Source organism: Plecotus auritus (genome assembly GCF_963455305.1).
Source record: "Plecotus auritus genome assembly, chromosome: 6".
NCBI lineage: Eukaryota > Metazoa > Chordata > Mammalia > Chiroptera > Vespertilionidae > Plecotus > Plecotus auritus.
The window spans coordinates 89,043,239-89,095,240 of record NC_137773.1 but is presented as its reverse complement, the minus strand read 5'-3'; the positions used below and the strand labels follow the sequence as shown (position 1 = coordinate 89,095,240).

General features: G+C 50.9%; 4 protein-coding genes and 1 pseudogene across 9 annotated transcripts; 4 read left to right on the top strand and 1 right to left on the bottom strand.

Annotated features, from left to right (window-relative positions):
* The first annotated feature begins 7,413 nt into the window (after positions 1–7,413).
* LOC308250868 (mitochondrial glutathione transporter SLC25A39-like) lies at positions 7,414–8,418 on the top strand (annotated as a pseudogene). Its single transcript has one exon. The product of its transcript is annotated as a mitochondrial glutathione transporter SLC25A39-like (transcript).
* A 768-nt stretch (positions 8,419–9,186) lies between these two features.
* On the top strand, positions 9,187–19,254 carry AP1M2 (adaptor related protein complex 1 subunit mu 2). 2 transcript variants are annotated; one of them, XM_080673870.1, is made up of 12 exons: positions 9,187–9,300; positions 10,811–10,967; positions 11,196–11,263; positions 12,658–12,788; positions 12,898–13,045; positions 13,144–13,270; positions 13,733–13,875; positions 13,955–14,026; positions 16,873–17,031; positions 17,800–17,925; positions 18,425–18,500; positions 18,868–19,248. In XM_080673870.1, the coding sequence occupies exons 1-12, from the start codon at positions 9,259–9,261 to the stop codon at positions 18,888–18,890; spliced, it is 1,272 nt and encodes a 423-aa protein (XP_080529996.1). In that variant the 5' UTR covers positions 9,187–9,258; the 3' UTR covers positions 18,891–19,248. The 2 variants fall into 2 exon arrangements, with proteins under 2 accessions (XP_080529996.1, XP_080529995.1); XM_080673869.1 differs by having other exon boundaries at positions 9,193–9,300; positions 13,727–13,875; positions 18,868–19,254.
* A 1,272-nt stretch (positions 19,255–20,526) lies between these two features.
* On the top strand, positions 20,527–23,136 carry CDKN2D (cyclin dependent kinase inhibitor 2D). 2 transcript variants are annotated; one of them, XM_080674319.1, is made up of 3 exons: positions 20,527–20,660; positions 20,935–21,087; positions 22,182–23,136. In XM_080674319.1, the coding sequence occupies exons 2-3, from the start codon at positions 20,947–20,949 to the stop codon at positions 22,539–22,541; spliced, it is 501 nt and encodes a 166-aa protein (XP_080530445.1). In that variant the 5' UTR covers positions 20,527–20,660; positions 20,935–20,946; the 3' UTR covers positions 22,542–23,136. The 2 variants fall into 2 exon arrangements, with proteins under 2 accessions (XP_080530445.1, XP_080530446.1); XM_080674320.1 differs by lacking the exon at positions 20,527–20,660 and having other exon boundaries at positions 20,800–21,087.
* Positions 23,137–23,585: 449 nt separating this feature from the next.
* Positions 23,586–36,038, top strand: KRI1 (KRI1 homolog). 3 transcript variants are annotated; one of them, XM_080674988.1, is made up of 19 exons: positions 23,586–23,698; positions 23,808–23,878; positions 24,553–24,658; positions 25,018–25,123; positions 25,377–25,431; positions 25,510–25,556; positions 25,846–25,942; positions 26,032–26,109; positions 26,404–26,537; positions 26,846–26,972; positions 27,058–27,153; positions 27,243–27,413; positions 28,419–28,494; positions 28,596–28,684; positions 28,770–28,896; positions 28,982–29,112; positions 34,179–34,243; positions 34,353–34,451; positions 35,091–36,038. In XM_080674988.1, exons 1-19 carry the CDS (start codon positions 23,605–23,607, stop codon positions 35,428–35,430), a joined length of 2,109 nt encoding a protein of 702 aa, XP_080531114.1. In that variant the 5' UTR covers positions 23,586–23,604; the 3' UTR covers positions 35,431–36,038. The 3 variants fall into 3 exon arrangements, with proteins under 3 accessions (XP_080531114.1, XP_080531113.1, XP_080531115.1); XM_080674987.1 differs by having other exon boundaries at positions 25,507–25,556; XM_080674989.1 differs by lacking the exon at positions 23,586–23,698 and having other exon boundaries at positions 24,996–25,123; positions 25,507–25,556.
* On the bottom strand, positions 34,823–42,474 carry ATG4D (autophagy related 4D cysteine peptidase). Its single transcript, XM_080674990.1, has 10 exons — positions 42,054–42,474; positions 41,438–41,521; positions 41,185–41,358; positions 40,630–40,906; positions 40,492–40,556; positions 38,145–38,275; positions 37,182–37,260; positions 37,029–37,105; positions 36,825–36,944; positions 34,823–36,229 (listed from the first exon to the last, which is right to left on the bottom strand). The coding sequence occupies exons 1-10, from the start codon at positions 42,283–42,285 to the stop codon at positions 36,056–36,058; spliced, it is 1,413 nt and encodes a 470-aa protein (XP_080531116.1). The 5' UTR covers positions 42,286–42,474; the 3' UTR covers positions 34,823–36,055.
* Between the last annotated feature and the right edge of the window lie 9,528 nt (positions 42,475–52,002).

The window sequence follows — 52,002 nt, the reverse complement described above, 5'->3', positions numbered from 1 at the left end:
AGACAAAATTATGCCATTTTTCATTATTCAGATTGGCAAGAATTTGAATTTGGTAACATCAAGCCGGGTGAACAGATGCTGTAGAAAGATTAAATCCAAACCGTGTTCACCCCGTGCGATTCCTCTCTGCCATGGCAGGCGTGTGTGCATGGGGTGTCCATGCCAAACAAAGGGTGTTACTGAAAGGTTCGGAGTGGGCCGGGTTCATGCACCTAAGACATGAGGCCATAATGTATCAAAAGAATTTTTATTTCAGGCACCTGGGTGCAGGTGGGCTGAGTCCGAAAAAGGAATCTGCGGTGACTGAAGGGGGAGGCAGACTTTTAGAAGATCAGAGATAGCTGGCCACACCCCAGGGATGCACAGCATGGGCAGCTGCAGGATCTGGGGCTCTGCTGGCTGCAAACAGTTCTGCTGACGTAAGGGTCGGTCCGTCCTTGGTGCCTCCCATGCCAGATGTCTAGTGGTTATCTATGCTGTGTTCAAGACTGCAAGCTTTCTACAAGATATCTGCTAAGCACAATAAGTCTTCTCTGCCCCGTTTTATTATCTTGAACCCTTTCAGTTACCTGCAGCTTTGATAGTTAGTGTTAAAAAACAGGGGAGACACATGTCCACCAACGGAGGACTGCATACACCCAGGATGGTAGGCTCCCAGGAGGGAATAGCCTGAGCAGATAAAAAGAATGAAAGACATCAGGGAAATGAGAAAAAAAATATTTTAGAATATAATAGAAGTAATCCTGTTATTTGCAGATTTTTAATATTTCCTACAACTTTTGTGATATTATACTATGCTAGTACAGTTTTGGTAATATATTTAAAATGTTTTTCTTGAATAGTAATGTTTATTGTATGTAACATTATTATATTTAAAATAGTTTTTCTTGAAATATTAATGATTATTGCATGTAACATTATAAAAAATAAATAAAATAAATAACATAGCCCTGACCGGTTTGGCTCAGTGGATAGAGCGTCGGCCTGAGGACTTGGGGGTCCCGGGTTCGGTTCCAGTCAGGGGCATGTACCTTGGTTGCAGGCACATCCTCACTGGGGGGTGTGCAGGAGGCAGCTGATCGGTGTTTCTCTCTCATCGATGTTTCTAACTCTCTATCCCTCTCCCTTCATCTCGTAAAAAATCAATAAAATGTATTTTTAAAAATAAAAATAAATAAATAACATAGATGGTGCCAGGTGGGTACTGGAAATACTGAGAAGAACACTTTGTAAAGCACATGATTGTCTAACCATATGCTGTATACCTGAAAGTAATGCAAAATAATATTACATGTAAACTGTAATTAAAAAATAAAAATATTTAAAAAGAAAAGATTTACTAAATAAATAAAAAAAAGACATCAGGGAAATGCAAGTTAAAACAATGAAGTATCACTACACTTTCACCAAAACAGCTAAAACTAAAAAGACAGACAGTAGCAAGTGTTGGTGAGCAAATGGGACTCTCCTCCGCTGCTGGTGGGAATGTAAAATGACACAGCCACTTGGAAAAAAGGTCTGGCAGTTTCTTTCTTTTTTAAAAAAAATATTTTTTTTTTATTGATTTCAGAGAGGAACGGAGAAGGAGAGAGAGATAGAAACATCAATGATGAGAGAAAATCATTGATCGGCTGCCTCCTGCACACCCCCTACTGGGGATCAAGCCTGCAATCCAGGCATGTGCCCTTGACCGGAATCGAGCGTGGGACCCTTCAGTCTGCAGGCTGATGCTCTATCCACGGAGCCAAGCCGGCTAGGGCTGGCAGTTTCTTATAAAGGTAAATGGGTACCCGCCATATGACCCAGCCATTGTACTCCTAGGTATTTACCCAAGAAAAATAAAACTGATTGAAAAAGAAAAAAAAAAAAAAACACAAAAAGACTTATAGACAAATGTTCATAGCAGCTTTATTTATAATGGCTGAAAACTGAAAGCAACCTAAATGTCTATGAATGGATGAGTGGTCCAACAAACGGCGGTCCATCCATATAAGGTGAACTTCTTGGCAATAAAAAGAAATGAACTATTGGTAAGTGCAACAGCATGAATAAATATATTTTTAAAAACATTATGCTGGCCCTGGCTGGGTAGCTCAGTAGATTAGAGCATCCTCCCGATATGCCAAGGTTGTGGGCCGGCCAGGGCACATACAAGAATCAACCAATGAATGCATAATAGATGTAAGAATAAGTTGATGTTTCTCTTTCTCTATCTTCCTTCCTCTCTCTAAAAACCAATAATAGTAATTTTTAAAATATATATATATATTTTATTTCAGAAAGGGAGAGGGAGAGATAGAAACATCAATGATGAGAGGGAATCATTGATCAGCTGCCTATGGCACGCCCTCTACTGGGGATTGAGCCTGCAACCCGGGCATGTGTCCTTGACTGGAATCGAACCCAGAACCCTTCAGTCTGCAAGCCGGCTCTCTTCACTGAGCCAAACCATCTAGGTCAAGCATGTCAAACTCAAAGGCTAACACTGGCCAGATAAACAAGGTTTAAATTTATGTGGGCTGCAAAAAACCCAAAAGCTTCAATTTTCATAGAAACGTAGGTGTTTTTCAATAGAGACATGCTGAATACAAAGGGCTGAAATAAATGAGTAATCGTTAACATAAAATAATAGAACATTTTAATAAAAATTAATATTTTTGCTTGAACATTAACTTACCAGACACTGAATAACTGCACAAATTAATAAGCACAATGCAAATAAACCTATTTTTCTTGTTCTCAGAAAGCAAAATATTTCCTATTGCTCACACCAAACAAGTCAGTACAAAACTAATGATGTGGCAATCGGCTGCTAAAATATTCGCTGCTAGTATTAGTGGAGAGAAATGGTGCACCTGCGTGTAAGGCACATAAGGGAAATGAATGCAACACCATTATAGTGATCAGTCATTAGCAAACATTGTAGTTCGTTATTATGTATAATAGGATATTGTAAAAATTAAGCTACGAAATTTTTATTAAAACACTTCTTACATACCGCTATGTTGGCTGGGCCCCAAAAATATTCAGTGGGCTGCAAGTGTGACATGCTTGATCTAGGGCTAATAGTAATTTTTTAAAAAAGCATTATACCAAGTGAAAAATGCCAGACACTTTTGTATGAAGTTCTAGAACAGGCATAGCTAATCAACCTATGATAAAAGAACTTGGATCAGGGGTTGCCTTTACAGGCGGTAGTGACTGGGGGGCCATAGTGTGACTTGTAAACAGTACTGTGGTTACACAGGTAGGTTCGGTTTGCAACAGTTACTTGATATACATTACATTTTTTAAAATGGAATTTTCAAATATAGTTTAAGAAAGAAAGAGGTGGCCCTGCAGGTTGTAACAAGAGTGAGGGTTTATAGGGGCTTACTCAGCATCAGGTGAGGAAATAAGTGCTTTATATTAAATCTTTATAACCATTTTCTTGTTGGGGAGAGTGACACAGGTAACTTATTAAGTGCTTTGCATTAAATCCTTGCAACCATTTGTCAGTTGGGGAAAGTGACACAGCCACTTGGAAAAAAGGTCTATTTAGAAGATTAACACAAAGGGATTAATTTACTCACAGTCAGTTAGTGAGCCTGGGGCTATACAAGAATTTGAACTCATAAGCCTGACTTTAAAACCCACACATGTTCCACACCCTTTAGCCACAACCCTGACAGTGTAGCCCAACTAAGTTTTTAGGTCCTACTGGTGAGTAAAAATAGCAAGTTGTGTTCAGCGTTTAGTCATTTATGGTATGAGGGAGGGAGGGAGGGAGGGAGGGAGGGAGGAAGAGAGAGAGAGAGAGAGAGAGAGAGAGAGAGAGAGAGAGAAAGAATTACACACAAAGGTATACATACATATGTATGTCAGCATGAAACTAAACAGAAAAAGATCTGAACACTTCCGTGGTTGTTATAGGACCAGGGTGGAGTGGAGCTGGCAAAGGGGACAAGTTTTCCTGATCTATGTTCTCTCTCTCTAATAGGAGAAAGTATTTATATGTTTCTTAGGTAATTAAAACTCTATTTCAAAAAATAGATTTAAACAAACTAGTCACAAAAGGACAAATACTGCCGAAACTGGTTTGGCTCAGTGGATAGAGCGTCAGCCTGCGGACTGAAGGGTCCCAGGTTCGATTCCAGTCAAGGGCATGTACCTTGGTTGCGGGCACATCCCGAGTAGGGGGTGTGCAGGAGGCAGCTGATCGATGTTTCTCTCTCATCGGTGTTTCTAACTCTCTCTCTCCCTTCCTCTCTGTAAAAAGATCAATAAAATATATTTAAAAAAAAAGACAAATACTGTATGATTCCAGTTATAGGAGGTCCCTAGAGGAGTCATATTCATAGAGACAGAAAGAAGAATGGTGGGTGCCAGGGGCTGGGGGAAGGAGAATTGGGGAGTTTAATGGGGACAGAGTTTCAGTTTGGGAAAACGAAGAAGTTTTGGGGACGGATGGTGGTGATGGTTACACAACAATGTAAATGAACTTACTGCCACTGAAGCGTACACTTAAAATAAATAAAATGGTAAATTTTAGGTTATGTATATTTTACCATAATAAAAATTTTAAAAATAGATTTTTAAAAATATAGTACAACCCAGCTGTGATGGGAAAGCCCATAGGACGCATAGGACCTAGACATGGGTTGGCAGGTCAGAGAGGGCTTCCTGAAGAGGAGACCTGAAAGCTGAATGAGAAGGGGGTGGAGAAAGCAAAAAGGCACAGACATGCACTGAGTAGAGAGGAAAGAGAGTAAAGAGAGAAAGAGAGAGAGGAACCAAAATTAGGGAAGTCAGTGTGTCTGGGGCAATGGGTTCAAGAGGTGCATAGCGGGAGAGGTCAGCAGGGATCTGCTATGCCAGGCAGGGCAGCTCAGGGCAATGGGGAGCCATGGGGGATGTGAGAGTGGGGGTGGGCAGTAGGAGCTGTGAGTTTTAGAGAGAACCCTTTAGTGCTGAGGAGAAGAGGTTGAATGGGGTGCCTAGAGGCAGGGTCCCTCAGGGGAAGCTGGGCAGGCTGTAGGTACCTAGGAGGAACTGGGGCAAGGCCACAGGTTGTGGGGACAGGGAAGTTGCAGCTGAGGCGGGGCAGCTGTTCACACAGAGATGCTCTGTTTTCTGACCCACTGCAGCTTCGGAGCTCATGAATTTTTCAGCCAAACAGGACCCGAGTTTCAGATTCCAGGATGCCTGGCACAGGCTTTTGGGTTCTATTTACTGCCTGCAAACATCCCTTCTCCTGGGGCCCTTGATGAGGTTCAGTGATGCCTGGGCTGGGGTGAGGGACTGGCAGCTCCCAAGCCCCCCTAAAACACCTTCTGAGCAGAGGGCTGGTAAGATCTTGGAGATTACCCTTATTTGAGAAGGCAGCAGCATAAAACCTTGGGGTTTGCAGGACTAGAATTCCAACTTGGCCACTGCTAGCAGGTGATTTTTAAAAAAATATATTTTATTGATTTTTTTCAGGGAGGAAGAGAGAGTCAAAAACACCAATGAGAGAGAAACATCAATCAGCCACCTCCTGCATACACCTACTGGGGATGTGCCCGCAACCAAGGTACATGCCCTTGACCGGAATCGAACCGGGGACCCTTCAGTCCGCAGGCCGACGCTTTATCCACTGAGCCAAACTGGTCAGGGCTGGCAGGTGACTTTTTACATATATATTTTTATTGATTTCAGAGAGGAAGGGAGAGGGAGGGAGAGGGATAGAAATATCAATGATGAGAGAGAATCATTGATCGGCTGCCTCTGGCATGCCCCACACTGGGGATGAGCCCGCAACTCTGGCATGTGCCTCTTGGTTTATAGGTCGAGGCTCAACCACTGAGCCACACCAGCCAGGCTGGCAAGTGACTTTGTAGAGTCACTAATTCTCTGAGCTTCAGTTTTCCTATCTGTCAAATGGAGATAATAGGCTTCCCTAATTCAAAACATTGTTTCATGGAGGGTTCCTGCATAGGAGACGGTTAGGGCAGCACCTGAGTATAGGGAGCAACATATAGGCAAGAGCTATTGTTAGTAATAGTAATACTCGTATCCCACAATGCAGCAGAGCAGTTGGGTGAAAGCCGGGACCAGGCTTGTTGAGACTCAGATTCCAGTTTTGACTCAACTGTCTCCAGGCTGTGTGGCCTTGAACCAGTGGCTTCTCTCTTGACAACTGCTTCTTCCAATGTAAGAAGACAAGAAGGTCTTCCCCTCAGGTCCTGAATTATCAGAAAAAACATCATTGGGAAGGCTGGAATCAAACACAGAAAAAAAGAAGAAGAAGAAGAAGAAGAAGAAGAAGAAGAAGAAGAAGAAGAAGAAGAAGAAGAAGAAGACAAAGAAGAAGAAGAAAATAAGAAGTGTTGGGTCCTCACCCATTTGGCTCAATGGATAGAGTGTCGGACCACAGACTGAAGCGTCCCAGGTTCGATTCCAGTCAAGGACATATACCTTGGTTGCAGGCTTGATCCCCAACCTTGGCAACCAATCAATGTGTCTCTCTCCCATCAATGTTTCTCTCTGTGTGTCTCTCCCTCTCCCTTCTACTCTCTCTAAAAATCAGTGGAAAAATATCCTCGGGCATGTGCCCCTGACCGGAATTGAACCTGGGATCCTTCAGTCCACAGGCCTGATGCTCTATCCACTGAGCCAAACCGGCTAGGGCTTAAAAAAAAATATATATATATTTTAAAATATATTTTTTATTGATTTTTTACAGAGAGGAAGGGAGAGGGATAGAGTTAGAAACATCGATCAGCTGTCTCTTGCACACCCGCTACTGGGGATATGACCGCAACCAAGGTACATGCCCTTGACTGGAATCGAACCTGGGACCGTTCAGTCGCAGGTCGAGGCTCTATCCACTGAGCCAAACTGGTTAGGACTTTAAAAATATTTTTATTGATTTCAGAGAGGAAGGGAGAGGGAAAGAGAGATAGAAACATCAATGAGAATCATTGACTAGCTGCCTCTTGCACGCCCCATACTGGGGATCGAGCCCGCAACTCTAGCATGTGCCCTTGACCATAATAGAACCAGGGACCCTTCAATTGGCAGGCCAATGCTCTATTCACTGAGCCAAACCAGCTAGGACTATAAATATTTTCTGAATGGATCAAGCTGTGTGCTCAATGGTTGAGTTTCAGCCTCTGAAAGGCAGCCGATCTATGGTTCTCTCTCATCATTGATGTTTCTATCTCTCTCTCCCTCTCCCTTCCTCTCTGAAATTAATAAAAAATATTAAACATAGTTTTGAATAAGAGTAACATTAGGAATAATAATAAAAGCAGCTACATTTGCCTTACTCAGAGTGCAACCCACAGTTCCTGTCACTGAGTGAAAAAATTTACTAGTGAGTAAATATTTGAGTGAAAGAATAATCCATAGGTGAGGCGAATGCACGTGGACTCCATCCTAAAGCCAGAATTGATGGCTGATCAGTACATTGGGAGCATCAGTCCCCTCCAACAAATGGCCACAGATGCTGGGGCTGTGGTCACCTCCATTTTCATGACTCCCCTGGATGTGGTGAAGGTCTGCCTGCAGTCTCAACACCCCTCAGTGACCAGTGAGCTGATGCCTCCCTCCAGACTCTGGAGCCTCTTATGCCAAATTGCCCTTCTCCCTCCAACCCACAGAGAAGTGCCTCCTGTACTGCAGTGATGTCCTGGAACCCCTGTACCTGTGCCCAAATGGTGCCTGCTGTGCCACCCCACTAGCTTCACCTGGTGATGACTGTGCCAGCAACTGCCGTCTACTTCATGGCCTATGACCAACTCAAGGCCTTCCCGTGTGGTTGAGTCCTGACCTCTGACTTCTATGCACCCATGGTGGCTGGTGCACTGGCCCGCTTGGGCATCCTGAATGTGATAAACCCCCTAGAGCTGGTACGGACTAAGCTGCAGGCTCAGCCTGAGGCATACCGGGTGTTGGGTGCCTGTGTTCGAACCTCCGTAGCTCAGGGCGCTGGCGCTCACTGTGGCTGGGCTGGGGCCCCACTGCTCTTCTGGATATGCCCTCTTCAGCCCTGTACTGGTTCAACTATGAGCTGGTAAAGAGCTGAGTGGGCGCAGGCCAAAGGACCAGACTTCGGTGGGCATCCGCTTTGTGGCTGGCAGCATCTCAGGGACGGTGGCTGCCATCCTGACTCTACCCTTTGATGTGGTGAAGGCTCAATGCCAGGTTGTGCTGTGAGCGGTGGAGGCTGTGAGAGTGTCACCTGTGCACATGCACGCTGACTCCATGTGGCTGCTGCTGCTACGGAAGAGGAGGAAGAAGAGGAGGAGGAGGAGGATCCGGGCTGAGTCCGGCACCAGGGGCCTCTTTGCAGGCTGACCATCGAGGCTGCCCCCTCCTGTGCCATCATGATCAGCACATGAGTTGGGTAAAAGCTTCTTTCAGAGGCTCAACCTGAAACAGCCTCTGAGCCAGTGAGAGGAGCAAGGGGATGAGGGCCCCATCCCTTCCATGGATGGTGTAGGGCGGGAGGAGACAGAGCCAGGTGCCTTGTCCTCAAGGGAGGGGCCTCATTTTTCTTCCCTCTCAGCTCGGCCCCAAGGGTGCCAGCCCATCCGTTGGGCCTGCCCAGGCCCCCACGAGACAGCTTTCTTTCTGCTGGTCCTCATCCACAACCCCCAAGGATCATCATTTTTCCACCCAACCCCCCAAGTTCAAGACCAAGTCTGTTACCTCTCTCCTTCCCCTGCCTCTCGCCCATTTTCCTGTGTTTGTTGTAGCTGGGACTGACCCCAAGGCCTACAGAACCCTGGACCTGGACAGTCTGAACCCACTGCTGTTAATTCATTTAGTGTAAAGATGGAAAAAAAAGAGAGAGAGAATAATGCATAAATATGTATTGTATAAACGAGGAAAAGAATTAATGATTTGGACAAATATTACTGAGCACCCAGTGCTGGGCCCTGGAAATACAAACATGAACAGGACCAAGTCCCTGCTGTATTGGGTCTGACAGCGTGTGGGAGAGATCGGATGGACGGATGGACGGACGGATGGCTGTCCTGGGTCTTCACCCGTCCGCACTCCTGGGTGCGATGGGAAAGTGAGGCGGGGGTAGCTGTCCGGTCCGGAGTCCTGCCCCTTTCGTTCCCCGCAGTGACTTCTTGTCCGCTGACAGCTCCGCTCACCTGGCGGCCTCCCCTTTAAGACGCCCTCACCTGAGCGCTCACCTGCGCCGGCGCTTCCGCAGGAAGAAGGAAGCGGCGCCGCCGTCGTCTCCCGTCCTCCCTCCCGGCTCCCGGTTCACCCTCCGCCACCATGTCCGCCTCGGCTGTCTTCATCCTCGACGTCAAGGGCAAGGTGAGCTGGGCGTGGGGTGGGGACGGACAGGTGAGGTGGCGCTCCCTTCTCGCTGGCAGCGAAGGCCCAGGTATCCCCGAGGGCGTGGGAGTACCCCTCCCCCAGCCCCCGAGTCCGGGGTCCGGTCCCACTGTCTACCAGCTGCGTGCCTGGAGCTGGGGCTTCGCCTCGGAGCCTTGGTCTCACTATCCGTAAACATGGGAATAACAGGGGTCTCCACCCCAAAACAATGAATACAGCCCGAAGCCGGAGGTAAACCACTTAGCACAGCAGCCCTGCTGGAAACATGAGGTGATCGATCAATTGAAATGGTTATTTCTGTCACCATCCTCATCCACAGTATTAATATTTGGGGACCCTAATTCCCCTTTGGGGCTGCGTTGTCCCTTTCTGGAGCCCCCTCTTATTGTCTTGTCATTCAATAGCAATAATAAGAGTGATGGGGGAAATAATACTTCTGATAATAATAGTGAGAGCTAAGGTGTCTGAGGACCTGCTCCCAGTTCTAAACACTGGACGAAACAACCTTACCAAGCAGGTACTGTTATTATTGATTGCTTACTACCTGCCTGTCAGAGCTAAGAGAGATATATGGGCATAATCATTTTTATTTTTCTCTTTTAGATATAATCTTTCTTTTTTCTTTTATTTCTTGGCACGATCTTTCTTTTCTTCCTTCCCTCTTTCTAAAATCTTTCTTTTCTCTTCTTTCTATAATCTATCCTTCCTTCCATCCTTCCCTTCTTACCTTTCGTCATCCCTACTTTGCCGATTTGATGCATATGAAGCCCTGGGCAAGAGCAGGATTTCTGGAACTATGGCACTTGGTTCAATTCCTGATTTCCCACTTATTATGAGTACGGTTCCTACCTCAGTTTCTCCATCTGTAAAATGGAGGTGACAATGACACTACCTCACAGGGTTGTGGTGAGAACTAAATCAAGCAAGCATCCACTCTTTTTTTTTTTTTTTTTTTTTTTTTTCTGGGAGTGTATCTGTTAAAGCTGGGGACAATGAAATAAGGAAGGATTTAGGATAGAAGAAGCAACAGGAGAGAGCCTGCTTTGGCACTTTATAGGAAAGAAATGAGCCTGGGCAGGGCTGCTATTGGCTCACTGAAAAGTCAGAGAAAGAGGGCCTTGGTGACAGGTCCTGGGAGGAACTGCAGCTGCTGCTCATTGTTCCCCCGGTTGCAAGTCTCGTGGGGGCCCTTAGAGTTTAGGAGATGCACACTTAAGAGTGAAGAAAGGTGTGGGTGTGCTCCTGGGAGGGAGAGGGCCAAACATCCAGTCTTTAGTAGAACTATGACCTGGACCTTAGTGAAGGGTCTAGACATGTTAGCTGTTGTTATCATGTGCCCATTTTACAAAGGAGGAAACTGAGGTGCAGAGAGGTGCTCAGGCCCCTGGGCCAGGAAGTAGGGCCCAAACCAGGCACTCTGGGTAGAGTGCCCGTGGGTGGAGGGTCCCTGGATCCCAGCAATAACTGGGCCTTCTCTTCCCGCCCTTAGCCCCTGATCAGTCGAAACTACAAGGGCGATGTGGCCATGAGTGAGATAGAGCACTTTATGCCTCTGCTCATGCAGCGCGAGGAAGAGGGCGCTCTGGCCCCGCTGCTGAGCCACGGCCGGGTCCACTTCCTATGGATCAAACACAGCAACCTCTACTGTATCCAGCCACAGGTGGGGTCCCTGGGGGGCTGGGGTGGTGGCAGCTCAGGCCCAGAGAAGGTAGGCTGAGGATAGGAGTTGCACAGCATATCAGTGGGGCTTGGGCTGGGGGGGTGTGGGTGGGCAGAAATGGGGTGCTAGTGGGGAACAGGGTGGGGGTTCAGGGTTTGTGCTCCATTTGAGCCCTTCCAAAATGGCACCTTTTCCTTAACCTTGCTGCCCACAGTGGTGGCCACCACGCTGAAGAACGCCAATGCCTCGCTCGTGTACTCCTTCCTCTACAAGACAGTGGAGGTAGGTTGTGGCCTCCCATTGGTCACCTGGTCTGTTTGTCCACCTGTCTTGCCCATCTCTTTCATGATCCATTTTTCTAAGAAGCTCTGCCTGACCTCCTTGGGGGTGCCCTTAACAAAGTCCCGTCACTTTGTGTTCTCACTGGCTGCTCTGGGATCACTTCTCCCTACAGGCAGGGACCCAGGGGTCTTTGAGAGAGTGTAACTACTCAAATCTGAGCCAGAGTGAACTGGTTTCCAATCCTAGCTTTCCCTGCTTCCTGGCTATATGACCTTGAGCAGGTCTCTTCTCTCTGTGCCTCTAAACGGGGTTACAGCAAGTCCTACCTCGGGATTGTACAAATTAATAAAATTCATACCTCTAAAGTGCCTAAAACAGTGCTCAGTATACACTAAGTGCTCAATAAAGGCTTGGTATTATTGTTAGCATTATCACAAATGTTATAAAATCAGATAATTCATTGAGCTCTTACTATTTGCCATTCTCAATGACTGAGAAAGTGCTCAGTCATTACTATTCAACAAACAAGAAATATTCATGGATTTGTCTCTTCTCTGCCAGGCAAAGGGAAAACATCTATGCATTAGACAGGTCTCTGTCCTGAGGAGTTAAAGGGCATAAAGGAGATGAAATCTGGTTGAGATGCTAATCTCACCATAGCATCATGATAATCATGGGGGCGGGGGGGAGTGGCTTCATTGAGGAGGTGACATTTGGGTTGAGGTCTGAATGACAAGCAGCCCTCTATGAGATGAGCTGAAGGAAGAGTGTTTCAAGCAGAGGGAATAGCACATGCAAAGGCCCTGGGGTTAGAAAGGCCAGTGAGGTTGGAGCAGAATGAGGAGTGGAGAATAGTTCAAATGTTGATGACTAACAGGTTCTCTTCTGTGGTTATGCCTACTAATTCCCAGGGGCTTTTAACTTGGGGAACCTAGACTTCCAAGGCCTATGAATAGAATACAGCAAGTCCATGACCTCAGTCATGTTTCTGTATAACAGGTTTCCTTTGCCATCCTGTGTATTTTATTTTATGTATTTACAAACATTCTGAGATGGGCCCATGAGCATCAGATATGCAGGGATCCATGGTCCAAGAAAAAACAAACAAACAAAACCAGTTCTAATTCTTCCTGGACTTTATCACCTCTGGGTTCCTACTTTCCTTGAGTTTTCCACGTTATTGTACCCGACACGTTGGATTATATTGGTTCTGTTACCCGTCCATTTCCCCCACTGGACTTTTCCCCGTGGGCTTTGTCCATCATTAATGTCCCAGCACTGGTGTAAAGTAGGCACTCAATAATTGCTTGTTGGAATGCTGGCTGGATCAATGGGGACCCAGCCTATGGCTACACCAGCTCCACCTCTGTGGGTGTCTGTTCCTGCACCCCCAGGTATTCTCCGAATACTTCAAGGAGCTGGAGGAGGAGAGCATCAGGGACAACTTTGTCATTGTCTACGAGCTGCTGGATGAGCTCATGGACTTTGGCTTCCCCCAGACCACTGACAGCAAGATTCTGCAGGAGTGAGTGTGCTGTGGGAGCAGCCACAGGGCAGGTCATGATGGAACAAAGTTGAAGAGGGCCAGGAAGTGTCCCTGGGTCCCCTGTTCATGCTCCCTGCCGTCCTGCCAGGTACATCACACAGCAGGGCAACAAGCTGGAGACAGGCAAGTCACGGGTGCCGCCCACTGTCACCAATGCTGTGTCCTGGCGCTCCGAGGGCATCAAGTACAAGAAGAATGAGGTCTTCATCGACGTCATTGAGTCTGTCAACCTGCTGGTGAGCCCCCACAACTCCACCCCTCCCCTGCCACGGTCTGGGGACAGGAGAGGGGACCCTCTGCCTGCTGACCCTCATACCCATGTGTGCATCCCCAGGTCAATGCCAATGGCAGTGTCCTGCTGAGCGAGATCGTGGGCACCATCAAGCTCAAGGTGTTTCTGTCAGGAATGCCAGAGCTGCGACTCGGCCTCAACGATCGCGTGCTCTTTGAGCTCACTGGCCGTAGGTGTCTGGAGTAGGGGGTTCATGGAAGAGATGGAGACCCCTCTGCATCTGGGGCCCCAGAGAATTGCAGTTTTGAAATAAGCACTCGAGCACCCTCTGCTGGTCATGGCCAACACTACAGCTGCTGTTTCTTTGAGCAAACGCTGCTTTATTAAGTGCTAGGTGCAAGAACAGGGCAGTGAAGAAAAAGACAAATCCTGGCCCTCACAGAGCTGACATATACAAGGAGACAGACTAGCATTGTATTTAAAAGCCTGACAGTGATAATCAGATTCCCTGGGTTCAGATCCTAGCTCTGCCCCTGGGCAGCTGGGTGACTGGGCAAGTTACTCATCCACTCTGGGCCTCAGTTTTCTCATCTGTAAAATGGGGGTGATGATAGCAGTGGGCTATTAAGTTAGGGGTAGGGACCCTGCCCGGCCCCCAAGGTCATCCTGCATGCTTGACTCTGAGTTTCAGGAAACAAGAACAAGTCTGTGGAACTGGAGGATGTGAAATTTCACCAGTGTGTGCGACTCTCCCGTTTTGACAATGACCGCACCATTTCCTTTATCCCACCTGATGGTGACTTCGAGCTCATGTCCTACCGCCTCAGCACCCAGGTGAGGCAGGGTCAAGCCCCATAGCGGGGAAGAAGAGTGACCTCAGAACCTCCCAGAGCTCCCCTTCCTTTGTCTGCAGGTCAAGCCACTGATCTGGATTGAGTCTGTCATTGAGAAGTTCTCCCACAGCCGGGTCGAGATCATGGTCAAGGTGGGTTGGAGGAACAGTTACTCACAGTGTTGATCTGTCCCTCCCACCTCCTCACCAATCTTAACTTCCTTCCCTACCTCCCTCCTGGTTCATTTCCTTCCAGCCACACTGGGCCCCTGGCTAGTTCCCAAACCCTCCAGGCTCAGGTGCCCCAACCCCTGCAGGGCCTTTGCACTGGCTGTTCCCTTTCCCTGGATCATTCTGCCCCTGCTCACCCAGGTATACTCATGACTCCTTTATCTCATCTCCTTAATCTCTTAAATTGGAGATAGTCTAGATGCTTAAATGTCATCTCAAACAGGCCTTCCCTGATGTACCTATTGAGAATTATACCCGCCACCAGCATTTCCCACCTCCCTTCTTTGCTCTATTTTTTTTCTTCTATTATCTATCACCATCTATGATCTGTTTTACTTACATATTTATTTTTTTAATATATATGTATACATACATACATAGATAGTATATTTATGTGATTTAAAGAATAATGAACTACCCAGCTTATTTAAATGTACTTGACCTTGCCAGCATGGTTGAGTGGTTGAGTTTTGACCTATGAACCAGGAGGTCATGGTTTGACTCCCAGTTGGGGCTCGATACCCGGTGTGGGGTGTGCGGGAAGCAGCCTATCGATGGTGCTCTCTCATCGTTGATGTTTCTATCTCTCTCTCCCTTTCCCTTCTCCTCTGATATCAATTAGAATATATTTCAACAACAAAAAAATGTATTTGACCAGAGCCTCTGAATCCTCACATTTCTGTCCCCCAATTCCTGCTCTCCCTTTGCCCAGAGGTAATTACAATCTTTGAATTTTATGTAAATGATTTATTTGCTTTTCTTCATAATTTTGCCCCCCACATGTGTAGCCACAAATATTTCATTCCTGCCAGCTTCTGACCCTCATATTAGTGGACTCGGGCTGTATGATTTTATGTATAACTTACTTTGTTCATGTAACATCGATTTTTTTTTTAATATATTTTATTGATATTTTACAGAGAGGAAGGGAGAGGGATAGAGAGCTAGAAACATCGATCAGCTGCCTCCTGCACACCTCCCACCAGGGATGTGCCCGCAACCAATGTACATGCCCTTGACTGGAATCGAACCCAGGACCCTTGAGTCCGCAGGCCGACGCTCTATCCACTGAGCCAAACCGGTTTCGGCTGTAACATCGATTTTTAAAAAATATATATTTTTGTTGATTTCAGAGAGGAAGGAAGAGGAAGAGAGAGAGAGAGAAACATCAATGATGAGAGAGAATCATTGATCAGCTGCTTCCCACACGCCCCCTACTGGGAATCGAGCCCGCAACCTGGGCATGTGCCCTTGACCGGAATCGAACCTGGGACCCTTCAGTCTGCAGGCTGACATTCCATCCACTGAGCCAAATCGGCTAGGGCTGTAACATCTACTTTGAAATGAATTCCGGGTGTCATAGTTTTGTGCATCCATTTCTATAGCTGTAGAATATTCCATCGTGGGAATCTATATGTCTCCATTCTCTCACATGGGTTGTTTTCAGCTCTTGGCTATTCCAGTTCCCACTGCCATAAGCAGCTTTGTGCATGTGTCCCAGAGCTTATAGTAGAGCCCTCTTTCATCGATGGAGAAACTGAGGTCCCATGTAGGACGGGAGCTCCCCTCACGTTGAACTTGAGTCCGCCTGACTCAGGAGTCTGTGTTCTTAGATTTGCCTTTGTTCCCTGGCCTTGGAGTCTCAGGGGCGCTGGATTGCACAGTGGATTGTCACCAGGGATGGTCTTGATGCTCTTCAATGTCCCCATCTCTGCAGGAAAGGGAAAGGGGCTGTTAAAGCTAGTGCCTTTCAGAAAAAAACTCCCCCCTCACCATTTACCTCCAAGCCCTCTGCCCCAGATCCCACTTCTCAAATATTCTTCCCCAAATGAATAAATAATATTAGTAATCATAATGTTAGCTACCACACAGGGGACACTTAGAAACCTTATGTTGAAAGCTTGTCCTGTGTCACACAGCTCTAGATATACATATAGTGTTGTAACTTCTTCATTCACCTGTAAGGAGGACATGTAATGGTTGAGGACACAGGCTCAGTTTGAATTCCCACTATGCCAGTTACCACCTATGTGACTTGGGCAAAATGCTCTTTCTCTCTGTACCTCAGTCTCTCTTTTTTTAAAAATATATATTTTTATTGATTTCAGAGAGGGAGAGAGAGAGAGAAAGAAACATCAGTGATGAGAGAGAATCATTGATCGGCTGCCTCCTGCTCGCCCCTCTACTAGGGATCAAGCCCGCAACCCGGGCATGTGCCTTTGACCGGAATTGAACCCAGGGCCCTTCACTCTGCAGGCCGACGCTCTATCCACTCAGCCAAACCACAGTGGCCCTCAAGCAGTTAGAGTGGGTCCTCAAGCAGGACCTCAGTCTCTTACAAATGGATGTTAGGAATGGATCCTACTTTACAGAATCAGTGAGAGGATTAAGTGCTTGGCACAGGGCCTAGCACATGGCAGGGGCTCAGTAAATGCCACCTTCAAATGAAAACCCCTCTCTGATGGGCTCATGGAAGTCATTTTGGACCTGGCAAAGGTGTATGACATTTTCCATATGGAAGGCACTAAGGGTAGGGCCTGTGGAGTCTCTCATGGGTGTGGACCCTGGCTCTGCCACTTGTTAGCTGTGTGTCTCCAGGCAAATGCCTCTGTGCCTCAGTTTTCCTCATCTGCAAATTGGGCAGGACAGTGGTTTTCACTTCAGGGTTGTGGAGGTTCTCGATGAGATGGCACATGGAAAGGGCTTGGTGAATAGTTGCAGAATCCATGAGCAATTCTTCCTGCTGCACTCTCTCTCCCTGCCAACAGGCCAAGGGACAGTTTAAGAAGCAGTCGGTGGCCAACGGTGTGGAGATATCTGTGCCGGTACCTAGTGATGCTGACTCCCCGCGCTTCAAGACCAGCGTGGGCAGTGCCAAGTATGTGCCTGAGAAGAACATCGTGATTTGGAGTATTAAGTCTTTCCCGGTGAGCACTGGGGAAGGGTGGGGCTCTGCAAGGACCCACTCCAACTGCTTGAGGGCCAGGTGGATAACCAATCATACCCACATCTGCCTGCACATGGTTGTCATTGCGGCGGGGATGGGGTAATAAAGCTGGACATCAGGCTGGCATGGTGGTAAAGCTTCCCTACCAGGTCTGGAGGCAACCGACCTTGGGTTCAGATTCCCACTCCACTCTTTTTTTTTAAATATATATTTTTATTGATTTCAGAAAGGAAAGGAGAGGGAGCGAGAGAAATAGAAACATCAATGATGAGAGAATCATTGATTGGCTGCCTCCTGCATGCCCCCTCCTGGGAATTGAGCCTGGAACCCACACATGCCCTGACCGGAATCAAACTGTGACCTCCTGGTTCATAGGTCAATGCTCAACCACTGAGCCACACAGATGGGGCTCCCATCCCACTCTTGCCTCTCTGAGCTGCATGGCCTTGGGAAGCCGGGTTCCCCACATGGAGCCTTAGTTTGCCCATCTGAAGTAGGCAGGATTATGTTACCCACATCCTTGGGCCCATGGAGGATTTGGTCTGTCCCTGGAATCTGGGGGGTTCATCAGGGCCTGAAAAGTGGGAGATGGCCCCAACCCACCTTCCAGCCAGGCTGTGCAACCAGAAGCTTAGGATGTGAGTCTTAGGAGCCTTTCTTGTCTGTGAAATGGGTCAAGAGCTGATACTGCTCCAGGGCTGTTGTGAGGATGGTCTGTAATCTATCTGATGCCCCCATGTGCCTTTAGGGGGGCAAGGAGTACCTGATGCGTGCCCACTTTGGCCTCCCCAGTGTGGAAAAGGAGGAGGAGGAGGGCCGGCCCCCCATTGGAGTCAAGTTTGAGATCCCCTATTTCACCGTCTCCGGGATTCAGGTAAGGGAAGTGGGCAGGGTGGCTCTTCTCTTTGACCTCAGTACGTTTCCCTACTGAGTCACCTCTCCTCTGTAGTCAACCATGTCTCTTCCCCAGATCATGGTTGCCTCCTCTGCCCTCAGCCTGGGTCTCCTCTCCCTCTTCCTCTCCCTCTCCCTCTCACTCAGTTCTGTGCCACCTTACTCCCCACTGACTTGTAACTTCCATCCCTCTCCTACTCACAAGCTGTTCACCATTCCCTTGGCCTGTGGCACCTCATCTCCCCCAAACTGTGTTGTGTCTGTTTCTTTACACTGTGTCATCTCTTTTTGGACCTCTCTCCTGGACCACCTTCCTTTCCCCCAGTCCCACTGTCCATGCCACATCATTGCCCCAAGCCATGTCACTTAATTACTCCCAGCCTGCGCCCTTATTTCTCCAAGTTGTGTCACATATATTCCCCTGGTCCCAGCAAGCTCTCTCCCCTCAGTCTGGGCCACCTCCTTTCATTTCCTTTCAGGTCCGGTACATGAAGATCATTGAGAAAAGTGGATACCAGGCTCTGCCCTGGGTCCGCTACATCACCCAGAGTGGTGGTAAGGCAGCCCGGCTCCCTGGGACAGTGGGGTCAAAGAGATGATGGGGACGGTCTTGGAGTTTTGATACATTCTCACTCTCACTTTGAGGGCTCCAGAACTCAACAGGCCTACCCTGTCTTTGTCACCATGCCAACTTGGGCCTTGGTTTACCCATCTTTAAAATGGGGGCAGTTGTCAGTTCCATCTGCTGCCAGGAAACAGGCTAGTTACTGTGGGTTCATTCCCTGTGTTTGATTCATCCCTAGCCTTGTAACTTCCTGGCAGGGTTGATCATGAACACTGGGGCTGGGGAAGGATTGGGGAGATTGTCCCTCTGTGCCATTTGTCCCATTCTGAGATGTCCCTGCTCATTGTTTTCTTACAGATTATCAACTTCGTACCAGCTAGAAAGGAGATGAGGTAGGGCCTGGAACATGGGCCTCCCTCTCCCTTGGTCCTTATTTCGGACTTTAGAGGGAGGGAAGGAAGGTGGGGAAGGTGTGAGCAGGCCTCTGTTGCTTAGCAGTTTCTTGCTTCCTGCTCCCAGCACCTGGCCCCCTCCCAGTCTTGTCCTCTACCCATAGACTGGGAGGGATGGCCTCCCAGCTTCCCTCTTCCACTCCCACTTCCACTTTTATATGAAGAAAGAGAGGATGAGCTTGAAAGCCCATTCAGGAGTGCCTTCATGCAGTGACCTGCCTTAGGGGGTGTTGGTGCCCCTTCTTCACAGCTTCTCATTTGAGGATGGCATTAAAAAGATCAACTTAGCTGCTGTGTGTGTGCTTCTTGGCTGGGGACTGGGGATGCCAGGGACGTCCTTGAATTTCTGGGATGGGAGTGGGTAGCACATATCCATTCTTCAGCCCTGGTCACAGCTCCTCTGGGTCAGTCCAGCTGCCCCTACCTCCATCCCCTGACTGGGGACTTTCCTCCCCGCCCCCCCCCAAAGTCAGTTCCCCTCACAGCCGCCAGAGGGCGCTGTTAACTTCTAAGTCAGATCCTGGCTCCTCTGCTCAGAACCCTCGCATGCTTCCCTTCTCGATCTGTGCTACCCAACCCGCCACCTACATCCCCTCACCTTCTCCCCCTCTATACCTGGTTCTTCCTGGACACACCAGGCGCACTCCCACCTCAGGGCCTTTGCATTTGGAGTGCCCTTGACCTGGCATGCTTTTCCTTGATATCCACACACGGCTCCTTACCATAAGTTCAGGTCTCAAGTCAATGTCACCAATTCAGGGTGACCTCTCTGTTTCAACAGCCTTCCTTTCCCAATAGACTATTACTTATCCCGTTTTACCAACTCCCTTAGCGTTTACCACTCTGAAAATATTTAATTATTGTTCCCTCCTGCCCTGAACTGTAGCTCGCTCTCCAATTGGGCACCTACTACACAGTAGGTGTTCAGTAAAATTATCCCCTCCCTCCCCCCCCCCCCCAGTAAACGTTTGAATGAAGGTTTCTGCCAGGTTCAGCCACGTGGCAGCTGCGGCGTGAACGTTCCTTCTTGTCCCTTGCACTTGCTGTGCTCCGGGTGGCTCAATCTGAGCCAGAACGAGATTTCCTCCTCATTCACCCTCATTTCCCCGTTTTATTTTCTTCACGGTGCTTAACTCTATCTTAAATTATTTAGGTGCTTGAATGTGCGATGGGAAAGGTTCCTGCACAAGGTGGGTGGATGAATGAAACAAAACGCCCCGCTCCCTGTTAAGGACGAATAAATGCTTATCGCATAGCATTTATGGTGGAACCCTGGACTAGGCGGCCCCAACGGAGGCGCTGAGTTCCTGGAGCAGCCCGCGTTACCCGAGCCCTGAACTTTCTCTCCCTGGTCAGTTAAACCGGCTCTCTCTCCCGCGCGCCAGGCGCATTTGAAAAACCGAAAACTCCGCCAATCATCGCGCCTCGGCCAATCAGGAGCTGCACCGCCCACGCCAGCGCTCAAACCCTCCCCGGCAACGCGTAGTTATTGGCTGCACTGGACGTGTGGGCGGGGCGTCGCAGGGTCGGGCGCCGGGCGGCGCGGCTGGGCTACTTTGTAGCGAGTTCATAAGAAAACAAATCTGCCGCATTCGGGGGCGGAGCTGGAGCGCGCAGACTGGGTCCCGGACGGACAGCTCCGCAGCCTCGTCGGCGGCGTCTGTTCAAAGAGACTCCGCCCGTAGAGGAGGAGGGAGGGTGAGTTGGGCGGAGACCGGGCCCCCTGCGGGCCGTGGAGGGTTGGGCCTGGTTCCCAGCCCCTCGCGACCTGTCGACCTGTCGGCTGACAGAGGGGAGGAGCCGGCCGGGGGTGGGAGCGGTGGGGGCGGTGGGGGTCGCATCGGAGCCCCCAACTGGCGAGCCAGGCCGGGAGCCTTGCGCAGGCTGGGAGCTCCGCGGGAGGGCTGTTCGGACTAGCACCGGTGGTTTCCCCCGCCCTGACCGTGCCGGGGTGGGGCGGGGGGCTTCTCAGGCCAGTGTCGACATGCTGCTGGAGGAGGTCCGTGCCGGCGACCGGCTAAGCGGGGCCGCGGCCCGAGGCGACGTGCAGGAGGTGCGCCGCCTTCTGCACCGCGAGCTGGTGCACCCCGACGCCCTGAACCGCTTCGGCAAGACGGCGCTGCAGGTGAGGCCGGTCTGTCTGGCAGCAAGGCCGGGCAGCAGAGCCGGGAGAGAAATGGGACCCAGACCCCTCTCCTAAAGTCTCCTGGCCCCGGTGGTGGCCGACTGGGATCCGGTCCTCCATTTGTGGGCTGACGTTACTCCCTGATGTCCCCTTTCGTAGGTGGGTGGTGGATGGGGCTAGGATGGGGGAAGGGAAGGAAGGCTTTCCATCTCTGGAGGATTCCTTGTTCTTTGGGTGCTGGGGATTCAGTTTTCCTGGGGAGGTTATTTTTCCATGAGTGAGGATCCAGCTTCTTTGGATACCGGTTTCACGGGATCGGCCCTTGTTTCTTAGGGTTTCTATGGGGAGATCCGATCATTGGAAGAAGGGATTCAGGTCTCCACTGCGTTCTTATTCTATGGGGTTCTCAGAGATACCCAGTTCCTTGTGTGTGGGGGTGATCTCCGATCTTTTTTTTTTTTTTTCTCTTAGATTCTTGGTATATCATGGGGAGTCCTACGGGGGGAACAGTTACAGATTGCATTGTAGTCCCTGGGAGTCATTTTAGAGAGGAACCTCATTTCTTGAGTGATTCAGGTGTTCTAGGGGAGCATTCTGATTATATGGGAGGGGCTATTCATTGGAGAATGGGTTTCAGATTCCCTGGGCATCTCCTTTCGCTTGAGGGGGCTGTCAAGTTCGGGGGGGGAGGGGGAGGGCAGTTTTCATTTTATGAGACCAATTTCCTGGAGGGAGGTTTATATTTCCTGGTGATTTCCCACGTCTGAAGGGGTGGTGGCCCTCTGGTTCCTTGTGGAGGGTCTTATGTTCTTTGAAAGTTTGTATGAGAGCTATTCCTGGGGTGGGTGTTTTTCCTTAGTTTCTTGGAGCGGGGGGGGGGGGGGGGGGGGTCCCTGTTCCTAGGAGACCTTGTTCTCTGAGGTCTCAAAAAGCTAGCTGCCTGGGGGTTTGCGTTCCCTGGGCTTTTTCCAGCCCCCAGAGGACTTCTTCTCTGGTGTTCCCTATTTCTGAATGATCCCTCTCTCCAAGTGATGCCTCTTCCTAGAACCGCTCTTTTGAGACACCCCCCCCCCCTGAACTCTGCCCCTGCACAGGTCATGATGTTTGGCAGCCCCACCATCGCCCTGGAGCTGTTGAAACAAGGCGCCAGCCCCAATGTTCAGGACACCTCTGGCACCACTCCGGCCCATGATGCAGCCCGCACTGGATTCCTCGACACGCTGAAGGTTTTGGTAGAGCATGGTGCTGATGTCAACGCACCCGATAACACAGGGGCGCTCCCCATCCATCTGGCTGTGCGAGAGGGCCACACAGCTGTGGTCAGTTTCCTAGCTGCTGAGTCTGATCTCCATCACAGGGATACCAGGGGGCTCACACCTCTGGAGCTGGCGCAGGGGAGAGGGGCTCAGGATCTCATGGACATACTGCAGGGGTACATGGTGGCACCACTGTGACCCAGGACCACCCACTGCAGCCACAGGACCCAGATGGGTTCTCGCTCAGAAAAGGAGGAAAGAAACACTTTCTCTTTTTGCTCCTCCAGTCCCACTGCCAAAGGTGGGGGAGCACCAGTTTGTGGCTTGTTGGTATTGATTTCTGGAGTGTGTGTGCTTAAGGGACATTTCTCATTTGTTTTTCCCTTTTGTGTGTTTGGTGAGAAGGGCTCCTGTAGGCAACAGCCACCTAAACGGTTCAATCCCCTCCACTCCCCAGACTGCTGGGGCTACAGAGAGTCCCAAGGGCACAGCGTTTAAAGCCTCAGCCCCAGAGTGAGGTCATGGCTTCCAGGGCTCCTGGAACCTGGCGACTTTGGCTGACTGTACCCAGAGAGAGATCTCAAGTGTGCACTCTGCTTTTGAGCATGGGGGGAGGGGGGAGTTCCAAATGAATACAAGGGTGAGATGAGTTCATTCATATTTTGTTGGAAACTTGTTTTCCTGTCTCTTGTACAGCTTTAAAAAAAGATTCTATTTATTAAGCTTTATGGACAAAAGTTGTGTGATAATTTAATGTTTTTACCCATTAAATTAATTCTTGTGTATGATCACAGTGGTGGTGGCGGCTTCTGATTTTTTAATCTGCGATGGATAGTCACGCGTCCAGGATTTTCGTGGGGGTGGGCACGGGGGTCGCGGATCATGGATGCTTCGGGGGAGTGGAGAGAGTGGTAATTCCCAGGGCGCCAGGGGTGAGAGAGCTGGGTGGGGCGGCGGTTTGCGCTGTCGGAACGGAAGCGAGGCAGGAAACCGCGAGTGGAGAAAGGGCCCCCAGATGTCAGCTGGGTGCGGGTAGCCCCCGGGGTGGGGTGGGCGGTGGCTGCAGCCTTCCCCGCAGAGGCGTGACCGTGGGTGGGGACTGAGGTCACGCGGCGTAAGAGATTCCGGAAAAGCCGGAGGCGGGGTTAGGGCGCGGCCCTCGAGGCTCCGCCTCCTTTAAAGTTCCCGACGGGCGGGGCCGACAGCAGCCCCGCCTCCTGGGCGCCGACCGTGCGCGTGCGCAGTGGGACGCGCAGCCGCCATGCCGGAGCCGCGCGGGTCGTCTCCTCTGCGGGTGAACGCGGCGTTCGCTGCGCGGTACAGCCGCTACCGGGAACGTGAGGAGCTGCAGCGGCGTGAGTGTTGGGCGCATGCTCGCGGGGCGCCGGCGCTGCTGGGCCATCGGGAAGTGGTGGTTGAGCTGGTCCCCCCGGGCTGATCAGGGGGCTCCCGTCTGTCCCGCAGTGAAAGATCGCTACCGGGACCGAGACGGCGAGGACTCCAGCTCCGAGTCTGACTCGAGCGACGAGCGCGTGGTGAGCTTCCTCACCCCGGCCCGGACGTGCGGGCGGCATTCAAGCCCCCACCACATCCTGGTCCCAAAACTCCATAGCGCCGTACCGGGTCCAACCCCCACCCCGGATTCCACGAGGGACAGACAGCGTCCGCCCCATCCCCAGGGCGGGGCCAAATCCCCCCCATTCCCCTCCATTCCCCTCCATTCCCCTCCCTGCTATGGGTCCACCTGCCCATCCTGATGTGTTTGGTGTGACCACTCTGCCACATGGGGCACCAGCTTCGCCCCACATCAGCCACCTCATCTCACCTCAACTGTGCAGCCAGTCCCCACTGCTGGGCCATGTGTCCTCTCTGCTTCCTGCCCCAGGTCAATCCCTTGTTCCCCAGGAAGCACGGTTCCTTTGCCTGATACCCTCCTCTGTCTCAGATCCTGTACTTATGTATGGACCTCCCTCCCTCCCTTCTCTCCCTGTTTGACACCCCCTCCACACACACACACACCACACCTGCTTTTCCCCAGCGGGATCCCCTTTCCTTCCATGTAATGTATGCCCATTCCACCTAATGTATGCTCATCCCTCCACCCTAATTCCCACACCCTCTCAGCCCACCTGCCCTCCTTGCTTACTACCATCCATTGCTCTCACCACCTTCCTTCTGAAGTCTGTCCCCAATCCTTTTCCTGCCCTAGGAATTTGACCCCCAGCAGGAGCGAGACTTTTACAGGACACTCTCCTTGTTGAAGAAGAAGGATCCCCGGATTTATCAGGAAGATGCCACCTTCTACCAGAGAACAGGTCTGGGACTGCTCTTCTCCAAGGTTCCTCTTGGCCTTATTGTCTGTTGTGACTATTTAAAGAATCATTTTATGTCAAAAGTGCTTAGCAGAGTATCTTAAATTATTACCTGTTGACGTTAATAACAACCGTGTGCTTTGTACTATTCAGAGTGGAAGTTACTCACTGAGTGATCACCGCCAGGTACTGCCAGGTGGTAGCCAGTATGATAACTGTTGTACAGCTGGGAACTGGTGGCTTGGGGATTTGAGGCCTTCATCTGACCCTGACCCTGGCCCAGCCCAGTGGCATTCTCTGTCTGGGGAAGGAAGGGAGTTGTGGTTGTGGAAAATGGCAGGTGTCTTCCGATGACTCCGCAGCAACATCCTCGGAAAGCGAGGAGGAGCTGGCAGCTGAGAAGCAAAAGAAGATGCGGCCCATGTACCTGAAGGACTATGAGAGAAAGGTTATCTTGGAGAAAGAAGGGTGAGGACAAGGCTGGACACATACCATCCTCTGCCCTGCCTTCCAGAGCAGGTGGATGCATGGGGTTCTCAGGGGCAGGGGTGGGAAGAAGCCAGTGAGTCACCAGAATTGAGGGAATGCCAGAGAGCATGCTTCTCTGTGATGGCCTGCACTCCTGTCAGCTCCCCCACCTGCTTCTCATAACTGCCCCCACCACTGGGACAGGCAGACCGTGGGGAGTCTTATTTTGAAGCCCCAATTCTTCCTTGCACAGCAAATATGTTGACGAGGAGAATTCAGACGGGGAGACCTCCAATCAGAGACTCCAGGTGGGTGGGGTGGAGACTGGGTTGGGGCTAAGGGGTCCGGGGCTGGGCCTGAGGCCCACCACTCCCTCTCTTTAGCAGGTCTCGTCGAAAAGTTACGTGGAAGAACAGGAACAGCTCAAGGAAAGGTGAGCTGGGCCAATGAGTGGCCAAATGGATAGGAGTTGAGGCTCTGGGTGTAGATAGATCTGGGCTCCAATCCAGATCTGTCACTAATGGCTGTGTGCCCTTAGGCACATACTTGCTCTCTTCATGCCTCAGTTTCCTGAAGTTAAATGGGGTTGGTAATGCTCTCTATGTCTCAGCACCACTCTGAGCTTATTAGGAAGAACTTGGGGCTTAGTGAACAGGGTTCGTCTTGGGGCAGGGTTCGGGGCTAGCCTGGCTGTTCTGAGACTTGCTCTCTCGGGTGGGCAGCTTCCGGGCATTCGTGGAGGACAGTGAAGATGAGGATAGCGCCGGGGAAGGTGGCTCCGGGTTGCTGCAGAAACGCGCTAAAACCAAGGAGGAGAAGGTGGGTGCTGGGGCTGCGCTGGACCAAGGCTGGTGGCAGGGAGGTGGTGCTGGGGCTCCAGCAGACCCTCAGTGCCAGCCTTCCCCCAGGCCCAGGAAGATGCTGACTACATTGAATGGCTGAAGGGGCAGAGGGAGATTCAGAACCCTGAGGCCCTGAGAGAACTGGTGAGTTTCCACGCAGTCACTGAAGGACTACACTGCTTGTCCCGCCTTCATCCAACCTTTTTCTAGAAAGTTACCCTCGAAGGGGTAGCTAAGAGCATATACTCGGAAAATGAGTGTGCTCCTCTCTGGGCCTCAGTTTCTATATCTATGAAATGGGAATAATACCCCCCTCCCCACCTATTTCATAGGCTGGCTGTGAAGTTTCAGTTACTTGAATCCATTTGATGCCCATATCTGCCCTTCTTCCCTGCCTCTGAGTGTCTAACCTGGGTCCTGTCACCCCTTCACTCCTAGACTCACCTCAAGGAATATTGGAATAACCCAGAGCTGGACGAAGGGGAACAGTTCCTACGGGATTATATCCTCAACAAACGTTATGAGGAAGAGGGAGATGAGGAGGAAGAGGAGGAGGAGGAAGAGGAGGAAGGGTGAGCAGCCATGTTCTCACCAGAGGCCTAGAGCCAATGCTGGCTGAAAAGCAAAGGGCACTGGTGTTTACTTTTGCACACACATCGTAGCAGAGTTAGTCATCCGAGGAAGAGCCATGGAGTGTGGGCTCTGGAGCCAGGTGTTCAAATCCTGACCCTGCTAGACTTCTGTGCCTTGGTTTCCCCATCTATACAGTTGGGGTAACAGTGGCACCCTACTGTAGGGTTCTTGGGACGATTGAATGTGTTAATAGGGCTGGTACACAGGGGCTTGGCTGACCCCAGCCTCCCTCTATCTTGTCCCTCAGGGTCCCAGGCCCCCCTGTCCAGCTCTCCATAGATGACTCCTCTGACGAGGGGGAGCTGTTTCTAAAGAAGCAGGAGGACTTCGAGCACAAGTACAATTTCCGCTTTGAGGAGCCCGACTCAGCCTTGGTGGGTAGCTAGAGCTAGGGCTTGGGAGGAGCTGGCTCTCATTGGGCTCAGGCCTGGAGAGCCCAGAATTATCCCTGGCCCACAGGTCAAGACCTACCCTCGTAGTATTGCGTCCTCTGTGCGCCGCAAGGATGAGCGAAGGAAGGAGAAAAGAGAGGAGATTAGGGAGCGAAAGAGGAGGGTGAGTGTGAGGGGTCGGTGGGTTCAGGAGAGCCCTTAGCTGTGGGGAGAGCCCATACCCTCCCTCTCCCTCTTGCCTGCCATCCACAGGAGAAAGCGAAAAAGCAGGAAGAACTCAAGCAGCTGAAGAACCTGAAGAGGAAGGAGATTCTGGCCAAGCTGGAGAAGCTACGGCAGGTCACGGGCAATGAGACGGTGGGCTTTGAGGAACAGGACCTCGAGGACGACTTCGACCCCACCCGGCATGACCAGCTCATGCAGGTATGGCCCCCACACCCAGGCCTGGCCATGCAGCCAGTGCTCAGGAGCATGGCTCTGGAATCAGTTGTTTCTTGGTTGTGTGGCCTCAGAGAAGTGATTTGAGCTCACTGAGCCTTTGTCTTTGTCTGTAAAGTGGGTCTAACCATAGCATCTACCTCAGAGCTGTTGAAGGATAGCTTGAGAGGAATACACATAAACGTTTAGTTGGTAAGTGCTCAAGGATCAGTGGGTTGCTGTGTTTCTTTTAAACTCATTTATTGTGCCATTACTGTTTATTGTTGTATTTGTGGGAATATAACATCAGGCATAGAAACAGGTGATGAAGGCTATGTGAGGAGCAGTGGGGACCACAGGAGCCTCATAGAAGCCCCTGACCAAGCCTGGGAAGTGAGGGAAGGGGACTGAGGATATGTAGGTAGGCCAGGTGAAAACCAGAATGGGGTGGGGGGGGGGGGGTGCTATATAGTTGGAGTTTAACCTTCACTTCCTGGAAGCTTTTCAGTCCTGAGCTTCAGTTTCTCCATAGAATGGGGATACTGTCTGTCTCCTGGTGTTTGTGCAGATCTGAGGTGTAGCCAATATTGGGGATATAATAGACACTCAATAAATGACATGTTTAACAATATCTGCCTTTGCCAGGCTCTGCATTGGGCACTGGGGTTTCAGCCCTCTTGGAGCCCAGTGTCAGCCTTCTTAGAGCTGATGGAGTGGTGAGAACCAGCCTAACATTCCCTGTATGCCAAACACTAGGCATCGTAGAGGTCCTGCCCTCTCAGAGCCCTCAATCTAATGGCAGGCATTTAACTGTATGGTTACAACCTGTAGGGTCTGAGTGGTGATGGGGACCTGCAGGGGCAGGTGGGGTCTGAGAGTCCTTTGAGCAGCTTTGTCAGGCCCACTCAGGAGCTGGGTCCTGAAGGGTGCTAGGAGCCATGTAAGGTGCAGGGATAAAGCTGTCTGGGAAGGGTTGGGCCCTGCTGATCCTCCCGGTCCCTGGCTCTGCAGAAATGCTTTGGGGACGAGTACTACGGCACAATGGAGGAGGAGAAGCCACAATTTGAGGAAGAGGAAGGGTTCGAAGGTGAGGTCACTGGGTGGGGGTGCGAGTGCTGGGCCTAAAACCTGAGGTCCCAATCCTGAGCCCTCTGGGCTCATCCCTGTCTGTCCGTCCTCTGGAGCCAGATTACTGGAACTGGGACACATGGACTGGGCTGGAGCAGGATGGAGATTGGAGCCAGCAGGAGCTGCACTGCGAGGACCCAGACTTCAATGTAGGTGCCATGGGGAGGCGGGTGTGGGCTGCCTTGGAAAGTCCCAAGGGCTGCAAGGGCTGGCCTGACCTGCATGTCTTGGCAGATGGATGCTGACTACGACCCCAGCCAGCCGCAGAAGAAGCAGCGTGAGGCCCCCTTAACGGGCAAGAAGAAGCGCAAGTCACACTTTGCTGCAGCTGTGGGGCAGGAAAAACCTGTGTTCAACCCCAGTAAGGCTCCGGTGGGCATTCCGTGGGCGAGGAGGGGCTCTGCAGGGCCAGCACACCACAGCAGCCCAGTTCTCTACCCACCCAGGGGACAAGACATTTGAGGAGTACTTGGACGAGTATTACCGGTTGGACTATGAGGACATCATCGATGACCTACCCTGTCGCTTCAAGTACCGCACCGTGGTGCCCTGTGACTTCGGGCTCAGCACAGAAGAGGTAGGGCCCCAGGCGGGTGTGGGACACTGGGAGGCACAAAGGAGGCAAGAGGGAGCACGGAGCCAGTGGTTGCTGCCACAGGACCTGTTTCCTCCTGTCAAAAATGATAGGACTACCCTGGCCAGGTAGTTCAGTTGGTTAGAGCCGTGGTCGGCAAACTGTGGCTCGTGAGCCACATGCGGCTCTTTGGCCCCTTGAGTGTGGCTCTTCCACAAAATACCACGGCCTGGGCAAGTCTATTTTGAAGAAGTGGCGTTAGAAGTTTAAGTTTAAAAAATTTGGCTCTCAAAAGAAATTTCAATCGTTGTACTGTTGATATTTGGCTCTGTTGACTAATGAGTTTGCCGACCACTGCATTGTCGATACATGAGGGTTGCCGGTTCAATCCCTGGTCAGGGCACATATAAGAATCAACCAATGACTGCGTGAATACATGGAACAACAAGTCGATGTCTCTCTCTCTCTCTCTCTCTCTCTCTCTCTCTCTCTCTCTCTCTCTCTCTCTTTTTCCTCTCCCTCCCTCCCTCTCTTTCTAAATTCCATAAGTTAAAAAAAGACAGGAATAATAGTGCTAATGACAGGACTGAAATTTCCTACCTCAAAGGGTTCCCATGAGATGGGGAGGGGCTTCAAAAAGCCCCTTATAAACATTACAGTTGACCCTTAAACAACTGCTGACCCCTGTGCAGTAAAAAATATGCATATAATTTTTGATTCCCCAAAAACTCCACTATAGTTGGCCATTCATAGCTGCGGGTTTCACATCTATGCATTCAACCTTTGCAGATGCAGGCTGACTATATTAAGAGCCTATTGTTGACTGGGAGCCTTACTGATTCCATAAACAGTTTATTACCTTATATTTGTATATTGTGCACATTATGTACTGTAGTCTTACAATAAAGTAAACTGGGGGAAAAATGTTAAAAAATTATAAAATATTTATATATTGACCAAAAACCTGCATATAAATGGACCCATCCAGTTCAAACCCATGTTGTTCAGGGGTCAACTGTATCTTTAATTCTGTTACTATTATATATGCAGCAGGGTGGCCTTTAAGACTAGATGGCTCTGGAACCAGATGCCCTGGATTCAAATCCTGCCTTAGCCGCTCATCAGCTGTGTGACCTTGGACTTGGGCTCTGTACCTCAGTTTCCCATCTATAAAACAGGTGTAATGACAGCCCCTACCTCATGTCCCTGAAGCTGACACGATGGATGTGTGGCTCTTTATTTTATTATGTATATATATATGTATATATCTCCTCCTATCTAATAAAGAGGGGATATGCTAATTGACCATCACTCCATCACAAAGATGGATGCACCCACAGCTGAGGCCAAGTTCCCATAAGGAGCCTTAATGAGCAATCAGTGGGACCTGAGGCTATGCCCTCCCCAGCCCCTGTGGGGTTTGACAGGGGACCTCAGGCCGCATCCCCCACCCGGCAGGGCTTGACAGGGGACCTCAGGCTGCACCCCCCACCCGGCAGGGCTTGACAGGGGACCTCAGGCCGCACCCCCCGCCTTGACATCAGGCTGGGGGACCTCAGGCCGCACGCCCTGACCCAGTGCCAGGCCAGGGGACCGAGGCCACGCCCCCCGCCCAGCGGGGCTTGACTGGGGACCTCAAGGTGTGCTTCCTGTCCTGGTGCTGGGCTGGGGGACCTCAGGCCACGCCCCCCTACCAGGTGGGGCTTGACAGGGGACTTCAGGCCGCGGCCCCCACCCCGGCACCAGGCCGGGGGACCTCAGATCGCACCCCCTGCCTGGCGGGGCTTGACAGGGGACCTCAGGCCGTGCCCCCCAACCCAGCAGGGCTTGACAGGGGACCTCAGGCTGTGTCTCCCGCCCTGGCATCAGGCTGGGGGACCTCAGGCTGCACCTCCTGCCTTGGCACCAGGCCAGGGGGCCTCAGACCGCCACCTCCGCCCCGGCACCAGGCCAGGGGACCTGAGGCCACACCCCCGCCCTGTGTGGCTTGACGGGGGACCTCAAGGTGTGCTTCCTGTCCTGGTGCTGGGCTAGGGGACCTCAGGCTGCTCCCCCCGCCCCAGTGCCAGGCCGGGGGACCTCAGGCCACACCCCCCACCTTAGCACCAGTCCGGGGACCTGCGGCTGCGCCCCCCTGCCTGGCTGGGCTTGACAGGGGACCTCAGGCTGTGCCCCCCACCCAGCAGGGCTTGACAGGAGACCTCAAGGTGCACCCCCAGTGCTGGGTCGGGGAATCTCAGGCTGCGCCCCCCCGCCCAGCAGGGCTTGACGGGGGACCTGAGGCTGCGCCGCCCTGCCGGTGGGGCTTGATGGGGGACCTGAGGCTGCCCCCCCCACACCTGGTGGGTCTTGACGGGGGACCTCAGGCAATGACCCCCACCCAGCGGGGCTTGACGGGGACCTCAAGGCACATCCCCTGCCCCGGTCTGGGCTGGGGGACCTCAGGCCATGCCCCCCGTCCTGGTGCTGGGCCAGGGGACCTGAGGCTACGCCCACTGCTTGGTGGGGCTTGACAAGGGTGGGACTGGCCGGGTCTGGATCTAGCCCAACAGGGCGGGGGGGGGGGGGGGGGGAAAGGCCAGGTCTGGGTCTCACGAGATTTTGAGGCACATGTGGGTGGGCAGGGACTTGACTCTGGGTCCCGTGGTGCGCCCCAGACTCTGACAGGAGGAAGGTTTTTATATACATTTTACTAATTTTCTTTCATCTCTGACACTTCTATTATAGAGAAAGGGCAAATAGCAATATTAAATTATTTCCTCTAATTAATCCCCTTTTAATGTGCACGAATTTTGTGACCGGGCCACTAGTGTATATATATATATGTGTGTGTGTGTATATATATATATATAATTTTAAAATATATATTTATTTCAGTGAGAAAGGCAGAGGGAGACATAGAAACATTACTTATGAGAGAAACATTGATCGCTGCTTCCTGCATGCCCCCTACTGGGGATGGAGCCTGCAACTCAGGCTTGTGCCCTGACTGGGATTGAACCTTGACCTCCTGGTTTATAGGTCGATGCTCAACTGCTGAGCCACACTGGCCGGGCCCATGTGTGGCTCTTTAGATGGCACTTGTCCCTTAGCTATCCATAATGGCTGTCGGTGCTTGACTATTCATCGTTAGTAAAAATAGCTGATGTCGCCCAGCTGGGATGGCTCAGTGATTGAGCATGGACCTATGAACCAGGAGGTCATGGTTCAATTCCAGGTCAGGGCACAGGCCCTGGTTTCAGGCTGGATCCCCAGTAGGGGGCATACAGGAGGCAGCCAATCAATAATTATCTCTCATCATTGATGTTTCTCTCTCCCCCTCCCCCTTCCTCTCTGAAATCAATTAAAAAATACATTTTTTAAAAGCTGATGTTTATTGAGCTTATACCATCTGCATTTACTCAGTCTTCTCAACAACATTCTAATAGGTTCTGAGGGGATGCCTACCTCATAAATGAGGAATCTGAAGCCTGGAGGCACAAGCCTGGAGGTTGAGAACCTGGGCCTTATTTATAACTAGTGGCCCGGTGCACAAAATTCGTGCACATTTAAAGGGGATTAATTAGAGGAAATAATTTAATATTGCTATTTGCCCTTTCTCTATAATAGAAGTGTCAGAGATGAAAGAAAATTAGTAAAATGTATATGAAAACCTTCCTCCTGTCAGAGTCTGGGGCACACCATGGGACCCAGAGTCAAGTCCCTGCCCACCCACATGCGCCTCAAAATCTCATGAGACCCAGACCCGGCCGGACCCCCACCTCATTGGGATAGATCCAGACCTGGCTAGTCCCACCCTTGTCAAGCCCCACCGGGCAGGGAACGTAGCCTCAGGTCCCCTAGCCTGGTGCCAAGACGGGGGGGTGTGCCTTGAGGTCCCCCATCAAGCCCCACCAGGTGTGGGACATGGCCTGTGATCCCCTGTCAAGCCCCGCTGGGTGGGGGGCATGGCTTGAGGTCCCCTGTCAAGCTCTGCCAGGCCGGGGGCGGGGGCACAGCCTCAGGTCCCCCTGCCTGGAAGCAGGAGGGGGGGAACAGCCTCAGGTCCCCTGTCAAGCCCCATCGGCAGGGGGGTGCAGCCTCAGGTCCCCCCTGGGTGGGGGGCACGGCCTGAGTTCCCCCAACCCAGCACTGGGGGGTGCACCTTGAGGCCCCCTGTCAAGCCCTGCCAGGCAGGGGGGCACAGCCTCAGGTCTCCTGGCTCAGTGCTGGGGTGGGGGGTGCAGCCTGAGGTCCCCGGCCTGGTGCCGGGTTGGGGGGCATGGCCTGAAGTCCCCTGTCAAGCCCCACCTGGTGGGGGCGTGGCCTGAGGTCCCCCGGCCTGGCGCTGGGGTTGGGGGAGCAGCCTGAGGTCCCCTAGCCCAGCACCAGGACGGGAAGTGCACCTTGAGGTCCCCTGTCAAGCCCTGCCATGTGGGGGATGTGGCCTGAAGTTCCCTGTCAACCCCACCTGGTGGGGGGCACGGCCTGAGGTCCCCTGGCCTGTCACTGGGGCGGGGGGAGCAGCCTGAGTTCCCCTAGCCCAGCACCAGGATGGGAAGCGCACCTTGAGGTCTCCTGTCAAGCCCTGCCGGCCTGAGGTCCTGTCAAGCCCCACAGGGGCGGGGGAGGGCATAGCCTCAGGTCCCTGCTGATTGCTTGTTAAGGCTCCTTATAGGAACTTGGCCTCAGCTGTGGGTGCAGCCATCTTTGTGACGGAGTGATGGTTAATTAGCATATTCCCTCTTTATTAGATAGGATTAGCAAATCTAGTGATTGGCATAAAGACCCGTGCCCTGAGGCTGCTGGGACCATGGTGCATGGGTGAAGGCTACAGGGCCCTGGAATCTGAAATCAGCCACTTCCCTGGCTGTATGACTTGGCAAGGAACCCCTTTCTAAACCTGTTTCCCTATCTGTTGTTCTCTGCAAAAAACATGATTAGCCTCCACAGACATCAGTTCTCTCCCACCATCATGACATCCTTGCTGGGTGGTACTAGCATTACCCTGCTTTGACTAATGAGGTGACTAAGGCTTAGAGTCAGAGCCCGCCCAGGGTTCACGCAGCAGGACCTCCTTTCCTGTACAGATCCTCGCTGCTGACGACAAGGAGCTGAATCGGTGGTGCTCCCTGAAGAAGACCTGCATGTATAGGTGACGGGTAGGGCTGGGCCAGGTGTTTGGGAGGAGGGGCAGGCAGGCAGGCAAGCATGGACATCTCCCTGAGCACCCAATGACAGGCGTGTCTGCTGGGTACCCAAAGGTCGGAGCAGGAGGAGCTGCAGGACAAGAAGGCATACAGCCAGAAGGCCCAGAACTCATGGAAAAAGAGGCAGATCTTCAAGTCGCTCTGCCCAGAGGAGTGAGTGTTGTTTGCCTGGGGAGGGTGGGGTGCCAGGCCAGGGTTTGAGTCTTGCTCTGTCAGCCATTTATTGCATGATTTTGGGACTGGGCCCTCTCCCTGAGACCTGGGTTCAAACCCTGGCTGGGCTACAGCTATATGACCTTGGGTAAGTCATTTCCCCTCTCAGAGCCTATTTTCCTCATTTATAAAATGGGGATAAAGGTGGCTCATTTCTTAGTGGGTGTTTTTTTTTGGGGGGGGGCGCGTTAAGTGAATTCATGTGAAGTGCTTAAAACATAATAAGTGTCAATAAGTTTTAGCTGTTGTTATGTTATTTCTTGTTCTATAAAGCAGGGAGCAGGGGTGACAGGAATTCCGAGAGTTGATTTAAAGATGAAATGAGTTAATTTATGTTTATAGCTTAGTGTAAGCCCAGGCTCAAATACAAGAATTACCAGCAACACAGTCCAACTTCAGGATTCAGTAGAAAAACCCAGTTTTGGTGTCAGACCCCAGTGTGAATTCCAGGCAGGCACCTGAATTGCTGCGTTGCCATCTATCTGAGCCTCTCCTTTCCTTATCTGTAAAATGGGGGATATGTACTGGGAAGGGGTCTAATTGTGCTGGCCTGGCTGAGCCCTGACTTCCTTCCCCCAGGAAAGAGACACCCACGGAAGCCACAGGGAAGCCACAGAGAGACAAAGCCAGCCCACCGGGGCAGCTGCTGGCATCTGATGGGGCCTGCAGGAAGCAGCCCCAGCCTGAGAGCCCCCTAGCACAGAAAGAGGCCCCCCCTGTGTCACCCACTGAGAAGCCAGCCCTCCAGAGGCGGAGGAGGGGCAAGAAGGCTCGACTCCTGGGCCCCACAGTGACACTTGGAGGACAGGAGTTCAGCCGCCAGAGACTGCAGGCCTTCGGTCTCAATCCAAAAAGGCTGCACTTCCGCCTGCTGGCCCGGAAAAGGAGGAAGCAGCAGGGGCTCAAGAGCTGCCCCTGAGCTTGATGGAGAAGGCAAGGGCCCTCAGATTCTTTCCCTTCAATCAAGCCCCTGAATGCATCCCCTCTTGTTGACTGTATAGACCCACGTGTCTCCCTGTGGGCAAGGGAGAAGTCCCGTCTTACAGATGTGGAAGCTGAGTCTACTTAACAAGCTCCCCAGGAGACATGGACACCTCATCTTTATATACACCCTGGTCCCATCTCTCAAATGTTCTGGCCATAGCTGAGGTCAAGTCAGACAGCTTTATTGGCCCCCAGCAGCCAGTTCCCACACTGCCACCAGCCCTTAGCAGGATAGGAGCTTTGAGGCCAGTGAGGGCATGAGCAGTCCAGTGCAAACTACAGTACTTGAGTCAGGCCCTGAGTGGGTGCCTGGGAGTCCATCTGCCATCCCTCCCTCCTTGCCTTGTGAAGAGGGCCCAAATGGCAGGAGGCAGGCCTTTGGGCTCTGTCCCTGGCTTAATGGCCCCAGCCTGGAGGTTTCCTGGGCTGGTCTCAGCTGCGCTTAAGGGGGTGAGAAGTGGGAAGTACCATCACCACCAGAGGTCAAGCTCCCACATCCAGTGTGACATAAATAAAAAAATAAATAGTGTTTGTCCTATCTTCTCCCCCATCCCATCCCTTTATAAAAACACGAAGTCCTCAGAGCTGGGGCGCTTGGCCTTGAGGAGCCGCCCAGTGCGAGGGAGCTGCAGAGTTGGCTGGGAGCAGAGGTTGTCTAGGCTGTGGTCCTGAGCATGGCCCTCGGCCAGGGTGAACATGGGGTACCGCTGTGTGGCTGAAGAGGAGCTGAGGACCTGGTGGGAGGAGAGAGAAAGCAGCTCCGTACCAAAAGCAGTAGCCAGTTACCCCATAGGCATAGTTGTTCTAATAGGTATATTTAAAAGGTGCTTTCTGAACTAAACTCCCATCCCTCCAGGCAGTGACCCAGGCCAGTCAATCAGCACCTTCTACTCCCCAGCACAGTGAGGGACTCAGTGAATAGCATGTGCCCCAATGCAGACAATGAAAGGCAGCCCTGGGATTTCACTCTGCTGGGAGAGTAGGGTTTCCTTTCCATGAACTGGAAGAAGGTAGGTGCCCGGAGTGGCTGACAGCTAACCCTTGCCACAATAAGGGTAAAGCCCTGATGGGACAGTAGAGCCGAGACAGGGAGGGTCCTGTCCTTGAGCTCCTAAATGCAGCTGTCCTCCAAGGCAGCAAAGCCCCTAACTTTTCATATGCCCCCTTTTGGGTCTATTCAAACCTGGGCTTTTGTAACGTGTGGGCAGGATGATAATCTTGTCAACACAGCCTGGAAGCAACCTCCCCAGGTCTGCTGGCCTCAAGACCTCTGTCCGTTCTCCCCTCCAGCCCTGACTTCCCACACCCTCCACCACTCCTCTTGCTCACCCTGGTCAGCTCTGAGCACAGTGTCTCAAACTCCTTCCTGTTTCCAGCATAGAACCCCACAGTACAGCTGGGGTCCATCTTGGTGAAGGCCATCTTGCGGGGTGAGGTGCAATGGAAGGACTGAGGCAGACAAAGAAGGGGAGCTCGGGGGGGTCCCAACTTCCTCCACATACCCCCAACCCCACCCTGGGGATACCAGCTCACCTCCAGGGGGAAGTCAGCCTGGCTGACATCCACAGTGGGCTGGCAGTAATGGGGGTCCAGGTAGAGCAGGGAGTCATCTGCAGGGGAGGAGGTGTAAGTGGCGGTGGGGAAGGGGAAGGTGAGGTAGGATGGAATGTGATGAAGCAGGCCTACCCTGGTAGCCGATGAAATACAGTGAGTGCCGCGGCTTGCCCCCCATAATGCCCAGGCACAGCTCTGAACGCAGGAGCTCCTACAGGGAGGAGAGTGGGCAAAGGTGAGAACTCAGGGCAGGTGCTGTCAGACAGTCCCTCAACAAATATTTAGCAAACACCCAATGTGTGTAAACCTAGGCGTGTGCTGGGCCCTGGGGAGCAGCAGTGACTAAGGTACTATCTATGGAGCTGACATGTTAGACAAATAAGGAACAAGATGAGTGAGTTATGTGTTGGAAAGTGATTACACTGGGAAAAGAATAAAGGAGGTAAGGGAGCCTTGAAATTACAAATAGAGGAGTCAGGAAAGGCCTCACTGGGAGGTAATGTTTCAGCAAAGATGATGTTTCAGCATCTTGGGAAACAGCAAGTGCAAAGGCCCTGAGGCAGGTGTGTTCTGAGAACAGTAAGGTGGCCCATGTGGGTGCCGCGGAGTGAGGACAGTGGGAGCAGATGAGGTGGAGGAAGGGACAGGGTCCCGTGGGCCGTGGGGAGATCTCTGGCCTTTATTTTGAGTGTAAACACACCAGGGTCTTTCCAGCCTTGCTGTTCCCTTTGCCTGGAACACTCCTCCTCTGGCTCTTCATGTGCCCTGGCAAGAGAGGGGCTTTCCTCGGTTGTGCAGCCACCCCCATCTGCCCTTCATCACTAGTTTTCCTTCCTTTACAGTCCGAGTTGTAACTCCCAGGTTGTCTGTCTACTTGGTTCCAGATTCACTGCCTGTCATTAGAATGTTCACTCCCAAAGGCACAAATTTTTGCCTGTTTACTTCTGAATCCTCAGCAGCTGGGAGAGTGCTTGGCACATAATAGGTGCCCTGTGACTATTGGGTAAACAGATGAAGGAAGTACATACACCTAACCCAAACTGGAAGAACCCAGAGGGCTTCTGGGGGAGACATGGTGAATCTGGTTGAACCTACCTTCACACAGGGCACATACACGGGATTGAGAGTCTCGCCACCCAGCCGCACAGGCACCAGGATGACCACAGACTTCCACTCAGCTGTGCAGTCCGGCCTAGCCACCAGGCGGGCCACATCTGCTTTGTACACTGGAAGGACAGGGCAGAAGGTCATCTTCTTGCTAACCTTCAAGCTTCAGAGTGTGACCCTCCAACCCCAGGGGTCCAATCTCATCCAAGCAACCCCTTGGGGGGTGACATTCCCATTGTCAGTGGGAGAAGGAAGTATTTCCAGAACCCCCAAACTCCCTTAGACAATCCCAGGGCCCCCATTTTACAGAGAGCAACCAAGACCCTGAGTTGGATGAAGAACGAACTGCCAAGAGGAGGTGGAGCCTTCCCCAAAGCCTGGAGCCTATCCCCAATCCCAGGCCCGCTGGTCCTCTGACTCGGTTTCTGGGTTTGCCAATGTGGAAATGGGAGCACAGAGCAGTCCTCAACCAATGTCCCTGTGTGTCCCTCCTCCTCAAGTCTCATCTGCAGCTGTCCATTCTCCCCCTCCTTCCTTGCTGGTACCCAGAGAAGTGGATTCAAGCCTTTCTGGAGACACAGCTGCTATGATCTGAATGCTTGAGTCCCTCCAAAATTTGTATGTAGAGATCCTAATCCCAAGGTGATAGCATAAGGGGATGGGGCCTTTGAGAGGTGATTAGGTCATTGAGGCTGGACCCCTCAAGAATGGGATAAGTGCTCTTATAAATAAAAGAGGTACCCCCCCCCCCAATTTTTGAAAACTATGTATATTGACAGATGTTAACTAGATTTAGTGTGGTAATCATTTCACTATGTTCAGGGTAGGGCAAGAGTAGGTATACAGTAATGAGTTTATGAAACAGAGTTTACTCTTGTACTATTATTAATTATATTATTTTCCATATGAACAACTGTAAACTTTTGCCCCACCCTGTATACAAATATCAAATCATGATATTATATACCTGAAACTAATATATTGTTATAGATCAGTTATACCTGAATGGAAAAACGCAACAAAAATGAGACCCCAGAGAGCTTGCTTGCCCAATCTGACATGTGAGGACACAGCAAAGCAAGCCAGGGAATGGAGTCCCACTAGACACCAAATCTGCCTGCATCTTGATCTTGGACTTTCCAGCCTAAGAATTATGAAAAATAAATTCCTGTCGTTTATAAGCCACCTGGTCTGTGCTATTTTTGTTATAGCAACCTAAACAGATTAAGACAATAGCTCTCTGTGAAAATTGAACCTTGTCCCAAACCCCTATAATTTTGCATAAAAATTTAGTTTTTGTAGATTCCCTGATACCAATCCTTTTATTTTTTAATATATTTTTATTGATATCAGAGAGGAAGGGAGAGGGGGAGAGAGAGAAACATCAATGATGAGCCCTAGCTGGTTTGGCTCAGTGGACAGAGCATCGGCCTGCGGACTGAGGGGTCCCAGGTTCGATTCTGGTCAAGGGCATATGCCTGGGTTGCGGGCTTGATCCCTATTGGGAGACGTGCAGGAGGCAGCCAATCAATGATTCTTTCTCATCAATGATGTTTCTATCTCTCTTTCCCTCTCCCTTCCTCTCTGAAATCAATAAAGATATATTAAAAAAAAAAAAAACATCAATGATGAAAGAGAATCATTGATCGGCTGCCTCATGCACGCCCCCTATTGGGGATTGAGCCCACAACCTGGACCTGTGCCCTTGACCAGAATTGAACCTGGGACTTTTCAGTCTGTAGGCTGACGTTCTATCCACGGAACCAAACCAGCTAGGGCTCACTTAATTCTTTTTTTTTTTTTTTTTTTAATATACTTTATTGATTTTTTACAGAGAGGAATAGAGAGTTAGAAACATCGATCAGCTGCCTCCTGCACACCCCCCACTGGGGATGTACCCACAACCAAGGCACATGCCCTTGACGGGAATTGAACCTGGGACCCCTCAGTCCATAGGCCGACGCTCTATCCACTGAGCCAAACCGGCCAGGGCTCACCTAATTCTTATAACAACACTACAAGGCAGAGAAGACCAGACTTTTGTACATGTTAGAGCTGTTTACAGAGTAAGAGTTAATTGGATCTCAGAGAAATAAGTCCTTATGTCCTTTATTATATCTTTGAGGAGAAGCCCCTGAAGCTTGCTCTCCTGGATCTAGAGGCAGTAGAGAGACCCTGAGCATATCTCCCTGAGTAGGCCTTGAATCCTTTCCAAGGGTCCTTCTGACCCAGAACTTGTTTCAGCCTCTGAGAAGGGTGGGTCCTAAGAGGCAGCTGAAGTAGTAGTTACTGGCTCAGGATGAGAACCCCATGACCTTGGTTAGCAGCCCCTTACCTGTGCAATCCTGAGACACGTACACCACCAGGCGGGTGACCTCTGAGCAGCTCTCCACAGCTTTCCTGGGGGTCAGAAGAAAGGCTTGAGTTCCTTGGGATACCCAGTGGCTCCCATGTCCCCTGCCGTGGTCCTCACCTGAGTATATGTGCCACAAGAGATGGCCCATACCAGTCACCTGCCTTCTTGCCCCAGCTCTGTCCGAGCTCCACCAGCTGGTGTAGGCCAAAGGGGGCCTGGGGGTGGTCGGCGAACCAGGACACAATCTGCCGATGCCGGCGTTCCTGCTCCAGCTCAGGGGCACCCTGGGCCCAGCGTAGGGGCTTCCAGTGGGCAAGCCCATGGTGCCGGTTGGGAGAGGCCAACCCTGAGGGCTCAGGGGGGCTCAGGCCTGCACCCTCCGCCCATGTCCAGTCTGGTGGGATGGAGTCAATAGTCAACCAATGCCAGTGTGTGGGGGTCACAGTTCCCACTTACTCATGCTTTACACCCAGTTCTACCGCTCCTGAGACCTGACACTCCACCTTTAGCAATTCTCACATTCCTGAAACATAACTCTAACTCTCCAGGGCAAAACTTACTTTCTACGTAATTCTGACATGACTTTAAACTTTATTTACAAACAATTCTAACACTGCTAACTTATGTGGTTGGCTCATACTCCTGGTGTGCCCTTCCCCCTCCGCCTCTCACCTCTGGGCAGGAAATGCAGCAGGAGGCCCTGTGCCAGCATCATCTGCCCACTTCGCAACATGCAGCCCCAGCCACAGTCTGAAGTCAGACAGCCCCCAGCAAAGGGCGGGAAGTCCCTGCGGTAGGTGAGCCACAGGCGGGACCCGAAGTCCCGTTGGAAACGCTGGATGTCACCTATAAGAGCAGGTTTGTCAGCGGCAACACAAACATCTCTGAGGGCTCCCCCAACTCTGGCCTGGGGCCACCAGCTCACCCTCACTCTCAAAGCAGTAGCGGCGGCCACAGAGGTGGACGCTGGAGATCTTGCTGAAGCTGGTCCGGCTTTTGACTGTCCAACCTGTGGAGACGTGGAGCAGCAAGATGACGGATTCTAACACAGTAGTTATGGCAGCAATAGCGCTCCCATCTGTGAAATGCGGACCATCCTACTGCCCACCTCAGGGGGGGGGGGGGGGGGCCCTGGGGAACCCACGCCCTATTCCCCTCAGATGGAAGTGGGGCCGCACGGAACAGCCACACCAGTGTTTGCCATCCATTCAGGGTGAATGAAGGCAGTTCTGATTATCTTACCCATTTTACAGAAGGGAAAGGTGGACACAAGGAAGTAAAAAAGCATGCTCAAGGTCACACGGGGAAGGACAGGATTTGAAAACACTTTCCCTGTAGGACCTGCCGCAGATCCGCCCGGGGCGGGGCAGGGCGGGGGCCCACAGGTGCCTCACGGGAGAGCGAATGGTGGGAACTCGGATGCAGGGCAAGGTCTGGTGCCTGGACGCCCCCACTGCCCACCCCCGCCTCCACGCCCCCAACCTAGCCAAACCCTTGGCCCTCGCCCCCCGGACCCCCCGCCCCGGGCCCGCCCTCCTCACCGTACTTGACGTTGTTCCAGGCGGTCAGGAACTTCGCCTTAAACTTGTCCACTTCGCCCGGCTCCCCAGGGGCGGCTCCGGACGGACCCAGCGCGGGGCCGCCGGCTCCGGGGGGCGCCAGGCCGTTGGGGTCCGGGCCTCGGGGCGCCCGCGCCCGGCGGGCCTCGGGGCGGCGCGCGTCCTCCGGGCTCCCGCGGCGGTACTGCGCGGCGGCCGGCGACACGGAGTGCATGGGCGCGCCGGGGTCGGCCGCCCGCCGGGCGGGGTCGCGCCAGGGCCCCGGGTCCGGGCCGCGGCTGGGACGCGAGCGCCCGGAAGGCTCTAGTCCGCCCCCGACGCGGCGGCCAGGTCCCCGGGCCCGGAGCGGGGCGCTGTCCCCGCCGCCGCCGCCATCTTAGCGGCGCTGCCCGAGGACGAGGAGGCGGGCGTGCCCCTCCGACGCCCCGCCTCCCGCTTCGCTCAGGTTCCCGTCCTGGTGGCCGCGCGGGGCCTCCAGGCGGCGGCGCCCCGCGGCCCCCGCCCCGCCTTATCGCGGCGCCCAGGCGCGCCGAGCCCTGCGGGCCTTATCGGAGGCCCCGGAGAGGGAAGCGCCGCCCCGCCCCGCCTCCCGTGGCGCAGGAGACCCTCCGCCCGCCGGGGGCCCGGGCGCGGGTCCCACCTGCCGGAGTCTCCTGGGGACCCGGGCGCCCCTCCGGGCCTGGGCCGGGGGCAGACCTGTGTGTGACGTCCCTCCCCTCCCCTCCCCACCCCACCCCACCCCACCCCACCGCTCACTTCCCCCTAGCCACGCCTCTGTGTGCCTCAGTTTCCCCATAAGCAAAAGGGGGCTCAAAGACACATCACAACAAAAACGAATATTCATAATAATTTTGCTAAGGGAAAGAAACCAGACAAAAAAGAAGAGAATACTCTCTGGTCCCGTTTATATCAAACTCTAGAAAGTGCAACCTCCTAATACCATTAGTGGTTGCCTCGGGTGGGTGGGGAGAGGCGAGAGGGAGGAATCTATAAAGGGCGAGAGGATACTGTTTATGGTCCGGGAAGTGTTTACTATCTGGATTGTGGTGACGGTTTCCAGGATGCGAAAACTCATCCGCGGTGCACTTTAAATTGGTGTGGTTTGTTGTATGCCAATTATACCTTAACTAGAGGCCTGATGCACGAAATTCGTGCAAGGGCCATGGCCCCGGCCCCGCCCTCTGCAGCCCTGGGCTTCTGCTGCCTCTGCCTTGCTCCCCCCCCCATCCGCTTCGGCTTTGTCCAGAAGAAAGGACGTCTGGAAGGACATCCGGTCTAATTAGCATATTGTCCTTTTATTATTATAGATTATTATTATAGATAATGCTGTAAAAAGTTTTCAATGCATCTAACCCAGAGGAATGTTAGAAGGAGGGGCTGAGTTCATCCGTGTTAATCTCTTAATGTGGCATTGAAGGTGCAGTTAGGGCTCAGCGCAGGCCAGCCTCAACCTGAAGGGCGAGATGACAGTGTGATGACCTGTGACCCTCAGAGAGGGTGGCCAGCCCAGCGGCACTGTCCTCAGCTGCTTTAGAAAGTCAGAGAGGATTAGGGTGAGTGTGTGGAATGCAAAGGAGAAGACACAAAAGGAAAGTCATGTCCCTGACTTTCCCTCTGTTCTCCCTTCAGGCACACCTGCCTCCTTCTCTAACTCAACAGGTCCCACCCACCACAGGACCTTTGCACGCACTGTTCTCTCTCTTCCCTGAGGTATCTGCATGACTCCTCCTGAACCTCCTTCAGGACTTCATTCAAATGTCATCCCTGAAGGGTGACCTTCCTCAGAATTCCTCCCCATGCCCACCCCTGGGCTCCGTTCTCCCTTCCCTGCTATATTTGTTCACAGAACAGTTACAACCTTGATTAAGTCAGCTCAGGCTGCTGTCACAAATACCACAGTCTGGGTGGCTTGAAAAATAGACATTTATTTCTCACAGTTCTGGAGGGTAGAAGTTCAAAATCAGGGTGCCAGTAGAGCTGGGATGTTGGTGAGGGCCTCTTCCTGGTATGTCCTCACAGGGCCTCTCCTTGGAGAGAGAGGGAGACTGAGACGTGGAGTCTCTTCCTGTTTTTATAAGGGCATTATTTCCACCATGGGGACTCCACCCTCATGACCTCACCTAACCTAACCACCTTCAAATACTATCGCATTGGGGTTTAGGGCTTCAACATATGAATTTGGGGGCACAAACATTCACACCATAGCACTGATTTTATTATTTATTTATTTAATAATAGTTTATTGATTTTTAGAGAGAGAGGATGTGAGAACACATTATTAATCGGCTGCCCCCCGTACCTCCCCACACCAAGGATGAGCCTGAAATCTGGGCATGTGCCCTGACTGGGAATTGAACCGGCAACCCTTTGGTGCACAGGAAGATGCCCAACCAACTGAGCCACATTTGCCAGGGCCATAGCACCAATTTTATATATACAGGGTGGAGCAAAAGTAGGTTTACAGCTGTTCAGTTCATATGGAAAATAATACAATAATGAATAAGTAATAATACAAGAATAAACTGTTTCTCGTACTCACAACTGTAAACTTACTTTTCCCCACCGTGTATATGTTTTGCATATATAATTTCTATGTTTATTACTTCTGTTTCCACCACAGCTTGAGGGTGGGGGTGTCTGTCCATCCTGGTCACTGCTGGGTCCTCAACACATAGCTGGTGGCCTGGCCCACAATGGGTGCTGAACAAACCACACAGTAGTTGCCACAAGAAACCTGTGAAATGGAAAGAGAACTTGTTGCCTCACAGGGGATAGATGGGTGGTGGGGGCCACAAACCCTCTTCTGTTTGATCTGGTGTCTGACCTCCACCATGGCCACAGCTGGTTCCCCTTGAGAAAGGGGTGTTTTACTGTGGGGTCCTGGATTCCTTGACCTTCCCCCCTCCTCCATGAGCACAGCCACACATCAGCTCTCCACCTGGGTCTCCATCCTCAGCCCAAGGTCCAGCCACCACCCGTGTTGCCCCTGGAATGTCCTCTAGGTCCTGAATTGATCCTGTATTTCCCCACCACTGGCTTTTCCTCCCCAGCCCTTGCCTGTCCCCAGCCTCCATTGCCTTTCTTACCAGGGTCTGTCGTACCACCTCCTATCCTGTGTCCCAGTTGTCCTCATATTCCCAAAAGCAACATAATAGTCCTGGCCATCTGCAGAGATGCTGCAGCCAGCTATCTCAGACAAGTGACCTCCCATCTCTACGCTTCGATTTCCTCATCTGCCAAATGGGGTATGAGGACAACTAGTGCCTACTTCCCAGGGTTTGGGAGGAGGAAATGAATATGCAAAACACTTAGAACACTGTCTGGCACACAGCCATCACTACATTAGTGTGAGTTGTTATTGCTATTATATATATATTAGAGGCCCGATGCACGAAGATTCGTGCAAGAATGGGCCTTCCTTCCCCTGGCTGCCAGCACCGCCTTTGCTCTGGTTGGAGCCACCTTTCGGCCTTCCCATGCTGCCCAGAGGCCTGGAGCGGCTGGGGCAGTGCGGAACACCTGCGTTGTTGCCATGGCGACGACACAAGCATCCCACCCCAGCCACTCCACGCCTTTGTATGCAAATCAATCCACCATATTTGTTGGGTTAATTTGCATACTCGCTCCTGATTGGCTGGTGGGCGTCACAAAGGTACAGTCAATTTGCATCTTTCTTTTTTATTAGTGTAGATATATGTGTGTGTGTGTGTGTGTGTGTGTGTAAATACATATATATATTGATTTCAGAGCGGAAGAGAGAGATGGAAACATCAATGATGAGAAAGAATCATTGATCGCTGCCTCCTGCACACCCCTACTGGGGATCAAGCCCACAACCTGGTAGACCTGGAATCGAACCCTGACCTCCTGGTTCATAGGTCGACGCTCAACCATGAGCCACCCTGACTGGGCTGCTCTTGTTTTCATTCTTATTCCCACCACTGCCCTCCCAGGTCAAGCCCCCATCACCAGTGTTTCCTGGTTCCTGGCCTCCTGGCTGTCACCTCTGACCCCTCAAATCCATACAACAGCAGGAAGAACACATCTATTTATAAAATTATTGTTTTCTTTTTCAAATGATACTAAACTTCATTTTATTTACTTTAGGCCAGTGGGGAGTGGGCCTAAGCCATCAATCAGACATATCCTGAGGGCTCCCGGACTGTGAGAGGGTACAGGCCGGGCTGAGGGACCCCCACAAGTGCACGTATTTCATACACCAGGCCTCTAGTTGATATATAAGGTTAGTTTTATGTGTTCAACATAATAACTCGGTATTTGTATATATTGCAAAGTGATCATCACAATAAGTCTGGTTGACATCTGTTAACAAAAAACAAAATATTTGTTCTAAATATAAAATTATTTAAAAATACAGAAATTAAAAAAGAAAACATATATATATATATATAAAATTATTTTTATGAACAATTTTTACCACACACACACAAATCTAGAGCAGCTCTGTCCACTAGAAACATAGCATGAGATAGAATTTTCAATATTCTTGTATCTATGTTAAAAAAGTACAAACAACCCAATTAAAACATGGGCAGAAGATCTGAACAGTCATTTCTCCAAAGAAGACAAAGAAGATGGCCAATAGGTACATGAAAAGGTGCTCAACATCACTGATCATCAGGGAAATATAAATCAAAACCACAACGAGATAGCAACTCACACCTGTCAGAATGGCTATCATCAAAAAGACAAGAAGTAACAAGTGTTATTGTTACAGAAAACCGGAGAAGAACCAAGCAATACTTAAGAGAGATGGAGTTACATTTATTACGCACAGGTTCAGAGGAAAATGTCTCTCAAATTCTGGGCCCCAACATGGAGGAATTTTCCCTATTTATATGTTTTTACCTTCTTTGTCTCCCAAATATGGGGTGTTTCCAGCCCCTTTTGCAAGTTCTTTTTTTTTTTTAAATAAACCTTTATTCAGATTATTACAATTGCTTCTCCTTTTTCCCCCCATAGCTCCCCTCCACCCGGTTCCCACCCCACCTTCTGCCCTTACCTCCCCCGCCACTGTCCTCATCCATAGGTGTATGATTTTTGTCCAGTCTCTTCCTGAACCCCCCATACCCCTTTCCCCCTGAGAATTATCAGTCCACTCCCTTTCTATGCCCCTAATTCTATTATATTCACCAGATTATTCTGTTCCTCAGATTTTTAATTCACTTGATTTTTAGGTTCACTTGTTGATAGATATGTATTTGTTGTTCATAATTTTTATCTTTACTTTTTTCTTCTTCCTCTTCTTTAAGAATACCTTTCAGCATTTCATATAATACTGGTTTGGTGGTGATGAACTCCTTTAGCTTTTTCTTATCTGTGAAGCTCTTTATCTGCCCTTCAATTCTGAATGATAGCTTTGCTGGGTAGAGTAATCTTGGTTGTAGGTTCTTGCTATTCATCACATTGAAAATTTCTTGCCACTCTGGCCTGCATAGTTTCTGTTGAGAAATCAGCTGACAATCGTATGGGTGCTCCCTTGTAGGTAATTAACTGTTTTTCTCTTGCTGCTTTTAATATTCTCTCTTTGTCTTTTGCTCTTGGCATTTTAATTATGATGTGTCTTGGTGTGGTCCTCTTTGGATTCCTTTTGTTTGGGGTTCTGTGTGCTTCCTGGACTTGCAAGTCTATTTCTTTCACCAGGTGGGGGAAGTTTTCGGTCATTATTTCTTCAAATAGGTTTTCAGTATCTTGCTCTCTGTCTTCTTCTGGCACTCCCATAATTCTGATGTTGGTATGCTTGAAGTTGTCCCAGAGTCTTCTTACACTATCTTCAACTTTTTGGATTTTTTTTTTTTTTTTTGCTTTTTGCTTTTTCAGTTGAGTGTTTTTTGCTTCTTTGTATTTCAATTCTTTGACTTGATTCTTGCGTTCCTCTAGTCTGTTGTTGGGTCTCTGTATAATATTTTTTATTTCAGTCAGTGTATGTTTAATTTCTAGTTGGTCCTTTTTCATATCTTCAAGGGTCTCGTTATATTTATCGGCCTTTTCTAGGATATTCTTGAAAAGCCTTATAACCGTGGTTTTGAATTCTATATCCAGTCGTTTGTTTTCCTCCATTTCTTTTGTTTGTGATCTGTTTCTTTGACGCCACATTTTCACTGCTTCCCTGAGTTGGTAGGGTAAATTTGTGTGCTAGGTTTCCTATATGGCCCAGTGGGTCGGCCTCCCCAGTTAACCTGAGGTGGACACTCTTGGTGCACCCCTTTGTGGACTGTGTGTACAGCCTTGTTGTAATTAAGTCTTGATTGTTGTTGGTATCACTGGGAGGAATTGACCTCCAGGCCAGTTGGCTGTAAGGATCAGCTGTGTCTACGCTGGGAGAAGTTCGGTGCTGGAGACAGCCTTATAGGATTAGACTTGCCAAATTGCAATAGCCTCTGTGCTCAGCTTGGATGGGGTGGAGTCTCAGGGCGGAGCAGACAGTCTTGGCTTCCCGTCAGCCTTGCCCTTGCGCGCACGCGTAAACCTCTGCCTTCCCCAGCTCCTGAGTCTCCGCCTGAGAGTCCAGACTCCCCCCACAAGAGTGTGGGTCCCCAGGGGCTCGCCTGGAACCGGGGTTCAGTGCAGTCAGAACTGGGGCCCAGTGCAGTCAGGAGTCTCCGACTCCCTTCCACTAGGGAAAGCCTATGGCAACCTCCACAGCCTTTGTGCGCACTGGCACGTGCGCGCCTTCAGATTTCTGCCTTCCCCAGCTCCTGAGTCTCCACCCGAGAGTCCAGACTCCCCCCATAAAAGCGTGGGTCCCCAGGGGCTCGCCCGGAACTGGGGTTCAGTGCAGTCAGAACTGAGGTTCAGTGTGGTCGGGGGCTTCCTTCCCCCTTCCGCCAGAGAAAGTCAGCCAGGCTCTCAGCCGCCCTTCCTCTCTGCGTGCACAAAGACCCTTTGCCGTACCTCCAATTCTCTGTGAGCTTTTCTCTTTCCTTCTAGTTGTAGAATTTTCACTCAGCCAGCTTTCCTGTGGTTCTGGATGGTGTCCGTTCTGTCTTTTAGTTGTAGTTTTGAAATTGTTGTGCGAGGCAGCAGTTTAGGTGCTTACCTATGCCGCCATCTTGGTTTCTCCCTCTCTTTTGCAAGTTCTTTTTTTTTTTTTTTTTAAAGGTCTCAGGTTTGTTTTTTTTTGTTTGTTTGTTTGTTTTGTTTTTTTAAATATATTTTATTGATATTTTACAGAGAGGAAGGGAGAGGGATAGAGAGCTAGAAACATCGATGAGAGAGAAACATCGATCAGCTGCCTCCTGCACACCTCCCACTGAGGATGTGCCCGCAACCAAGGTACATGCCCTTGACCGGAATCGAACCCGGGACCCTTCAGTCCGCAGGCCGACGCTCTTTCCACTGAGCCAAACCGGTTTCGGCTTTTTTGCAAGTTCTTAAAGAGCCCCCATGTGCTGGGGCCTTGAGACCTCAACCAAAGGTCTGGCCTGGTGCCAGCACTAATAATTTTGTCCGGGAAGGTTTAATGCCTCTCTGAAGTGGGAGTAGTCTCATTTTCCTTATTATTTAAAGCAAGCAAGCATTTACAGAAGCCAAATAGCAGGGTTAAAATTTCAAACAGCAGTTTTTATATAAGATGGATGCTTCATTCCCCACTGCTTTTATGTACATGAGTCAAATCATTGACTCTTGGTCATTGTCAGGGAGGGAGTTATATTCACCCCTGAGGACTATAATCTTAATTTTCTGCCTAATAAAGTTAGTGGGCCTGCTTATAAGATACGGGCCTGCAATGAGGGCCAGGAGTAATCTTTAGAGAGTCCGAAAAGTCCTGGACTCTCTATTTTTCCTGGACTGTCTTAAGCCAGGTGTGATGAAGCCATGTTGGGATTCCGTTGACCTTGACTGCCATGGAGGTGGTCCTTTCCAGGTAGGAGTCAGTCCTTAGGTGGCAAATTTCTTTACCCAAACAGAGTCACCAGGGTGGAAGGGATGAACCAGATCAGAAGTTGGTACAGGCAGAGCATCTCAGATGTGCTTCTGGATTGCTTCCTGGGTAGACTGTAAAGCCTGTAAGAACTTGAATAAAGACTGGTTATGGATTTCAGCTTTTCTAGATTGGGTAGATCAGGGTCTGGAAGAGTCACTAGAATCTGTAGAGGCCCCACTGGTTTTAGGGCAGCCTCCCGGGCAGCTTCATCTGTGGCCCAGTTCCCTCTTGCTTCTGTGGAGACCCCTTACCTTGTAAATAGCACTATGTATGTGAGCCATTGTAAATGCATACCTGCTATCAGTATAAATGGTTACTGATTTTTCTTTTGTCCACCTGAGAGCCTAAAACTGGGTGACTCAAGTGTTTGACATCCAGATGTGGAACACACATCTCCAGTGTGTTCCAGAGTAAAGCCTCAACCTCATGTGGGGCAGTTAGGATTAGTTCCTGCCCTAGGATTAATTTATTTGCTTTTTCGATAAGCATAACTGTGGCTGCTACAGCCTGGATGCAAGTAGATCACCCAAATGCAAAGGGGTCAAGTCTTTTGGACAAATAGGCTACCAGCCTTTTTTAGGGGCTGAGACTCTGGGTGAATACCTCTTTGGCTATGCTCCTTGTCTCATATACGTAGAGGTGGAAATACCTAGTTACAGCTGGTAGCGGTAGTTGGCCCATCGTCCTTGCTCTGCTCATGTCTGTCTAACTGCCTAATATATTACCTCAAGGATCCTGGCTCTGAATTCTTTTAGGGAAAATGGACGTTGAATTTCTTCTGTAGCTGCTTCGTGCTGAGGAGGGACGGAGTTTTCCCTCAGAGCCAAGAGATCCTTGCTGTCTGTCAGAGGGACGATGAGGCCTGGGCACAGAAGGAGGTGAGCTTGTGACCTGGCAGAGACAAACTGTAACAAATGGTCTGGTGGAAGGGAAAGAAAACATTTCAGTTTTAATAACCTCTACTGAAATAGAATTTTTCTCCTCAAAATGACCTCTATGTTTATTAAAAGAGCCAAATCAAGACCAATTTATCTATTGTATTTAATTTGGCCTGATTGTTTGCACAAACACAATAAGAATGGTAACTAACTACCTTTGCCAGAATTTCATGATTGAATCTTACTGTGCCCCGTAGGGCCAGGAAGCCAAGCCATCCAGCTGCCGTCTGGCCTGCCTGCAGTATCTGCTGAGTTAGGTGAATCCCTCACCTGCAGCGACTCCACCTGGGCCCACGCCCTAGGTTTTAAGGCCCATCTCAGTAGCCCTCCTACTCACCACGGCCTAGAGTGCGTGGGGGTTCTGCAGGGACGCAGAGGCGTCCTTATTGCTCCCCTTCTACTCTGACCAACCACCAGTGATGGTAGGGCATGGGCCTGATGCTCCAGCACCAGCCATTTTCAGGGCTCCCAAGCAGGATACCAGGCTTTTCCTTGGCACTCTTATTGGCTTCAAGTCTTCAGAGTTCAGATAGGGCTCTTTAAAACATGATACTCCAGTCAAAGTTTCTGGTCAATAAAACCACTATTAGAAACCGGTCTTATTGAATTCCTGCAAAGAAATGTATTGCTATGATTTATTAAGCATTGCCAAATTTCAGAGGAATTATATAAGGAGAAAAATAGAGCGTAGACACAGCTGATCCTCACAGCCAATTGGCCTGGAGGTCTATTCCTCCCAGTGATACCGACAGCAATCAAGACTTAACTACAGCCCTGACTGGTTTGGCTCCGTGGATAGAGCGTCGGCCTGCGGACTCAAGGGTCCCAGGTTTGATTCCGGTCAAGGGCATGTACCTTGGTTGTGGGCACATCCCCAGTGGGGGGTGTGCAGGAGGCAGCTGATCCATGTTTCTCTCTCATCGATGTTTCTAACTCTCTATCCCTCTCCCTTCCTCTCTGTAAAAAAAAAAAAATCAATAAAATATATTTTAAAAAAAAAGACTTAACTACAACAAGGCTGTACACACAGTCCACAAAGGGGTGC

Excerpts from the sequence above, each read along its gene's own strand:
- AP1M2 (XM_080673869.1), top strand. The coding sequence starts at position 9,259 with ATGTCCGCCTCGGCTGTCTTCATCCTCGACGTCAAGGGCAAG. Across the intron at positions 9,301-10,810 it reads TCCTCGACGTCAAGGGCAAG|CCCCTGATCAGTCGAAACTA; the intron begins GTGAGCTGGGCG and ends TCCCGCCCTTAG. Across the intron at positions 13,271-13,726 it reads GCTCTTTGAGCTCACTGGCC|TTTCAGGAAACAAGAACAAG; the intron begins GTAGGTGTCTGG and ends CTTGACTCTGAG.
- CDKN2D (XM_080674319.1), top strand. The coding sequence starts at position 20,947 with ATGCTGCTGGAGGAGGTCCGTGCCGGCGACCGGCTAAGCGGGGCCGCG. Across the intron at positions 21,088-22,181 it reads TCGGCAAGACGGCGCTGCAG|GTCATGATGTTTGGCAGCCC; the intron begins GTGAGGCCGGTC and ends GCCCCTGCACAG.
- KRI1 (XM_080674987.1), top strand. The coding sequence starts at position 23,605 with ATGCCGGAGCCGCGCGGGTCGTCTCCTCTGCGGGTGAACGCGGCGTTC. Across the intron at positions 23,879-24,552 it reads ACTCGAGCGACGAGCGCGTG|GAATTTGACCCCCAGCAGGA; the intron begins GTGAGCTTCCTC and ends TTCCTGCCCTAG. Across the intron at positions 25,943-26,031 it reads CTAAAACCAAGGAGGAGAAG|GCCCAGGAAGATGCTGACTA; the intron begins GTGGGTGCTGGG and ends GCCTTCCCCCAG.
- ATG4D (XM_080674990.1), bottom strand. The coding sequence starts at position 42,285 with ATGCACTCCGTGTCGCCGGCCGCCGCGCAGTACCGCCGCGGGAGCCCG. Across the intron at positions 38,276-40,491 it reads CGTGTCTCAGGATTGCACAG|TGTACAAAGCAGATGTGGCC; the intron begins GTAAGGGGCTGC and ends CTGTCCTTCCAG. Across the intron at positions 36,230-36,824 it reads TGTGCTCAGAGCTGACCAGG|GTCCTCAGCTCCTCTTCAGC; the intron begins GTGAGCAAGAGG and ends TCCTCCCACCAG.